Raw genomic sequence first — 72,089 nt, 5'->3', positions numbered from 1 at the left:
TTTAAAATCCAAGAAATTATGATATTATTGTTTCGAATCCATAGCTTTAACTTCTCAGGATCCGAAGCATCTGGTTTTAGAAGAGAATCGTCAACACTTATTCTTTGAAGATAGAGCAATTTTCATAGACCGACTCCATGAAGCATAATTTTCTCTGGTCAAAATTTGAGAGACAAGGATAGATCCAGGATTATCGGAGTGGTGTGTGGTGTATATAGCATGGATCATTTGGAGAAGTAATTTGTTCAAGATTATGAAGATTACCAGCATTTTCCGCCATTGAAGAACGAAAAGACAAAGAAAATAAAAACAATGTAAAAACAGAGTGAGAATGGAATTGATTTTTATATGAACAAATCAAAATCAAAAGAACAGATTACAAACGTAGAAGATTCGCTCTGATACCATATTGAATTAAGAACAATTGAATAGGAATGAAAGATACTTTCTCGTTACCAAACTAATCTGTTACAAGAGTATTTATACTACATGTACATATTATGCTAACATACACGTAACAGACTTAGGCTAAGCTAACTTGCTCCACTAATCTAACTACCATATTAATAGATTAACTTACTATAAAACGGCATAGCTTTGATAAATAGTAAATGTCCCAATACATTATGAAGCGCTTTCTCTTTTTCCTTAAGGTGAAAAACATGGTTAATTCATGAATCACATGAAGAAACAACGGAAGCCTCTAGTAACACTCTATCTACCTCTAACAGTGAATTTTACTCCTCCACATCCCAAGGAAAATCAAAAATCAGTTCAATAAAAATAAAAATACCGAGCGGTGTGCTTTCAACGGTGGGGGGTAATTGTAATGTATCTATTAGTTATAATCATGTTTTAGGTACACATAGATTCCCGTGGAAAGGTTAAGCTTTTTTGGCACTAAAAATGCATCAACTTTTCTCCAAGCTTCACTGAAGCAAGGCCTTCTTGGCCCCAATCCACAGCTACCTGCTTCCCTCGAAAAAATAGAGTAAACTGCAACAACGACACATCTACATTTTTATGTTGTCTTCGGTTCTGTCCATGTAACAATTGGTATATATAGGTCAAAGTTTGTCGGTCAAACCACTGCAAACACATTTATAAAAGGACCTATTATGTAGTATTCCTTGTTATTGGGTTCAATTAAAGTCATTATACTTGAAATTACATATGGAATACCTTAAATTTTCTCAAATTTGACAATAATTTATAACCGTAAAACAATTTTTAGAATAAGTATTGATTAATGCCCTAAAAATAAAATTTCCGCATTAAGAATACTTAAGAGTTATAACTAAGAAATCTGGATATATTATGTTCAGCTGATTTCGTGGATATAAATAACATCCAAAACAGAGATTGTATGAGGAAGTTACGCCTCTTTCAAGTTATAAAATCAGTATTTATCTGATTTTCCTGAAACGAACTTTGTATTGCTTCGTTCAGAATAGCTATGAACCTCATAAATTGTTTTTTAGCATGTTTTTGAACCTAGTTCATGGTCTATTATCTGATTTCATTATTATGACATTTTAAATCTTGAGCAAATCAAATTTGTAAAATCTGTCGAATTAGAACCAATTAATCGTGAAACATTAAACATCATTACCCAGAGTTTCGTATATCAAAATTGAATTTCGTTAGCATTTTTAGAATCTCCGCGAATGAGACAATAAGCACACATTCAGAAAAAAAAAATACATGTCGGGATTGACGGCACATGGTTCAAGACAAGAAGGAGGATTATACCACAAACATGACATCATACGTGCACATGTGAGTTTTTTCCATATAAGTTATCTAAATGTCAAACAAAGACAAAAAAATGTACATCTACTCCAATTATAAGGTGGCATGCACACCATCTCGCACTCATAAAATTCTCTTTCTCTCTCTCTCTGTAACGCCCGTAGATCCGGGCTAATAAATTTAGAGATAATAGGGGTCGAAAATGACTTTTAGGAAAAAGATTATTTATAATAAATAGTCTTAACCAAGTTGTAGAATATGTATCAAGGTTTTTCGTACATATAAAGAACGCCGAAATCCGAGTTATAACGAAGAAGTTATGGCTCGTCGAAGTTTTACGGCAAAACCGACACGATACCGGGAAGCGTAAATAGTAAATTTACGATAGAGCGAATTTTAGCCTTATAAATCTAAACCAAAGTTGTAGTATACATTAAACCGAGAACATCCATAAAAAGAACACCCAAATCTGACTTCGTATGAGGAAGTTATGATTTTTCTAAGATTCGGCTTAGTAGTGCACGGCCCGAAACTCGAATTTTAGTTCGAGCGGTTTTTGGCTTACGCGACCTAAATGAGAGTTGAATATCTCATTAATAGGAACTCAATGGTAAAAATATATACAGAAATGGAGTCCGTATGAAGGAGTTACGAATTCTTCGCGGTCATTTAACAGTCTAAACGTCACCTACTGTTAAATTTGAGATCAGTCAAGAATTAGCCGACGAAGTCTAAATGAAAGTTGTTGATCTTGATTTTACCTACGCATTGAAAAAAAAGAACATTGAAAACGGAGCTCGTATGCGAGAGTTATGATTTTTCTAAGTTTGAAGGCTGATACGTGATAGAGGGTGACGTGGCACCACCAGAATTGGACACGTGGCACCACCAGAAGGCTGCCACATGCCCCAACTCAGCGAGTAGGTCCTCCTACTCGGTGGGTCCATCAGGAATTCACCCTATAAATAGAGGTGTCGGGTCTTGCCATTTCTTCACACCTCTCAAACCTTCTTTCTCTCTCTACACTCTCTCTCTAAGCTCCCTAACCCCCCTAAAAGCCTAGGTAAACCCCCTAGGACCCGAAGGAATCGCCGAGGCTCCCAGAGTCCCAAGAAAAGAGCCTTTCGGCTCAGGAACGCTGCTCTAGCAAAGCCCGGTTTTTGCGAAAAAACTCGTTGTAAGTGAGCTACGCCTACGCTATTTGTTAATATAGCTTCTAATTAATTATAGTAACATTATTAGGACCTTAAAATAATTATTTGGGCTATTTTTATGAGTTATATTGAGTGTTATTTAACGCTTATATAATAGTAATAATATCTAGACTATTAATTAGTCGCGGTTAACGTTAGACTAAACTCTAGTGGTAATGATACTAGGTTTCATCAAGGGATAATTATTTTAAGAGTAACGAAGTGTTGTCCGAGTGCCGACTCACCACCTTACCAGGTGAGTGCATAGTCCCTTTCATGAACATGATTTTAATATAAGTATTGATTGAAGTATTAATTATATGTTTATGTGCGAGTTAATTGATGTTGCCTGAAATACGTGTTAAAGAACATACCTGATGATATATGATGATTTAGGATAAAGAGTAAACCTAAATTAATTATGAGGAATATTGGGTAGTATTTTCTTACGAGTACAAGTGAGTTATACTCAGAGAATAGAACTTTAGTATATGTCATTTATCCGAGAGCATGGATTAGACATAGTCATTGTCCCTAGTCCGAGAGTATGGATTGGACATAGTCAACTATCATTAATTCGGGGGCATGGATTAAGACATAGTCAGTTGTCCTTAGTCCGAGAGTATGGATTAATACATAGTCATTCGTCCCTAGTCCGAGAGTATGGATTAGGCATAATCATTCGTCATTAATCCGAGAGTATGGATTAGTCATTCGTCCCTAGTCCGAGAGTATGGATTAGGCATAATCATTCGTCATTAATCCGAGAGTACGGATTAGTCATTCGTCCCTAGTCCGAGAGTATGAATCAGGCATAACCATTCATCATTAATCTGAGAGTATGGATTAGGTAAAATGGTTAATCTTAGGTTTGAGAGTATGGATAGTCTCGTTGTGAGGATCGACGGGGTGGGATAAGAGTTGCTTACACATATATGGTGAAATTGTATGTTTTGTGAGTTCTAAATTATATATATATGATATAACATTGTGGGATTGAAATCCCTATGTACTCACCACCTTTCCCAACTTGACCCACTCAGTTTATTTATATCACATATGTCGATATGAAGTGACATTACACTGAGAGATTAAGGAGATATAGATCACTAGTGTAAATGAATGTAAGTTCTGTTTATGCTTATGTTTCTTTATTGATGATGACATCCCAAACGTTTTAAAATGAATAAAATACGTTTCTTCGAAAATGTTTTGATAACGTATTTATCATGTTTTCTGGGAACAAATTCCGCAACATTTTTATGAAAATAAGTACTCTGATTTTTAACAAAGCATAAACAAAATCGGTATTTTCTGGCCGTGGAAAATGGGGATGTCACACACACACACACACTCTCTCTCTCTCTAATCTCTAACTTCTCCCACTCTCTCTCGTTTTAACCTCCAACAATGAATAAGAAGAAAGAACCAGCGAGATCACTGATTCTCATCCCTCCTCTTGTCGACAAAGAAGCAAAACACCCCCTAAAATCATTGTTCTGTTCTGATCCTTCCCTCATTCCTTCTTCTACATTTTCAATCAATAAAACCTCCACTGAAGGTGGGGTCTACCAGTAGTCAAGAGGGCACCAGGCCTCTCTTGTTTTCCATGTCACTGTTCATAGATTGTAGTTGATGTAACGCCTGTGTTTCTGGCTAAGCATTATTATTATGATGTAATAGTTAGGGCCATCGATTGTAACCTATTTTATATAATGAAGAAGAATTATTTGAGTATTATGTGATTTATATGACTTATGTGTGATATACGTGCTTATAACGATATAATAAAAAGGGAATAAAATACGCTTCTAAAATAAAATAATAATTAGACCCGATATCTTTAAAGAAAGTTGAAGTAGTCGTGACAAGGATTTCGGAGATATAAAGAACGCTGAAATCCAACTTATAACGAAGAAGTTATGACCCATCGAAGTTTCACGACTAAACCAGCACGACGCCACGTATCGTAAAAAGTGAATTTTTGATAAAATACTTTTTAGCCTTAGCAATCTAAACGAAAGTCATAGTAGAAGTTAAACCAAGAGCGTGCATATAGAAAATATCCAAATCTGACTTCGTTAGAGGAAGTTGTGATTTTTCTAAGATTCAACATGGCAGCATACAATCCATAAATCGAATTTTAGATCGATCGATTTTTAGCCGAAACAACCTAAACAAGAATTGAAGATCTCATTAATAGGAGCTCAATGATATAAAGACAGTCGAAAATGGACATCAGTTGACAAAGTTATGAATTTTTAGCGGACTTTAACTGTCTAAGCCTATTAAAATAAAACTTTAAAAATAAAGTCAAAATTAGCCTAAGGAGTCTAAGCACAAGTTGTAGATTACGTCGATACCTACACGTGGATATAAAAAAAAGTCAAAAACATAGCTCTTACGTGAAAGTTGTAGATTTTAGAAGATAGTTACTTTTTGGGATGGAGTATGACCAGCGCAGCCCGAAGTACACCCAGTCGTGCTGAGTACACCCAACGTAGTGCTAAGTATGCCCATCATACGTACACTCCTCCATCCTATAAATAGAGCTCGTTTTTCACTCATTTCTCCACACCTTCTCAACCAGTTCTCTCTCAAACACCTCCAAGCCCTCTAAGCCTTTCCCAAGAACCTTCTACATGTTAGTAGCGAAGCCCAGAGCACCGGAAATCCCTGAAAAGAAGAGCTTTCGGCTCAGAAATTCTGCCCACGCAGAGTCTGGTTTCTCGCTAAACCACTTGTATGTTGAGTTATGCTTACTGTACTTTAAGTATAACTTATGTTTAAAGTTATTATCGTTATTATGAACCTATAAACAAGATTTACCAATGATTTAAAGTCGTTATACTAATTGATCTACTTACGGGAATGGTCACGTTGGCTTGGTTGTTGGATTTCAGAAAGGTTATACGTTGAAATGGTCCTGCCTCCTAACTGTCTTGCCTAGTTGATCCTTAATTAATAGATCTTGAAGTAGACTTTGATTTGATGATGAATATATATTGATAATTAGTCGCAATAAATTATAGACTAAGACTTAGTGATAATGATACTAGGTTTCATCAAAGGAAAAGACAATTGTTAGAAGTGAAGCGTTGCTCGAATTACGAGTCGTCACTTTAACAAGTGAGTGCATAATTACTTCCATCTTACACATAAATATAAAGTATTTAATATAAATTACTTGCTACATGTGCCTATTATCTGTGTTCCTGATATCTATGCTAGAGGAACGATTTATACATATTTCACTCGATTTAAACTGTATATGTATTTTATACCGATAATTATGTTGGGTAAAGATGGGTAGACGATATAAATGATGAAATATGAAATAAATGATGAGAGGCCTTGATGTTAAAGTTGATCCAGTCATATAACGGAGTATAGATGATGACCACCGACTATTCTAGACAGTCCAGTGGAACGCTGGCAAGCTCACAACATGTAGGCGTTTGTGAACTATGTGTTCACCAGGTGTACTCCATCCACCTCATGGTTTCCTTAGGCTAGGTCCCTTAAATAAGATACTTTAGGGATAGAAAGTAAGGATAACAGGAATAGGTAATCGGATTTAATGATTTGTTGAAATTAAAGAACTTTATTGTGGGTTGAGAACTCTATGTGCTCACCAGGATCCTAACCCTGACCCACTCAGCTTCTTGTATTATAGGTAGAGGCACAAGAGTATCGGTGTGATGATCATATGAGAGATTTATGGGTTATAGGCCAGTAGAATAATAGATGTTGTAAGGCCTATGTTATTTTCCGTTTATGCTTATGTACTGTATTGATGATGACATCCCAACGTTTTTAATATAATTAAAATACCTTTCTTCGGAAATGCTTTGATAATATTTTTTATCATATTTTGGGAACAAAATATGCAATATTATTCTTCAAAAAGATACTCTGATTTTTAAATAAAGCATAAAAAAATCAGTTCTTTTCTGGCTGTGAAATTGGGAATGTGTTCACTGGACTTGCTTAGGCCCTAAACTAAGGAATTAGGGTTTCCACCCTGAAACCCTAGCTAGCCTCAAGTATAAATAGACCCCATAGGCATTGGATTTTAGGCCAACCCTTGGAGAAACCCTAAGAGTGCTGATTTCTAGAGCAAGCCACCCTCTCTCCTATATTCATCCTTTCACCTAGTGGTTTGTGAGCCATTAGAGGTACTACATTTGTGGTACTTGTTCTCAAGAGCAAAGGAAATTCAAGGAACTAGTTGTTATTACTATCTAGCAACAAAGGTATGTATTTTAATCTTTTGTTTGAGTAATTCAAAAATATTAGATGCATGTTATGGTTCTCTTTTGTATTCATTTGTTTTATGTCTAATAGTGAAAACATAGATCCAAATTAAGGTTACATGCACACATATGATGGTTTGTATAAAACCTATCAGTGGTATCAGAGACTTTGGTTGTTGTTTTCAATTAGACTTGATACAAAAGTATGAACTTGAAAAATTAGGGTTTATGGAAAATAAAACCTAGGGCATGGATTTTAAAAATTAGGGTTTCAAAACCGTAGTTTTTGAAATATACTAGGGTTTCTTTAACCCTTTTCCTTTGGCATCAAGTTTTCGATTTTAGGGTTGTCTAACCCTAGATTTCGAATATGCCTTCCTCCACAATATTAGATTTCAAAATTTTAGGGATTAGGATAATGTTATCTTTGGTAATTATCTTATTTATTGTTTAAGTATATAATTAAAGATTTTGAAATATCCCTTCCCAAAATTTTCAAAATCTAGGGGATAAAGGGATTAGGTTAAATTAATTGTTTAATTTAATGGATAATGCTTTAAGATTTAATAATTTAAATTAATTGTTTAATTTTGGATAATTATTAAATCAAAGTTTTAATATTTAAGATTTTAAAATTAAAAGGTATTAATTTTTCGAAACTTTTAAATTCGATTAAAACCCTAGTATTTTGAAATGTTTAAAATACACCCTTATACTATTATAATATTAAAAGCTTAATACTTATATATATATATATATATATATATATATATATAAGACAAGTCAGTCTTACCGTACTATGCCTCATTCACGAAGCCGATCTATAAGGGGGATATAAGGAAACTGCCTATAAAATGGCGGTTGAATGGGTGTCCACTCTCACCACCGCTTCCTTGATTTGTGGAGGTCGTTAGCCGAACGGGTAGGATAGGACAAAGTAATTCCTTGTTAATAAGTATAATGATCTTGTAAAGTAACTAAATGTTTTCATAAATTCCCAATCTTAGTTACTTTAGGAAGAATGTGAAAATTATGCTATTCCATGAAATTGCACTTTGCACCTTGCCAAGTCGTTAGTGAAGCGTGTGTGGCTAACCGGCACACTAATTTGGGACTAACTGATGGGTTTTAGCCATAAGAACTTTCCTATGTGCGCATGCCAAACCCTAATGCTTGGATCTAGGTTTCTCTAATTAAACATGCTTTGAATCCAAGACTTCTAATGACTAATTAGGTATAAGAACAATACAAAATCAGATATAGAAGTTTACCTTTGAATCTCTTGTTTTGATCTTGTTGTCTTGGAGCTCTAGAGTCACAATTGTCACTCCTCTAATGGCTTACAAACACCAACTAGCAAGGAGGATGATTTGAGAGAGTAGAGATGGATTAGAAATCGGCCAGGGGTTCTTTGCTTTTTCAGAGGTGCCGATTTCCCTTGCCCTAGGGGTCTATTTATACTTGTAAGGCTCCTAGGGTTTCACCCTTAAACCCTAGTTGGATAATCTTTCCTTAAAGCAATCCAAATCCTTTCCTTAGATAAGCCTTGGACGAATTTGAGGCTATCCCAAGCCCTAGAATTCGTCCATCCTCTATCCAATAAGGATTTACAACCCAAAGTGTAACTATCAAACAATTGACAGTTTATACCCTCTTATTTAATTAATCTCTTTAAGTCACCAAATTAATACTAATTAATTTATGACTTATATTAATCAAATAACAATATTATTATTCTTTATATTATTCTCATAATATATTAATAATATTTATTCTCTCATAATAAATCATCCTGTCAAGTTGCTATGGTGAAGGCAACCCAAAAGGACCATGCACAATAGGGTCAAATACTTGCCTAATATAGTTGCAACCTTAGACACTATTCCAACAGTCTCCCACTTGGATAAGTCTAGTAACTATATGCACAAGTACAATTCGATTTGCAATCGTAGCTCTCAAAGACGCTATCAAACTCTGATCTAATCAATCTTGTCCTTTAGATAAGGGATCGTACAGTCCTCTGTAAGATATCATGCTGACAATTCTATGGAATGATTAGTCTAGCATTTAGGTTTCTCGATCTCTGATTTATTTGACATAAAACTTAACCGAACACATCAATTCAGTTCTGACCGGGCCCGGCACATAAGTCAAATCAAATCATCGAGCGGCCGAGATATCGCTTTTACCTTCTTAGGATAAAAGTTACAGATAAACTTCGACTTATATGCATTTACTTATTCATTAATCAACTATACACAACAATGCGTTTTATAACACCGAGTTACTGATGCGTTTTCGCATTATCAATGTACAACCAATTAACAAATAACAAACCATATATCTAGGTTTTAAGACTATATGATATTATCGTCTTGCGATCACCCTTTTATATCATATTCCATAAGGTGATTCCAGCAAGCGCGGGTTTGTTCCAATGCTCAAAACCAGTTCATAAGCACTCATGAACGTCGCATCAATCTTTTGCTATGTCTAAAACCATTTAGACAATCTACGCACCAATTCACGACAATCTTCATTCATATCTACTTCCAACATATGAACGATTGTGGACAATTTGAATAATTCAATTATTCTTAATAAACTCAATTATTCTGGAAGTCAAAACATGCAAAATGAAACAATAGTTAAACAATTAACATAAGACAGTAACATTACTCATAAATAAAACTCCTTTATTTAATCATCAAATGTTAATTACATCTATCTATTACACGTTTCTAATACTATCTAATCTATGCTAATATCATCCTTCAGCCCAATACTCCTAGCATGTTGCAAGTGCTTAACCCTACTCAGTCCCTTCGTAAGCGGATCCGCTGGGTTATCTTCCGATGATATTCTCTTCACTACGAGTTGTCCTTCTTCTACACGATGTCTAATAAAGTGATATTTTATGTCGATATGTCTAGATCTACCATGATCCCTCGGTTCCTTGGTCAAGGCAACCGCTCCTTCATTATCACAGAAAATCTCCATGCGCTCCTCTATGGCAGGTACAACTCCAAGATCACCAATGAATTTCTTCAACCATATCGCCTCCTTCGACGCTTCGCTCGCTGCAATGTACTCTGATTCGCACGTTGAATCAGCTACGGTTTCTTGTTTGGAACTTTTCCAAGTCACTGCTCCTCCATTCAGGGTAAAGACCCAGCCCGACTGCGAACGGTAGTTGTCCCTGTCGGTCTGAAAGCTGGCGTCACTATACCCTCGCACCTTCAAGTCATCACTCCCTCCGAGGACTAAGAACCATTCCTTCGTCCTCCGAAGGTACTTAAGAATATTCTTCGCCGCAATCCAATGGGCTCTACCAGGGTTCCCTTGATATCTGCTAACCATGCTCAAAGCAAAGGCTACATCAGGGCGAGTACAAGTCATAGCGTACATGATTGAGCCAACTGCGGAAGCGTATGGTACTCAGCTCATTTCTGCTATTTCAGCTTCGGTACTCGGACTTTGATTCTTACTCAACTTGGCATTACTTTGTATCGGTAATTCTCCCTTCTTCGAGTTTTCCATACTAAAACGTTTTAGTACCTTCTCTAAGTAAGTGTTCTGACTAAGTCCTATTAGTCTCTTACTTCTTTCTCTCACTATCCTTATTCCCAAAATGTAAGAAGCCTCTCCGAGGTCCTTCATAGCGAAGCACTTCCCGAGCCAGGACTTAACTTCCTGCAGAGTCGGGATGTCGTTTCCTATGAGTAGTATGTCGTCGACATACAAAACGAGAAAGCTAACTATGCTCCCACTGGCTTTGACATATACACACGATTCATCTTCGCTTCGTACAAATCCAAACTCTTTGACTTTCTCATCGAAGCAAAGATTCCATCTGCGAGACGCTTGCTTAAGTCCATAAATGGACTTCTCAAGTTTACACACTCTATTCGGATGCTTCGGATCCACAAACCCCTCTGGCTGAGCCATGTAAACATCCTCAGCCAACTTTCCATTAAGGAAAGCGGTCTTGACATCCATTTGCCAAATCTCATAATCATGAAATGCGGCAATCGCTAGCATCACTCTAATAGATTTTATCTCCGCAACTGGTGAGAAGGTCTCATCATAGTCAACTCCGGGAGTTTGAGTAAAGCTCTTTGCAACCAATCGCGCTTTATATGTCTGTACGTTTCCATCCACGTCCATCTTCTTCTTGAAGATCCATTTGCACCCAACGGTCTTACGTCCGGGCACATTATCAACCAAATTCCAAACTTGGTTATCATACATGGATTGGATCTCGCTATTCATTGCCTCTTTCCATTTTGTAGACTCCGGGCTTGCCATGGCTTCCTTATAGCTATTAGGTTCATCAAGATTTATTAGTGTACCATCACTAATATACGTGTCCCCTTCGGTAGTAATATAAAAACCATAAAACTGGGGTTAAACTCTAACTCTTTCGGAACGTCTAAGAGGTAAGGACTCGTCAATCGGTTCAACTGGAGTTTCCTCCTCGGGTTGAGTGCCAGCGATAGAGGTTCCTTCATCTATCGACTCTTGAATCTCCTCAAGCTCGATTTGCCTCCCACTGTCTCCTTGGCCTATGAGTTCTCGCTCTCGGAAAACTCCTCTCCTCGCAACGAAGACAACATTGTCCTTCGGTCTATAGAAGAGATATTCAAAGGATTTCTACGGGTAGCCGATGAAAATACATCACTCACTACGAGGTTCGAGTTTGTCGTGAGTATCTCGTCTTACGAAAGCCTCGCAACCCCAAACCTTGATATGTGCTAACGAGGGAGCTTTCCCTGTCCACATCTCGTGAGGTGTTTTGGCAACCTTCTTAGTAGGGACTCGGTTAAGGATATGGGCGGAAATCTCTAAGGCATACCCGAAAAAAGAGATTGATAGTGAAGCACAACTCATCATAGAGCGAACCATATCCAATAAGGTTCGATTACGCCTTTCTGCCACACCATTCAACTGCGGTGTCCTAGGAGGCGTCAATTGTGAAACTATTCCACACTCCTTGAGATAATCGTGGAATTCAAGACATAGGTACTCTCCTCCTCGATCGGATCGAAGTATCTTGATTTTCCTACCTAATTGATTCTCCACTTCATTCTTGAACTCTTTGAACTTTTCAAAAGTTTCTGACTTTTGCTTGATCAAATAGATATACCCATATCTACTATAGTCATCGGTAAAAGTCACGTAGAAGCGGTTCCCATCCTTCGTGGTCGATCTAAATGGTCCACATACATCGGTATGTATTAGGTCCAATAGACCCTCGCCCCTTTCACATGTACTTGTGAAGGGTGACTCAGTCATCTTTCCAAGTAAACAAGACTCGCATGTGTCATCTTCCCTAAGGTCGAATGACTCCAACACTCCATCCTTTTGGAGTTGGGCTATGCGTTTCTTGTTGACATGTACAAGACGACAATGCCACAAGGATGCTCTATCCATACTATTGGAAGAATCTATGTTCAAAACATCATTTCCTAAGTTATCAACAATCATAACAGTTTCATAAATTCCATTACATGGTCTAGCTTCAAAATAAAAGACACCATTTAGATAAGCCATAATAGAACCATTCTCATTATTAAAAGAAAATCTAAAACCTTGTCTAAACAAACCATGAAATGAAATGATGTTTCTAGCCATTTATGGCGAATAGCAACAATTGTTCAAATCTAAACTTAAACCATTTCTAAGCACTAAAGAATACACTCCAATCTTGGTCACATGCGACGATCTTCTGTTCCCCATGATTAGATTTATTCTTCCAGCCTCCACATCCCTATTTCTTCTTAGTCCCTGCACATTAGAACAAATGTGGTAACCACAACCGGTATCAAGAACCCAAGAAATAGCATGAGATGAATCGTTAGATTTAATTGTGTATATACCTGCGAAAGACGGCTTGATCTTTCCTTCCTTGATGGCTTGCAGGTACTCTGGGCAGCTTCTCTTCCAATGTCTTATCTTGTGGCAGTGGTGGCACTCTGTCTCCTTTGGGTTAGGGCAGGGTTTAGCAGGATCAACTTTGGTCCCACTAGAAGAGGCACCATCTCGGGATTTAACCTTGCGATAGTTCTTAGACGAAGCCTTCCTCTTCTTTCCCTTTCCTTGTCTAATAGCCAAGACAGGAGCAACGGGTGGATTGGGAGTTGATGCAACAGACTTGTCCTTGAAGTTGCTCTCAGCGACCCTCAAGAGACCTTGGAGTTTACTTAGGGTGACCTCCTCTTTGTTCATGTGGTAGGTCATCCTAAATTGATTGTAGCTTGGAGGCAAAGAGTGAAGCACCATGTCGATCGCCAAGTCTTCCCCAAAGTCAACATTCAACTTGCGAAGACGGTCGACATACCTTTGCATCTTTTGCAGGTGCACGGTAAGAGACTCTCCATGACCCATCTTAGCGGAAATCATGTTAGTGAAAATCTCATAATGCTCTTGTCTCGCGTTTTGGTGGTATCTCTCCAATAAGTCTTGATGCATCTCATACGGGTACATGTCCTCATAGGACTTTTGGAATTCGGAGTTCATAGTGGCTATCATGATGCAATGTACCTTCGTTGCATCTCGCTCGTAAGTTTCAAAAGCGGTCATTTCAGCCGGAGTAGCGATTTCAGGGTTGATTTTCTCAAGCTTCTCATCGAGGACATACTCCTTATCCTCATAGCGAGCAATAGTGCGAATGTATCTTATCCATTCGCTAAAGTTCGTTCCATCGAAAGTGACATTTTGACAAAGGCTCATCAATGTGAAAGAACTAGCAGCAGCGTTGTTTGTGTTCGACATCTACAAATAGAAAGGACAAAGATAGATTAGAATATGAATCCCTAATTATCACCCAATAAGAAAAATTAGGGCTAGGATCCAACAACAATATTTACATATTAGAAAAGGGATGCCGTAATCTAACATGCAAACAATTTGAAGGTAAGTGAATGACGATTCACTAATTCTCCACCATGAAAACCTAACTATAGGTTCTAAATGAATTTGAGAATTCCTAGGTTTAGATGAGATTCATTGAAACATTTCAATGGCATGTTTAAATCTCGATATGCCCCTCTTGTTTGTGACTGGGATACCGAGGATCACAAAGCGGGTGTGAATTACCATGCAAATTCACTTGTTGCCTTCATTGTAACGATCACCTATTCGATGTGTCGGTAAACCACACACGCTCCATCGAACTATGATAAACAATGAATCACCCTTTGCCACCTTTGCTTAGAACCAATTAGTGTGCCGGTAAACCACACACGCTCCACTAACTTCTTAGCGAGGATGCAAAGTGTAATTTCATGGGATTGCATCAATTCACTTTTCCTAAAGTAACTAAGATTGGGAAATTTTAAAAACATGTAGTTACTTGTATTTCATATTATACTTTTAATGAGAGGATGAGGTTGCCCTATCCTACCCGTTCGGCTAACGACCCTCCACCGATCAAGCAAGCGGTGGGTGTGAGTGTACACCCATTAAGCGCCATTTTATAGGCCGCAACCTTATACCCACCTTATAGATCGGCTTTGTGAATGAGGCCTACTAACGGTAAGACTAGCATTTTGTTATACATATATATATATATATATATATATATATATATATATATATATATTAATCTTGTAATATTATATTAGTATAGGGTTGTATTTTAAACTTGTAAAATTCTAGGGTTTGAAATTTAAATTTTCTAAATTAAAACTTTTAATCATAAAACATAAATTTCAAAACTTGTGGACAAGTTTTAAACATTTAAAACATGGAGGATCAAATAACAAATAATCTCAATTAACAATTAATTCCATAATTATCCATATTTGATTTATTTAATGATTTCTTGCAAGATAATTATCAATTTAATCAAAATAATTAATTAATTATCACATAAGGAAATTAAATATTTTATTAGTTGATAAATATCTTTAATTAGATCAAGATTATAGTCATATATATCAAAAAATTGGATTAGGGTTGATCTAATATGATAAAGGCAAGTTTCCATAAGATAAATATGAAAAAATCCCGAATCTGGCCCTTCCTGACGCTCGAACTCGTCGAGTTCCCAACTGGACTCGTCGAGTCAGGCCAACTCGTCGAGTCCACCTTGGGACTCGTCGAGTTCATGACACAGAAACACAAAATTCGAATTTTGCAAACAAGATTCAAACAAACAAGCAACAATTTAATAGAAACCAATCTAGGCTCTGATACCACTGATGGGTTTTAGCCGTAAGAACTTTCCTATGTGCGCATGCAAAACCCTAATGCTTGGATCTAGGTTTCTCTAATTAAACATGATTAGAATCCAAGACTTCTAATGACTAATTAGGTATAAGAACAATACAAAATCAGATATAGAAGTTTACCTTTGAATCTCTTGTTTTGATCTTGTTGTCTTGGAGCTCTAGAGTCACAATTGTCACTCCTCTAATGGCTTACAAACACCAACTAGCAAGGAGGATGATTTGAGAGAGAGGAGATGGATTAGAAATCGGCCAGGGGTTCTTTGCTTTTTCATAGGTGCCGATTTCCCTTGCCCTAGGGGTCTATTTATACTTGTAAGGCTCCTAGGGTTTCACCCTTAAACCCTAGTTGGATAATCTTTCCTTAAAGCAATCCAAATCCTTTCCTTAGATAAGCCTTGGACGAATTTGAGACTATCCCAAGCCCTAGAATTCGTCCATCCTCTATCCAATAAGGATTTACAGCCCAAAGTGTAACTATCAAACAATTGACAGTTTATACCCTCTTATTTAATTAATCTCTTTAAGTCACCAAATTAATACTAATTAATTTATGAATTATATTAATCAAATAACAATATTATTATTCTTTATATTATTCTCATAATATATTAATAATATTTATTCTCTCATAATAAATCATCCTGTCAAGTTGCTATGGTGAAGGCAACCCAAAAGGACCATGCACAATCGGGTCAAATACTTGCCTAATATAGTTGCAGCCTTAGACACTATTCCAACACTAACAAGGGTGGAAAAGGGTAGCTCAAGAATTATCATAAATCAATAGAGTGTGTGTGGCTAACTGGCACATTGATTAGGTGGTAAACAACATCGAGAGTACCACGCGTATATGCATGGTTATTCACACCTTGTTTGTGATCCTCGGTATGCCAGTCACAAACTTGAAGGGCATAATCGAGATTGAAACATGCCATTGAAAAGTTCAATGAATCTCAGAAGAATCTAGGAATTTGAATTCATTTAAAAGTTAATAATCTCTTTCGTTTTTCATGCTGGAATTTGGTAAATCGTCATTTACCTACCTTCAAATATTTTGCAGTTGGATTACGGCATCCCTCTTCCGAATTGTGAAATATTGTGTTGGGTTCTAGCCTTAATATTTCATTTGTTTGTTATATTAAGGAATCTTATCTAATCTAAATTTTTTCTCTTTTCCTTTTCATATGTCTATTTCAAACAACACTTCTGGCTCCTTTTCCCTCATGAACCTATGTGGGAGAGTGATCTTTGATGGATCCAATTCTAACGATTGGATTCGTAACATTCGCATGGTCACTTTCTATGAGAACAAGAAGTATGTCCTCGAAAAAGAGCTAAAGGAGAATAATAAAGAAACTGCTACTCCTGAGGAAATCGTCGAGTATAGGGAGCATGAGAAGGACGCGACAAAGGTGTCGTGTATCATGCTTTCTACTAAGACCGCTGAACTCCAAAAGTCCTATGAGGACTATTATCCTTTCAAGATGCACCAATACTTGATGTCAAGGTTCCATCAAAGTGCTCGACAGGAAAGATACGAAATCATTGCCTCCATGATAACAACAAAGATGAAGGATGGAGAGTCCATCACGGCCCGCTTGCAAAATTTGCAAAGGTTTGTGGACCGCTTGTTGAAGTTAAATGTCAACTTCGACGAAGAGTTGGCTATTGACATTATCTTAAACTCTTTGCCTCCTTGTTATGATCAGTTTAAAATGACCTATCATATCAACAAGGAGGAAGTCACTCTAAGCAAGCTTCAAGGCATACTAAGAACTACTGAGAATAGTTTAAAAGGCAAGTCTGTTATACCTACTCCTACCGCTGCTGCCCCTGTCTTGGCAATTGGACAAGGAAAAGGAAAAAATAAGAAGTCTCCTTCTAAGAGCCACAATGGAAAGTCCCATGATGGATCCTCTTCTAGTGGGACAAAAGGTGGTTCTGCTGCTCCGTCAAATCCAAAGGATGCAAAGTGCTTCCACTGTCACGATAAAGGGCATTGGAAACGAAGTTGCCCTAAATACTTGCAGGACATCTAGGATGGGAAGATAAAGCCCACCTGTGCATGTATTTACACTATTCAATCTAACAACTCATCACATTCTCTTTCCTGGGTCCTTGATACAGGATGTGGTTTTCACATTTGTTCTAATTTGCAGGGTGTAACGACCCAAAAATCAGGGGTAAAAAAAATTTGTTTTAATTAAGTTATTACATAAAACCATCAGTATAAAACACTCATAATAATATCTCATGTCAAAACCAATGTGTCAATAATCAAGCAAGTCATCATAAAATAATATCAGAGTGTAATCCCAAAGATCTCCTGTGCGGAAAACATAGTGTGATGCGTTGCGATTGAGTTGGACCTTTCCTTTGAAAATGAAGTACCTGAAACCAAAATTGAAATCCATAAGCACGAAGCTTAGTGAGTCCCCCAGAGCATACCCCACACACACAATCCACATAACACATATCGTATTAGCTGTAAAAGAAATCTCTACCGTTAGCCACAAGGGCTATCTCTACCATCAGCCATAAAGGTTGTCTCTACCATAAGCCATAAAGGTTGTCTCTACCATCAGCCACAAAGGCTATCTGTACCGCGTATCATGCATACATACATATCACACACCTCTACATAGCAGGTATACCAATTATCATAAAATTAGCTAATTAAAGTTAAACACATATCACATACGCCATGCATACATAAAACCTGTAAGAATGTCATGGGCTACCCCACATGGTTTTTACCTAGGACTGCCATGAGCTACCCCACATGGTCTTACATCCAATGCCATGGGTTCCCCCACATGGTCTTTACCTAGGAATGTCATGGGCTACCCTACATGGTCTTATATCCAATGCTACGGGCTCCCCCGGGGTCTTCCATGCAAAAACACACAATCACATATCATAACAAATCACGTATCATATCAGATCACATAACGACCAATACATATAACATAATCACATAATGGGCCGGCCTTGGTGCCTTAGACTCATGGGCATGGTGAGAAGACTCACCTCGAATGTAGAAGCTTCCTGAAGAAATCCTTAGTTGCTGCCCCACCAGCTACCCGAGCTGTCACTACCAATCAATATACCCAATTAGAAATTGGGTCCCATACCATAATCCTTAATCCATTCATGGGTTAAAATGACCATTTTATCCCTGGCCCAATATGATCCAAAACTAAGGGCCCAAACCCCAAAACAAAAGCCCAACATTATAATGTCCATAAAACCATCAATGGCCCAATTTTCCAAATTAGGCCCAAACCTTTCTAATGGACCTTATACTAAAGCTCAATATTCTCCTTAGTCAATAATCCTTACCAAATTGGCCCACAAAGGCCCACAACAACCTATTCCAAGAATTGGCCCAAACCGAGGCCCACAAATGTGAAGTCCATTTCTATATTGGGTCATAACGCCCAATAGTCCCAACTATTCCAATATTGGCCCAAGATACATTCAGATCAAACAAACCGCAAGTCCATGACCAAAACCATTATGGCCCAAAGGTCCGAAGTTCACTAAGCCACAAGTCCTCCTAAGAGCATATGCCCAACGTACCTCTTTTGTATGCTTAACGTACTGAGCAAATGGACTGTACGCGCAACGTACTACATAGTATGCCCAGCATACAAAAAGCTCATGCACAACATCCATTAAGTGCTTAATACTTGATCCAATAAGTCCAAATCACATATCTGAACTATACTTAACGTCTAAATCCATAAAGTCACTGACTTGGTGACTTTGCATGCCCCAAACAAACCCAAACTCCAAAAATGGCATTCTACTTCCATAAAAGTGACCCTAACTCAAGCATGAACCCATTAAGACCATCAAGATGACAACTTTCTGACTTAGGGACTCAAATAGCATCAAGGGTGGCAACCCCAAGCCTAAAAACGGATTTGGAACCATAAAGCTCCATTCTTGGGACCAAAAGACCCAAAAACTAAACATAATAGATCTAATAATTCGATGGTCAATTTCAAAGCTTTATACCTTTGTCAAGCTGAGAATGAGTCCTAAAAGTAAGATCCATAAGCTCCTCCTTGATTCCTATCTTTGCATCAAACTTCATCTTCTTGAAAATGGGCCAAACACCCCAAAAATGGCCTCTATAAGCTCAAAATGGCACTATGGATGATATATGATGATTTCTAGGGTTTATAGGGGTGTAGGATGAAGATATTAGGGTTAGGTTATGAGATAAGGAGTTTAAATAGGGTCCAAGACCCTAAAATAGGGTCCAGGTCTGATTGGCGTACGCCCAACGTTCATATGGTACACCTAGTGTACTCCGAAGAACATTCGCGACCATCCTGGTCAGTACGCCCAACGTACTGCCTTATTCACTAGTACGCCCAGCGTACTCCTTGTGTACGCCCAACATACTCGGCTAAGCCTGAAACTACTAAACTTCCGAAGGCCGTAACTTCTTCGTTATAAATCCGTTTTTAACGATCCTTATATCCACGGAAAGGTAACGAGATGCCCTACACTTATATCAACTCATATCTTCCTAAATACCTTCCGAACAAAAGTCCATTTCCACAAAAATCCAAACTTCCATTTTACCGAAATACCCCTATGCTCCAAAACACGAACCGAACACCCTGATCACTCCTAATACATCACCCGCACCCAAGAGGGGCTAGATCTTACATTACCAAGATCCATAATCCTTATAATGATCGACCTTTAAGCCACCACCTCGGACTAGGAGTCAATTCGGAACAGAGCGTTACACAGAGTCTAAAAAGAAGTAGAGATGTGGAACACGACAAGATGAACTTGATCATGAGGAATAGGAAAGTGTCGTCTGTCACCAAGATTGGAGTTTATTCTTTATTGCTTAGTAGTGGGTTAGGGTTAGATTTGAATAATTGTTGCTACTCATCAGAAATGGCGAGAAACATTATTTCTTTGCATGGTTTGTACCGACAAGGTTTTATATTTTCATTTAATTATGAAATTGGTTCTATAAATGCTTTCTATAATGGTAATTTTTATTTTGAAGAATTTCCTTCTAATGGAGTATATGAAACTGTGATGGTTGTAGATAACTTAGGAAATAATATGTTGCATATTGATTCTTCCAATGGTTTGGACAAAGTATGCTTGTGGCATTGTCGTATTGGACATGTCAACTAAAAATGCATAGCCCAACTCTAAAAGGATGGAGTGTTGGAGTCATTTGACCTTAGGATCGATGACACATGCGAGTCTTGTTTACTTAGAAAGATGACTAAACCACCTTTCACTAGCACTTGTGAAAGGGGTGAGGGATTATTGAATCTCATACACACCGATGTGTGTGGGCCCTTTAGATCCACCACAGGGGATGCAAACCGCTTCTATGTAACTTTTACCAATGATTATAGCAGATATGGGTATATCTACTTAATCAAGCATAAGTCGAAACCTTAGAAAAGTTCAAAGAGTTTAAGCAAGAAGTGGAGAATCAATTGGGCAGGAAGATAAAGATGCTCCAATTCGATCGAGGTAGTGAGTATCTTAGTATTGAGTTCCACAACTATCTTAAGGGATGTGGAATTGTTTCCCAATTGACGCCGCCTAGGACACCACAGTTGAATGGTGTACCTGAGAGGCACAATCGAACCTTGTTGGACATGGTTCGTTCCATGATGAGTTGAGCTTCATTAGCTATATTATTTTGGGGGTATGACTTAAAAACTGCTGCCCATATCCTTAATCTAGTCCCAACTAAGAAGGTTTCCAAAACACCTCACGAGATGTGGACAGGGAAGGTTCCCTCATTATCACATATCAAGGTTTGGAGTTGCAAGGCTTTCGTAAGACGAGAGACTCACGACAAGCTCGAACCTCGTAGTGAGCGTTGTATCTTCATCGGCTACCCACATAAGTCCTTTGGATATCACTTCTATAGACCGAGTGACAATGTTGTCTTCGTTGGAGGAGATGTGTTTTCCGAGAGAGGGAGAATTCATATGCCAAGAGGACAATGGGAGGCAAATTGATCTTAAAGAGCTTCAAGAATCAAGTGATGAAGGAACCTCAAACACTAGCGCTCAACCCGAGGAGGAAAATCCTATTGAACCGATTGACGAGTCCTTACCTTTGAGACGTTCCAGTAGAGTTAGCGTTCCACCTGAGTTTTATGGTTTCCATATTACTACTGAAGGTAATACGTTTATTAGTGATAGTACACTAATAAATTTGGATGAACCTAACAACTACAAGGAAGCCATGGCGGGCCAAGAGTCTGTAAAGTGGAAAGAGGCGATGGACAACGAGATTCAGTCCATGTATTATAATAAAGTTTGGAACTTGGTTGACAATGTACTAGGTCGTAAGACGGTCGGGGTGCAAATGGATCTTCAAGAAGAAGACCGACATGGATGGGAAAGTACACACTTATAAGGCGCGATTAGTTGTGAAGGGCTTTACTCAAACTCTTGGAGTTGACTATGACAAGACCTTCTCACCAGTAGCGAAGATCAAGTCTATAAGGGTTATGCTCGCCATAGCAGCGTTTCATGATTATGAAATATGGCAGATGGATGTCAAAACCACTTTCCTTAATGTGAAGTTGGATGAGGATGTTTAAATGAGTCGGCCAGAGGGTTTTGTAGACGTGAAGTACCCTAATAGAGTGTGTAAGCTTGAGAAATCCATTTATGGATTGAAGCAAGCCTCTCTCAGATGGAATCTTTGTTTCGATGAGAAAGTCAAAGAGTTTGGTTTTTCGAGAAGTGAGGATGAGTCCTATGTATATGTCAAAGATAGTGGGAGTATAGTTAGCTTCTTGGTAATGTATGTGGATGACATACTACTCATAGGAAACGACGCCCCAACCTTGTAGGAGGTTGAGTCCTAGATTGGGAGGTGTTTCGCTATGAAGGACCTCAGAGAGGCTGCTTATATTCTAGGGATAAGGATATTGAGAAATAGGAGTAAAAGACTAATAGGACTTAGTCAAAGTACCTACTTGGACAAAGTGTTGAAACGTTTCAACATGGAGAATTCCAAGAAAGGAGAACTACCTATCCAGAGCAATACCAAACTAAGTAAGACTCAGAGTTTGAGAAATGATGCCGAAATGGAAGAAATGAGTCGAGTACCATATGTTTCTGTCGTTGGCTCGATTATGTATGTTATGACATGTACTCGCCCTAATGTGGCTTTTGCTTTAAGCATGGTTAGTCGATATCAAGGGAATCCTGGCAGAGCTCACTAGATAGCAATAAACAACATTCTTAAGTACCTATGAAGGACTAAGGACTGGGTCCTTATACTCGGTGGGAGCGATGACTTGAGAGTGATGCCATATTTCATACCGACCGAGATAATTTCCGCTCTCAGTTGGGCTGGGTGTTTACCCTGAATGGAGGAGCGGTGATTTGGGAAAGTTCTAAGCAGGAGACTGTAGCTGATTTAACGTGCGAATCATAGTACATAGTAGCGAACGAAGTGTCGAAGGAGGCAGTATGGCTAAAGAACTTCATTGGAGACCTTGGAGTTGTACCTGTCACAAAGGAGCCTATGGATATTTTTTGTGATAACGAGGGTGCGTTCGCCTTAACCAAGGAACCGAGGGATCATGGCAGATCCAGGCATATCGATAGAAAATATCACTTCATTAGACATCGGGTAGAAGAGGGACTCCTTGTAGTGAAGAGGGTATCGTCAGAGGATAACCCAGCAGACCCCCTTATGAAGGGACTGAGTATGGTTAAGCACTTGCAACATGCTAGGAGTAATTGACATTTGATGATTAAATAAAGGAGTTTTATTTATTAGTAAAGTTACTATGTTGTGTCAATTGTTTACTATTGTTTCATTTTGCATGTTTTAACTTCCAGAATAATAAGATTATTCAAACTATCCACAGTCCATCATACTTTGGAAGTAGGTATTGAGGCAAGACTGTCATGAATTGACTTGTAGATTGTCTCAAGGTTTAGACATAGTAAAAGTTTGTTGCAACGTCCACATGATATCTTGAAGAACAAAGGATTGTATGATCACTTATCTAAAGGACGTGTTATTGACTAGGCCAGAGTTCGACAACGGCTATTGAGAGCTACGATTGCTAATCAGATCTTGAAGTTACATTGGCAGTTATAGTTATTAGACTTATCCAAGTGGGAGACTATTGGATTAGGTGTCTAAGCCCATAACTATAATTGGGATGTACTTGACCCGATAGTAGCATGATCCTTTTGGGTTGCCTTCACACTGGTGACTAGACGGGATGGTTATTAAGGAGAGAGGCTGCACAAATATGATTTATTAATATATTATCAGAATAATATATTAATTAGAGATCATATTATTAATTAGTATTTAATCATAAATTAATTTGGAATTAATTTTGGGATTAAAGGAACTGATTAAAAGTACAAGGGCTGTTTTGTAATTATTTGATAGTTGAGGCTTTGGGCCATTAGACTACCTTATTAAGCAAGGGCCGAAAATCCCTAGAAGGATCTAGGAATTTTCTTCCAAGGCTAAAGGTTAGGAGGTCCATGGACTTGCTTAGGCCCTAAGCTAAGGAATTAGGGTTTCCACCCTGAAACCCTAGCTAGCCTCAAGTATAAATAGACCCCCTAGGCATTGGATTTTTGGCCAACCCTTGGAGATACCCTAAGAGTGTCGATTTCTAGATCAATCCACCCTCTCTCCTTTCTCTCATATTCATCCTTTCACCTAGTGTTTTTGTGAGCCATTAGAGGTACTACATTTGTGGTACTTGTTCTCAAGAGCAAAGGAAATTCAAGGAACTAGTTGTTATTACTATATAGAAAAAAAGGTATGTATTCTAATCTTTTGTTTGTGTATTTTGAAAATATTAGATGCATGTTAGGGTTCTCTTTTGTGTTCATTTGTTGTATGTCTAATAGTGAAAACATAGATCCAAATTTGGGTTGCATGCACACATAAGATTATTTGTATAAAACCTATCAACATGTCCATTGATGAGTATACAAACGCCTTCATAGACAAGATAGAGTTTTCTTTGTGCATCGTCCCTAACGAGCTAACAAAAATCGATAAGTATACAAAGGGACTACCATGAGAGTACATTGTACCAGTACGCCAGACACCTACTCTTGAGGCGACCATCTGGGTTGCTAATTCTGTTGAAGAAATGATCAGGGACAGAACCGCCAACAATGTTGAAGTTGGGGAGAAAATGAAATTTAAGGGATATTCAAGGTTCAATAAGAAAAGCAGGTTCTCAAAGTCTGGTTCTAAGAAGTTTGGAGGATGAGGAGGTGAAGCAAAATGGTGTGAGAAGTGCAAAAAGAAACACACTGGAAAATGTAGCGAGGAGGTGACTTCTTTCAAGTGTGGGAAGGCTGGGCATTACGCCAACGAGTGTATATTCAACAAGAAGGTGTGTTACCGATGTAATGAAGAAGGACATATTTCTAGGGACTACCGAAAGAAAAAGAGGCGGAAAGGCCTAATGCGCCGCCAAGGCCAAAGGCAAGAGCATTCCACATGACCCTGGAAGCAGAAAGGGATGAAGCAAATGTCGCTTCAGGTACCTTTCTTGTAAATGGATTGCCTGCCAATATATTGTTTGATTCTAGAGCTAATTACTCCTTTATACTGCATAAATTTGGTGGAAGACAAGCATTGCTTATAAATAAACTTGATAATGCTCTAATTGTAGAAGTTGCTTGTGGAAAATTCATACCTGTTAGCGATTGCATTAAAAACATCGTCATCAAATTGAATGGGAATAAATTCCACGAAGATTTGTTACCCGTTGGGTTGAACGGTTTCGAAATAGTACTAGGAATACATTGGCTTAGTGTGAACGATGTCGAGATGGCTTAGTGCAAATGAAGCCGAGATACTATGCAGGAACAAGATGGTAAGAGTAAACCCACCTGGAATAGAGTCGTTTATGGTGTACGTGGACAAACGTAGAGTAAATTCTGGAATCATTTCCCATATGAAAACTAGAAAATGTTTATCCAAAGGATGTACATCATACTTAGCATTTGTGATCTTGTAACGCTCGTAGATTTGGGCTAGTCAATTTAGAGACGATAAGCGAAGAAAATGACTTTCTAATGGAAGATTATTAAGAAGGAGTAATCTTAACTAAGTTGTAGTAGTCGTGACAAGGATTCCGAATATATAAAGAATGCCGAAATCTGAGTTATAACGAAGAAGTTATGACTTGTCGAAATCTCGCGACAGAACCGGCACGACACAGCGTGACGTAAATAGTGAATTTACGATTGAGTGATATTTGGCTTTAGCGATCTAAACAAAAATCGTAGAATACGTTAAACCAAAAGCGTGCATAAAAAGAATGTCCAAATCTGACTTCGTATGAGGAAGTTATGATTTTTCTAAGTTTCAACTTAGCGGTATGCAGCCCAAAGTTCGAATATGAGACCGAGTGGTTTCTAGCCGAAACAATCTAAATGAGAATCGAAGATCTCGTCGATAGTAGTGCAACGGAAGAAAGACAGACGAAAACGGACGTCAGATAAAGAAGTTATGAATTTCTAATGGAGTTTTCCTGTCCCGGCCTACTAAAAATAATATAATAAAAATAAAGTCAAAATTTATCGAAGGAGTCTAAACAAGAGTTGTAGAGCATAATATCACCCTCGCGTGGATATAAAGAACGTCGAAAACGGAGCTTGTATGCAAAAGATATGAATTTCTGAAGTATGAGGCACACTTACCAAAGGGGGAACTCCCTGCGTTCGGAGCCCAGAGCCTGTCCCATCGCATGTCAAGTCCGAAGTTTGTAAGCCATGACGCATGGCGGAACGCACTTTTTTCATTCAGGGAACACGTTGTGTTCGCAGGCCAGACCCCTCCTATAAATAGGATGCAAGTTCAGCTGAATTGGTTGCTCATTTCTTTCCTTTCACTCCCTTATTCTTCCTTTTTCTTGGCAAGTTGTACCCCCGAAGCCCCGGTATCAATCCCGACACTCGAAGCAACTCCCGAAGCCCTGAATATCCTGAGAAGTAAAGTTTCCGAGCCGAATCTCTGCCCGCGAGAGGCCCGGTTTTCAAGGAAGCATCCCGGTTTCACCGAAGAATACTACATTTAGAGCCGTAGTGTTGTCCGATCATCGTATTATCAAGTGATTTGCTATGAAGTACGTGCTATGTGTTTATACATTGTTTGTTTACTTGATATGGATGTTGAAATAATGTTTTATACATGTTTTAAAAGATGTTGGGTAGATGAAATAGTTGATATGAGACGAAATAATAAGTATTTTTGAACTCAATGTGTTCATTAGGTATTTTTGAACTCTATATGTTCACTTGGTGTTTTTGAACTCAATGTGTTCATTAAGTATTTTGAACTCTATGTGTTCACTTGGTGTTTGAACTCAACGTGTTCATTAAGTATATTTTAACTAAGTGTTCACTAGATGTTTTGAACTTATGTGTGCATCATGTATTTTCAAATTGAGTGTTTAATAGATGTTTTGAACTACGTGTTTATCAGGTGTTTTTGAACTATGTGTTCATTAGAGGATTGTGTTCATTAAGTATATTTAAACTAGATGTATTCACTTGGTGTTGTTGAACTGAGTGTGTTCACTAAGTGTTTTAGAACTAAGTATTGATCAGATGTTTTGAATTAAGTGTTCACTAGGAGTGTTAGAATTAGGTGTTCATTAAGTATGTTGAACTAAGTGTTTATCGATTGTAATTTGAGGACCTTGGCAGTGGTGGACTTTGTGTCAATTCCTTAGGTCAATCCTTAGGAATAAATGAATAAAGGATAGATGATTCTTAGGGTAAATCCTTAAGAAATAAAGGAGATAATGGGGATGGGTAATTTGGATTGATTGAATATAATAATTATATTATTGTGGGTCGAAAACCCTATATGCTCACCAGGCTCTCAAGCCTGACCCACTCAGTTTTCTTTGCATTACAAGTAATGACACAAGAGTATAAGTTGGTTGACCCGACGAGAGATTTTGGATTATAGACCGATAGTTGTAAACAACTGCCGTAAGGTTTAATTATATTGTTTATGTTTTTTGGTCTGTATCGGAACATGACATCCCGAGGATTTATTATTTAATGAAAAGTACATTCTCTTTGAGAAATGTTTTGATAAAGTTTTATCATATTTTGTTTTGAGAACGAATTCCGCAACTCTTTTAAATTAAAGGATTACTCTGATTTTATAAAACAAAGCATAAACAAATCGGTCTTTTCTGGCCGTGAATTTGGGGATGTCATGGATTGACGCAAAGAAGCAGAAGAAAGAAATGTAAAGAATACCAATGGTGTGTGACTATCTGGAAGTCTTTCTCGAAGATCTTCCTGTATTTCCCCCTAATAGACAAGTAGAGTTTCGAATAGACTTGTTGCCAGGATCAACGCCAATAGTGAAAGCATCATACCAATTAGCACCGACAGAGATGAAAGAGATTATGATGCAACTTCAGGAGTTGTTGGACAATAGTTTCATTAGACCTAGTTCTTCACCCTGGAGAGCTCTGGTGTTATTCATGAAGAAGAAGGATGGGAGCATGAGAATGTGCATAGACTATAGAGAATTGAACAAGGCAACGATAAAGAACAAGTACCCATTGCCAAGGATTGACGACCTATTCGATGAGCTGCAAGGTTCGAGCTATTTCTCAAAGGTCGATCATAGGTCAGGATATCACCAGTTGAAGGTGAGAGAGAAAGACATCGAGAAGACCGCATTCAGAACGACATACATACACTATGAGTTCTTAGTTATGTCATTTGGACTAACCAATGCTCTAGCAACATTTATGGATTTGATGAACATGGTTTGTAAACCATTCCTCGATAAATCTGCTATAGTGCTCATAAATGACATTCTAATTTACTCAAAGAGCCAGGAAGAGCATGGGAAACACTTTCAAGAACTATTAGAAGTTTTGAATAAGGAGAAGATGCACGGAAAGTTCTCAAAATGTGATTTTCGGATTTGAGAAGTCCAATTCTTGGGTCATGTGGTTAACCAGGAAGGAATAATGGTTGATCCAGCAAAGATTGAAGCGGTTATAAAATGGGAACCACCAAAAAGTCCCACTGATATTTGTAGTTTTCTGGGATTAGCTGGGTATTATCGAAGGTTTATCCAAGGCCTTTTTTTGATAGCTGCTCCATTAACAACTTTGACCCGTAAGGGAGCTACATATACATGGAGTGAGAAACATGAAGAAGCATTCGAGAAATTAAAGAAGAAGTTGTGTGAAGCACCGATTCTTTCTTTACCTAATGGAGTTGAAGATATCGTAGTCTATAGCGATGCATATGGATTTGGGTTTGGTTGTGTTCTGACCCAGAGAGATAAAGTGATAGCATACGGATCTCAACCATTGAAAGAGCACGAGAAGAACTACCCAACTCATGATCTGGAGTTGGAAGCGGTGGTATTCGCATTAAAGATATGGAGGCATTATCTTTATGGCACAAAGTGCAAACTCTTCACTGATCATAAAACTCTCCTGTATCTCTTTGATCAAAAGGAATTGAATATGAGACAATGGCACTGGTTAGAGTTACTCAAAGATTACGACTGTGAGATACTTTACCACCCTGGTAAAGAAAATGTCGTAGCTGATGCTCTAAGTCGAAAAGTAAACCTGGAAAGAAAAAGGCTAAGAGCGTTAAGAATAAAAGTTGTCTCAAAAATTATGGCAAGCATTAACAAAGGTCATGAAGAAGCTTTAGAGAAAAACAACCGAAAGGAAGAACGTTTAGGCAAAACGTTGGTATTCGATACAAATAATCAAGGATTGAAGGTATTCCAAAGCAGGATTTGGGTGCCTAAGATGGGAGGAATAAGGGATCTACTCATGGAAGAAGCTCACAAGACCATGTACTCGATTCATCCTGACAACACTAAGATGTATAGGGATCTGAAACCTTACTACTAGTGGCCGACGAGAAGCTCGATGTTGCAAAGTATGTGGAAGAATGTGTAACATGTGCGAGAGTAAAAGTGCAACATCAGAAACCATATGGGAGTTTAGAACCCTTTCCTATATGCATGGGTAAGTGAGAAGACATCACCATGGATTTTGTAACTAAACTACCAAGGACAAAGAACGGTTATGACATGATTTGGGTAGTCGTGGATCGATTCACAAAGAGTGCACACTTCATAGCAGTCAATGAGAGATGGTCTATGGATAAGCATGAAAATGCCTACGTGAAGGAGATATTAAGACTACGTGAAGGAGCTTCATAGGATTGGCAGGTTACTATCGGAAATCCATTCAGGACTTCTCCAAGATAGTCGTGCCTTTGACCCGGTTGACAAGGAAATTCGTGGTTTTCGTTGGGGGTCAGAGCAGTAGGCCGCATTCGAGATGCTGAGATAGAGATTATGCGAGGCGCCAATCTTAGCCCTGCCAAAGGGCGTGGATGATTTTGTGTTGTATTGCGATGCGTCTATCTCGGGTTTGGGAGCGGTATTGATGCAGAGGGGGCATGTTATCGCCTACGCTTCGAGGCAGCTGAAGCCTCATGAGGCGAACTATCCGACGCATGAATTGGAGTTGGGGGCAGTTATTTTCGCCCTCAATATTTGACATCATTACCTCTATGGGGTCCGTTGTACTATTTACATGGACCATAAGAGTTTGAGGTAACTTATGGATTATTCGAATCTGAACATGAGACAGTTTCGATGGATTGATGTGGTGAAGGATTACAATTGTGAGATCCTCTACCACCCGGGGAAGGCCAATGTCATGGTCGATGCGCTTAGCTGCAAGGCAATGCCGATCAGAGATATTTGTTTGAGGATGATGGTGGTGACCCTGTTGTTGGAGCGGATTCAAGAGGCCTAACAGGAGGCTACGAAGGAGGAACATCGCAAGAGTGAGCGTATTGTGGGTCAGGTTTCCTCCTTCGATTATGACAGTTGTGGATTGTTAACTCTACACCATAGAGTGTGGGTCCCATATCATGGGGGTGTGTACCAGGTATTGATGGAGGAGGCATACAAATCCAGGTTTTCCATCCATCTAGGGAGACGAAGATGTACATGGATCTTCGTCTTAATTATTGGTGGCTCTGCATGAAGAGGGATGTAGCTTGGTTCATTGAGAGATGCTTGACCTGTAGGAAGGTCAAGGCCGAGCACCAGAGGCCTCACAGCAAGATCCAACCGTTGGATATTCCATTGTGTAAATAGGAAGATATCACTATGGATTTCATCACGAAGCTTCCCAATACCGCGCGGGGAGTGGATTCGATTTGAGTCATCGTGGATCGGTTGACCAAGAGCGCCTATTTCGTTCCAATTCAGGAGAGCATTTCGGCCGAGAAGTTAGCCGACATCTATATTAGAGATGTAGTGGCTCGGCATGGGGTGCCAGTTTTGGTGATTTTTGACAGAGATGTGCGGTTCACTTCCAGATCCTGGAAGAAGTTTCACGATGAGCTGGGTACTCGTCTGCACTTCAACACTGATTTTCACCCGCAGAAGGATGGTCAGAGTGAGCGAACCATCCAGACTTTAAAGGATATGTTGCGGGCATGTGTTCTAGACTTCGGAGGTAGTTGGGATACTTACCTTCATTTGGCAGAGTTTTCCTATAATAACAGCTATCACGTGAGTATCGACCGTCCCCTATTCGAGATGTTGTATGGGAGGAAGTGCAGGACCCCAATATGCTAGGGTGAGGTTGGCCAGAGAGTCATGGGGAGTACCGAAGTGGCACTCAAGAATACAGAGAGGATCCAACAGGTGCAGAGCAGGCTTCAGAATGCTCATAGTTGGCAAAAAAGTTATGCCGACAGACTTCATTCGGACCTGGAGTTCCAGGTCGGGATATGGTGCTTCTGAAGGTGTCGCCTTGGAAAGGTGTCATTCGGTTCAAGTAGCGGGGCAAGTTGGGCCCCAGGTACATTGGACCTTTCGGGGTTGTAGCCCGGGTGGGAAAGGTGGCATATAGGATGCACATGCCAGCTGAACTCAGTCAAATTCATAGTACTTTTCACGTCTCCAAGTTGCGGAAGCTCCTGGTGGACGACTCGGCAGTGGTGCCTTTGAAGAATATTTAGGTGGATGACAGCCTGAACTACATCGAGCGGCCAGTGGCGATCCTCGACAGGAAGTCGAAGGATCTGAGGAACAAGAGGGTGGAGTTGGTGAAGGTGCACTGGCAGCACCACAAGGGCTCGGAATGGACCTGAGAGTCGGAGGACGAGATGAGGGAACACCACCCCGAGCTTTTTCCTGATTCAACAACAGACTTCAAGGACAAAGTCTAAAATAAGTGGGGGAGATTTGTAACACTCGGCCCATGGTACATATTTAAATTCAAGTATTTTTCATGTTTTGCCCTGGGACACGGCGAGTTGGAGGCCCAACTCATTGAGTAGACTCGACTTTGGACCTGCAGGTTTAGTGACCTACTCGACGAGTCGGGGGACTGAATCGATGAGTAGGAGATGTCTGGATGAAACCCTAACATTAGCGTTTGCACCCTATTTAAACGTCTTATTTTGCCTTAACCCAACCCCCATCGTCCCTCCCAACCCAGAGAAACCCTAACTCGAAACCTTAAGCCCCTTTTGAGTGTTCTTGAGCTTTTTGGTGACTTTTATGTGCATTTGAAGTTGGAAGAGAAAAAGAAAGCTTGAGAGTTCAAGTGGAAGCTAGTAGATCCAGAGGTTTTGCTTCATTCTCAGTTCATTGAAGGTAAAAAGCTTGAACCTTGACCATCTATCTCCTAGATCTTGTTTTGGGGCTATTTTCTACCTTTTCTAAGCTTTTGGGAGGCTATACTCGGATTTGTATGTATATTTGGAGTTGCACTTCAGATCTGGAACCATTGAGGGTTCCCATGGCATAAAGGTGCCAACTTCATGGCCTTGGGAGACCCATAGAACATATAAACCCCCTTTGTATGTCTTTTTGAGCCAAAGGCCCCATGCATGGACATCAAGTTTGTAGCTTTACATATAAAATGGACCTTAGGAGGCCAGATCTATAGTTTTGATGCATTAAGACCCATTATAATCGACTAAATAGTTTTGGACAAAGAGGGACTCGACGAGTCACTTGGGTGACTCGGCGAGTCAAATCGCATTTTACCCAAATGCCTTCTGGAAATGGTCTTTGGTTGAGTGGAAGGAACACTCAGCCTGTTAGGATGTTGTTATGGACTTGAAGATGGAAGGACTCGACGAGTTCAAAGAGGAACTCGGCGAGTTCAAGGCAATGTCCCAACCACATGAAGACGGGCTCGACGAGTTCAAGGATGAACTCGGCGAGTCATAGACTGAACACCTTCATATGGATGAAGGACGAACTCGGCGAGTCGGTTGAAGATAGTCTGATGTGTTGTTGAAGGCGAATTGGTCGACCTCTTGCTAGACTCGATGAGTAGGGACGGGATTATGACATTTTGTGGTCATGGGGACTCGGCGAGTTGGTGGACCAACTCGGCGAGTCGAGTCAACCAGATGTTGACTTTGACCAAGGTTTTGACCTTGACTTTGACTGGGACTTGAGTGACCCTTGTAAGGGTTATGAGTATGAATTGATAACTTAGAAAAGTTATCGTATAGGGATTGAGGCGTCGAGGAGAGTCGATTTTTACACCGAGGACAATGTAGGTACTACACGGCATTAAGGTGAGTTACCTTCCAGTAGAAGTGGGTCTAAGGCACCAAGGTTGACCCACTAGTAGTTGATTACAGTAGAGATGATTGTCTATGTGATAATTGTCTGGTTTCTATTATTAGATGTATTCTATGTGCTAGTATGATATGTTCTATGTGCTAGTGGTAGTAGGAATGGGAATAGTCCCTGATTCGGTCGTTAGGACCGATGGGTAGGACGGACACCCCAGATATGTCTGACAGCATGATTATGATATATATTATTATGTGATACTAGTAGGGGTGAAATAGTCCTCAAGACCGAGTGAGCTAGACCGGAGGCCAGAGGGTAGGTAGGCACCCTATAATGACCTTACACGGGTAGGCAGGCACCCCAGAATGGCCTGAAACGGGTAAGTCAGCACCCCAGAATGGCTTGACATGGGTAGGTCAGCACCCCATAATGACTTGACATGGGTAGGTCGGGCACCCCATAACTGCCCGACAGTATGTATGGTTGTATGGTATGCGGTATGATGCGGGAACTCACTAAGCTTCGTGCTTACCGTTTTTAGTCTTGGTTTTAGATACCTCTTCAACTAAGGGGAAGGAGCCGACATGGTAGTATCGCATCACACACATATGATTTCCGCTTTGAGAACCATGGGATTATACTTTGACATTTTACTATTCGATGTATGGTTTTCAAGACTTGTGATTTGTGACTTGTTGTTTTGAAAGGATAGCAACGATGTTTTCCGTAAACTATTTTTATAAGTAATGTAATTAAACAAAAAAATTTGGGTCATCGATTTTGGGATGTTACATGCTGGTCATTCTCCATGTATGCCACCCAACGTCGACTCGTGATGGGGTCCCTAACCCCAAAGAACTCAAGCACACCACACTCTTTAAACTCCTGGAACGAGGGAGCTCGGGCTCCAATCTGGACTGCAACAATCTTGGCTCAAAAAGACCTGAGCCGCTCCTCCATGATCTTCATAATACCCTCCTTGACGGTCCCGGAAATCACCAGGGTAGCAGCAAGAATTCCACGTGTCACCTCGGTTGCAATAAGGTCGCACAACCTCGCATCAATGGGCTCTGCACCGGAGCCCGACCTAGATCCCAATCTTGATCCTGAACCTCGAGTGATCATCACCATCCTCAACTGAAAATACCACAAAATAGAATGATAAAGATATTTAAAAAGGGAATCCCTCATCCCCACCGGTCTCCTTAGAGATTTTAGGTCTAACATTGGTTTGGGTACATGTCCTGTGCTTTCAATAGTACGGGCCCAATACTACTTTCCACATATACTTGTACCTTCCTCAAGGATCTACCTAAAAAACTCTAATTCACCATAAAACAATAACACGACCCACAGAATACCACATAACTCGAACCCTATGCATCCAAGTTATACACAAATAGAATCACATAGACTTTCAAATAAGCTTATACCCTAGACCACAATCCAGAAAAAGAATAGTAATAAGGCAGAATTCATCATTCGAGGACTATACAATCCTAAACGTATACAACTTTGAAAGCATACACATAGAAAAATCCATCCAATTATCAATTTCCAAATATAACTATAGTATGGCTAACATATTAGGGAAACACTTACTTGAGCTCGGCCGACTACGCGCATTACACTCTCCCTTTTTTTTTCTTACAAAGAAATCGGTTTCAAGAAGTTTTTAACTTTCAATTTTTGAAAAACAATTTTACCATTCCCTCAGTTTGAGTTCTGACACACACGATAGTATGCCCGAATCCCTCAAACCAAGGCTCTAATACCAAATTGTAACAACCCAAATTTTCAGATGAAAATTTTCATTTTTAATAATAAAATCCATGACCCTTAATTGCAAATTCCAATCATAAAGTGTATCTCAAAAATTCATTACATCAAATAATTATTCAAAAGATCAGAGTGTCCATATCAAAATGCTGGAGAGTGCGTGTCGCGCCATCATACCGGGCCCTTGCCCTTAGATCCTGAAGTACCTGAAATAACCAACAAACTGTAAGCTAATGCTTCGTGAGTTCCCCATAAGATACCCACATACAAACATATAAATCTATATACGCCATGCATACAAACAAACATGTAAGGATGCCACAGAAAACCTCCATGGTCTTAATCCGGGTACCATTGGAACCCCTACATGGTCTTAACCAACCGCCATGGGAACCCCCACATGGTATTAACTAACTGCCATGGGAACCCCCACATGGTCTTCACATGAGTACATAACACATTGATAACACATGCACAAATAACCATTACAGCTAATTAACATGGGCTGACATTGGTGCCTTCGACCCATTGGTATGGTGTGGAAACTCATCTCAGTCAGCTGAACACGAACGTTGCTTGCCTAACAGACTGAAATCACACACTGAACAATAATACCATAATCCCTAAATTAGAATTATAAAACAATAAAGTTAAAGAGTCCAAACACCTAAGCCCAAGTCCTTTCATAGTGGCCCACAAGTCTTCCCTTTGATAATGGGCCTAAGGTCCATAATAAAACTATTAATGGGCCACATGGCCCAATAAGCCCCTACTAATACAATTATGGCCCAACTCAGAATATCAGCTCACATCTCTAAATGTGACCAGAACCAACACTGATTTAAGCCCACTACACCTTCAAGTCCACACAAAGCCCAAAATCCCATTTGAGTGTGTTCACCCTGCATACCACTCCAGTACGTCCACCGTACAACTTGCTACGCGCGACGTACAAATAGGCTATGCACTAAACGACCATTAAGTGCTTAATACTTAAGATTTCAACGTCAAACTTCAGATCTGGGTCTAATAAGATATTCTAAGGCATAAAGTTGGCAACTTTATGCCCTTGCATGCCATGAATGATCGCAATAGTCCATCTTTTCCATTAAGACCTCATTTAAGACTTCTAAATTATGCATAGAGTCCAAACCACCATCAAGATGTCACCTTTATGCATTTAACAAGCTCAAGGAGCTCAAATCTATCTATTCTAGTCTATGGAGTTGCTCAACTCACAAGAGAATGTCCAAAATCCAAAAAGGGACTCCATAACAAAACCCTAACTCAATAAAATGAAAGAGATGACAAGGTTATAACTTTATACCTCTAGAAGTTCCTCAAGATGATCTAGATGCAGGATCTAGAAGCTTAATTACACCCAAAGCTTGAATACCACCTTCTCCATCTTGAATGCTCTCTAAAATGGCCACCAACACACTTTCTAAGCTTAATAATCACACTCATAAGGAAATCTGAGGTTAAGGGACGATATGAGGCTATAGAGGCTGGTTAGGGTTTAGTCCTAATGACTTAAAGATGCTTATATAGGTGTCAAGTCCAAAAATTAGGGTTTTGACCAATAGTCACGTACACCCCGCGTACCCCATGGTACGCCCAACGTACGTGCCAACCCTCCGTGATCATCCATCCTTAGTATGCTAAGCGTACTCCTGGAGTACGCCCAACGTAAGAAGGGACCATTAAGCAATAATTTTCATTTCAAGGGTATAAAAGGGTAATTACCTGATTTGAAGTGTTAAAATCTGGAACGAAACAACAATGGAGGAGATGTTTCCCGACGGTACCTACCATCCTCGGGTGACAACTAATAGTAATCACAGGAAGAAACGCTCCTACAATTTGACAGTGTTGGTGTATGCTTGGATGATGGGTTTTTTCAATTTGAAGTCCGATGAGAAGAACCCGTTAAGGAATTGAGATAATTGATCTTGTCTTGAACTTAAGGTGAAGAAGACGAAAATGGAGGTAAGGTTTGATAACCTTGTCTCCCTCTCAGTGAAAATAAGTGTATATATATGTCAATATGTATGTCTGCTGAATTCATCACCCATTCTTTGTGCTTTTCCAGTGAACCAAATGAACGTCAAGATGACATCCTAACCACCGAGCACCAGCCTCGGAGAAGGAGCTTCGGTAGGCGGCTTCTATTTCTCTAACATATCTTCACTGGGTTTACATTAAAATCTTTTTTTTTCTTGGATTCAAGGGGTTTCAATCTTTGGGTTTGTAAGCCCAGTTCAAGAGGTGAACACCATGATCCAAGGGAAAAGGTTGGAAATGTATGAATAAGAAATTTGTTGTAAAGGGCACGAGTAGGGTGTTCTTTGATTTGTTTAGTTTAGTTTTTTTCTAGGGCTTGATTTTGGATTTTATTCATCGTATTGGGGATGTCTGGAGAAGACCAAGTCCAAAGAAAGAGAGAGAGAGAGAGAGAGAGAGAGAGAGAGAGAGAGAGAGAGAGTAAGAGTGAGAGAGAGAGAAATGTATGACAAGTGAGATCTTGCCTTGTTTTTTAATTATGAAAATCTTAAAATAAAGACATAAATGTAAAAAAAAAAATAAGTAAACAAAATAAAAAGGTATAATAGTCTTTTTAAATTTGATGGGGCCCATAACCATAATTGTTTTTTTAATTTAAGACTAATGATACAAGTTGAAAAGATTTTTCACTTCATCTATATTTTTTGGAAACCATAGAAACCAAATTTGCGTCTTAGTCAACTGGTTATATGTCTATACTAGACGAATTCTCGGCATAGGTTAAAAATATATTATTAGAATATAGTTTTCAAACACCTTTTAGTTAATTCGATTCATCAATTTAGGTTCTTTTATTATTGTTATATTTAATGTTTTCCTTTTAACTATGTTAAAAAAAAATAGATTGATTTTTTTTAAACATTATTTGATATTTTACTTTAGGTTTTAAATTTTACACTAAAATTTTAAGCTTATTTGATATATTAATGTATTTAACTATATATTGAAGTTAACAAATTAAGTATATCATATTGATAAGTCACAAATTCCTCTATTTATGATAATGTTTACAACTAAAAGCATGTTTAAGTTAATAAATTAAGTATAATGTATGGAAATATGAAAAGTTGGGAGTTTCAAATGAACGTGGTGAAAGAAAAAATGCTTCATTTATAATACAATATTATATGATATGATATGATGATTATAGTTTTAATTTTTAAGTCATTGTGATATATACAATTATTTGATAATTTTATAAACCGTTTAAAATTATATAAATTATATATCAAACGTATGATAATCTATATATAACGGGTAACAAAATGTATAAACAAAAATATGAACTACAACTTTTAGTAACATAAAAATACAAAAACATCTATTATAACATTTGTATTAAAAAACATATATATATATATATATATATATATATATATATATATATATACAATGAATAATAAAAAATATAAAAAATAAACACTACAACTTTTAATAACATAAAAACACTAAAATATTTATTATAACATTTTTATTAACTTTTCATATTTAAATCACAAATCTCTTCAAATAGATTAATGTTTTTAATGAGCAAAACTTTACAACCTTATAAAAGAAAAAAAATAAAGTTATTAGTGATTGCTAATTAATAATCATAAGTTAAAAACTCTTGAGTTGTAATTAATAAATATACATAAATTAGAAAACTCTTGAGTTGTAGTGTTAGTTTCAAATGAATATAGTATTTGGAAATGTGTATTTATTATTATTATTATTATTATTATTATTATTATTATTATTATTATTATTATTATTATATTTGTCTAAATAATTGGTTTTGAAGCATTATTTTTAATCCTTTCAATTATTAAACATAAAGATATTTAATTATAAATTTATAACATACAGAGGTGCATATATATGCTAAACAAATCACATATAATATATATTTTCGTAAATGTCATATGTAATTCTTGTCATAGTAATATGGATAAATTACTTTCATATGAAAAACATATCATGATAAGTCATCATAATTACATATCAAATGTTAAAAATTATGTTATCTTTTAAATATTGTCTTGTAAATATGTTGTGTAGGATAACCCAACAAAAAAATAATATAAAATAAGCATAATCAAAATAAAAAACTACAATCAAATAAATAAGAACATTAGGTGGTTGAATATATAAATAAAAATGTTACATAAATATACGTTTAAATCAAAAGGAAAACCTAACATTCGTCTACTTTGCTCAAACAAAAAAAACCTATATCCGTTTTCTGAATCTTCTTTCTTTATTGACACCATTCAACCATAGAAACTTGATGACAATTCTTCACTAACCTGCAATCAATTTTTTTTTCTTGAAAAAGAAGAATGATAAAGATATTCCAAGCAAAACATTGGAGAGTCACATTCAAGATTGAGTAATACATACAAATCACATATAAAGGTCAAATGAGAAATTGAGCATAATAAAAGAATATAAAAGCTTCATTTGTTCTCGTTGAAAGAAAAAAACCATATTACAATTACCATCGATGCGACATAACCCATTTCTTCAAATCATCATATTTGGATCGTGAATGCTTCAACTATATGAAAATTTTTGAATGATAATATCTTCAACCAAATGAAGACTTTTTGTAAGAAAAATGTACTAATATAACTACATATATAATGAAGGTGAAAGAGTATCGGGGTTTCAAATGCATGAGGTGTTGAACTTATAGAGTGTGTGATTTTCTTGGAATGAGATTATGTGATTAACTACTTTGAAGGTGAAAGGGTGTAGGGGTTTCAAATGCACGAGGTGTTGACAATTTTTTATGGGGGTTACAAATAAGATTGAAGAAAAAATGTTAGCTTTAGACATGTGAAGGTCTGAAGAGTAATAGTTCCATAGAACAAGGGGCAAAGAAAAATGTTCTCTACATATATGGGCAGTCGGAAGAGGCGGGAAAATGGTAAAAACCCTAGTTCGGATTGAGCATCGGTCGTTCTTCTCGTTAATTTCTACTTGATTTTTCCACCAATCCACGCAAATGGGGATAAAGGTAGTTATTTTCCTAGAATCTGATAATCTTTTATTGTCGTTAACATGTTTGATTCTGGTAATTTAAACTGTTCTGAAAATTGTTTCTTGAATTTGGGTGTTTAGGGTTTAACGAAGCTTCTAGCGGACAATGCCCCGAAGGCCATGAAAGAGCAGAAATTCGAGAGTTATTTTGGTCGGAAAATCGCCATCGATGCTAGCATGAGCATCTACCAGTTTCTGGTACCCAAATTCTCGTTTCCCCTTCCCCTTCCCCTTCCCCTTCCCCTTCCCATTTCAAGATAAATCACTATACGTATGTGTTATGCTTCATATGAAAAACTGTAGATTGTCGTCGGAAGAAGTGGGACAGAAATGCTGACCAATGAGGCTGGTGATGTGACTAGGTAAGTATCTCAAACGATTTTTCACCTCTTAAACATATTAATTTTTGGATAAAAGATCATTGAATTCATATTCTAATCTACAATTTGGGTCTCATTTTTACAATTTGTTGTATGTATAACAGCCATTTGCAAGGAATGTTCAATCGGACTATTAGGCTTCTGGAATCTGGATTGAAGCCAGTGTAAATCCCTATTTCCTTCTTCTTCTTCTTTTTCAATCTTTCATTTTTTTATATATATGACCAATTTGACCTTCCTCTCTCTCTATATAGCTATGTTTTTGATGGGGCACCTCCCGATTTGAAGAAACAAGAACTTGCAAAAAGGTAACCTAATTCTTGTTTTATCATTACAAATAATGTCAATAATGTGACATAGTTTTAGAGTTATTACACAGATACTCAAGGCGAGAAGATGCAACAGCAGAGTTAGATGAGGCTATTAAGGTAATTTCATGACTTGTTTCCACTTCTTTTATGTGATCTTCATGTTTTTTTACTTATTTTTTTTTTATTTTTTATTTTTATCTTTTCACTGTTGTAGTCTGGCAATAAGGAAGACATTGAGAAATTTAGTAAACGTACTGTGAAGGTATCTAATTATCTATATGTTTTTCTTTAATGTTTATTTAATTTATAATTTATTTATGTTATAAACTATAAATAATTGTTTTCCATCTTTTTTAGGTAACAAGACAACACAATGAGGATTGCAAAAAACTTCTAAGGCTTATGGGAGTGCCTGTTATTGAGGTAACTTTTTTTTTTTTTTTTTAAAAAAAAAAAAAAAATAATAATTGAGAAAATAACATCACACTTATGGAAATGGAATGAAAAAGTAAATAAGGGTAAATTTGTAATTTTATTTGTTATGGGAGTGTAGGCCCCATCTGAAGCAGAGGCACAATGTGCTGCTCTTTGCAAAGCTGATAAGGTAATGTATTTTTTTTTTCCGTATATGCAAAACAAACATTTATTTTATTTTATTTAATATATTTAATTATAATAAATAAATTTGTTTCAGGTGTATGCTGTTGCCTCTGAAGATATGGATTCTCTTACTTTTGGAGCACCAAAATTTCTTAGACATTTAATGGATCCTGCTTCAAGAAAAATTCCCGTGATGGAATTTGATGTTTCCAAGGTTTTAAATTAAAAATATAAATTATTTATTTATTTATTTATACTATTTTTTTAACGTTGAGGTGCTAATTTTATAACAGGTTTTAGAGGAACTGAACCTTACAATGGATCAATTTATTGATCTCTGTATCCTATGTGGATGTGATTATTGTGACAGTATTAGAGGTTGTTAAATAAATATATAATTTTTATAATAAGTTTCTTGTTTTTTTTTATTTTTTTATTTTATATATTTGTTTTCTTTTTAAATTTTAGGTATTGGTGGGCAGACAGCTTTGAAGCTCATTCGTCAACATGGGTCAATAGAAACTATCCTTGAAAATATAAACAAAGAGAGGTTCTTTATTTATTTATTTATTTATTTTTAAAAAATGTTAGAGAATGTTATTTACGGTTTTACCCTTGTTGTCAGATATCAAATACCTGAGAATTGGCCATATCAGGAGGCTAGACGCCTTTTCAAAGAGCCTTTGGTTTGTGTTGATGATGAACAGCTTGAACTTAAATGGACTTCTCCAGATGAAGAAGTGAGATTCATATTATAATAACAAAAAATAGCAATGTACTTTGAAAAATCTATTTTTGCTAAAATTAATTAATTATTTTTTCAAAGTATGATGTAATAATTGGATATTTTTTTTTGAAGTAAAACGACTTAATAGTAAAATACAATACTGTAATAGAAATAAATGAAAGTACATTGCTATTTTTTCATTTAGCCCTTTTTTTAATTTCTATATTCTTTTGGTTTATTTATTTATTTTTTTCATTTTCAGGGCTTGTTAAACTTCTTGGTGACTGAAAATGGGTTCAACAGTGACAGAGTCACAAAGGCAAGGACACCAAATGATTTACTCATTATTTATTTATTTATTTAAAAATAAATATATAACTGTTTTTTCTAGCTCTTTGTATATGTAAATATATAACTAATCGTGTATTTTAATAACAGGCAGTGGAGAAAATAAAAGCTTCCAAGAACAAATCGTCACAAAATCGGTAAATAAATCAATTAAATTATTCATTGAATTTATTTTTATTCCTATTCTTAATTTAATTTTTTATTATTTTATATTTGTGTTTTTTTTATACCAGATTAGAATCATTCTTTAAACCAGTTGTTAGCACTTCTGTTCCCATTAAAAGAAAGGTACACCTTCTTTCTGTTGTAATTGAATTATTTTACTTTTTTTTTGTTGAATTATCTCCAGTTATATTTCTTTTACATAATTTTTGCAAAATTGAGGACTGATTTTTTTTTTTTTTTTTTTGCATTAAGTGGTGTTTGGATAAAGTAGGATTAATTAGTTTTAAAATGAAGTCATTCCTTTTTCTGTATTAAGTAAAAAGAAGACCCATATATAAGTAAAAAAGAGATAGAAAAAAAAAGTGAACCATTGTTGTATAATTACAAATTTAACCCTTTGGCTGTCAGGGAACTAAATGCATTCTTGGATCTTCAAAACAAGTAACCAAGACTAAGATATTAACTGGAACGATCATAAGCAGCTTTAGTCCTCCAACTTTAAGTCTGTGTTCCAAACACCCCCTGATGTTATCCAAAGGTGTATGCTTTGGCACATGAAGCCAAAATGGTGATTTTTTTTTAGAATCTAGCCGTGATTTTTTGAGAAACTAGTGGATTGTCTTAGGTCATGTTTCTTTTTTTCTTTCTTCCAATAAAAAATATTTGAGAAAATAATGTGTGTATGGATTTTCTTTAAATAATTTACGACGTTTTTGTGTGTTTTGTGACACAGGAAACGAATGAAAAAGCTGCAAAAGAACCAGCCAACAAAAAAGCAAAGGGTGGAGCTGGTAGAAAAAAGAAATAGGTTCGTTTTTTAATATTTTGTCATTTCAAAGTTTATGGTAAAAAAAAAAGAACTTGTACTTTCATATTTTATCTGTTTAGCCATTAAATTAAATTATATTATAATCTTTTCATAAGATTTAATGATTTGGTGGCTAAATCATTGAGAGTCCTTTTCTACACTTGTAGGTGCTTGATTCTGTTGTATGACTGATGCCTCCCTCCAACTTTAATGATTTTTTTTTAAATATTTTGTTTTGTAATATTAAGAAGTTTCTAGTTTCTGATGATAAGTTCGCTCTAAAATCGAGGTATCATGTTATCTTTTACTGAAACGACTGTTTTTTTTACATCACTAATATTGACGTCTGTGTAGGAAGTAAAGTGTACTTTGCATGTTTCTTTCTCTATGATTCATAATATGTGATTGCATGTTAAATATAGCAATGCTAGGAAACAATTTTTTTAACCCTTTTTGTATACGTGGAAGTTATCAAACTATATGTAATTTAATAATGAATCGTTCATATTCATAGGCATTCGTTAGTTTCTCGTTCTATTGAACACAAACCAAATATCTAATATCTAATATCTAATTATCAAATATAAAAGCAAATTCTAAAGTACGTATATAAACATGGTTGAATTTAAACAAAAAATAAAGTAGTTTATTAGTTTTGGGCACAACTAATATTCTAAATTTAACAAAATCCACTCTTCAAATATAATGTCAAAAAAGAAAAAAAACAGCCAAAAAAAATACGCATCACAAATGCTAATAATATGACATGATATATCCATCCATCCATCCATCCTCTTGTTTTTGATTATTGAAGTCATGAGGATCCTTGAAGCAAGTCGTTTTTACTTTTACCTTTCTTCATTTTGGCTTTCACCCGTGATTTTGACACCAGGGTTTTTACCGTGTTTGTGAAGTTCCCTACCGCCATAATTATCAAAAGAACTCCACATGTAACCACCTGGTCAAATGTGAAAAAGACGTAAATGCCCTTCTCATCTTCATCATATCATAATAAAATATACAAGTATGATTGTTATAGAATAGGTAATGACATACCTGCCACTCAGAAACGACACCAACCACTGCGGTTTTAAGCAATAGCAGACCCACGTATGCTTCAAAAGCCTACGGATAGAAGATAAGCAAAGGGTAAATTAGTAAATATATGACTAAACAATGAATTGGAAATGAAAGTAGGTTGGTATTTAAGCAGAAAATGACCTGTAAGACAAAGAGAATTGGGTATAAAAGCCATATTTGACCTTCTACTCCAGCAGTTTCACCCCACACAACATCCATTCTTCTAGCCTGCAAATCAAAATCAAGTCCTTAAAGTAAAGATCCTTTTTCTTTTTTTTAATGTTTTTTTTTAATGAGTTAAATAAAAATTATAACAAAATACCTTTCCCAATGCTATACGAGTATAGAGCCTCTGGCGTTGGTATCTATTTTGTAAAAGCATTGCAACTCCTTGCATGATTGCCCATTTCAAAAACAATTGTATACCTTTCTGCAAAAAATAATAAATAAGATTAAAATTTAAACACACGAGCCTAATATTTTACATGAAATGTAATAATTTAATAAGTAATTTAACCTGTTTCTGGGAGCAATCGGGTTGCCTTTCTATCTCCCATGTAAGGCTGATGAGTGCCATAAGCATAGCACAATAGTGATGATATATCCACCTGAAAAAAATCAAGAGGGCATTTACGTCTTTTGCACAAATGAAAGATCAACAAGTCCATGCCCACTTTTTTAAGTGGGAAAAAAAAGTAAGCAATTTTTTTGTCTTCTTAACATCAGTCTTAGTCCCCAAATACAGTACGACCTGTCCTGTCTTATCTTGTCCTGTGTAACATGTGGGCCCTACACAACTAAAACATTTATAATGAAAGATTAATGAGACCACAATGTTTGTTGAATTATTACCATGGACGTATGTCACTTCCATTAACTCTCAAGATATTCTCTCTCAAAGCCAACCCTGTGTAGAGAAAGAGCAACCATGCCTGAAAAGGGCACACTCGTAATTTTCAATAATAAGGATGAGGAGGGCATTCGTGTCTTTTGGATAGAAAAGAGATCAAGAACGAATCTTTCTCCCATCTTTTTGGTTGAGACAAAAGATTTGCAATTTTTTGTCTCCAGTCCAATGCATGTCAAACACAGTACAACCTGTTATGTGTCCTGTGTAACAAATGGGATACAAGGGTGTGATGAGAAGAACACACATTACCTGGTACATCTGAACAGGTAATGCAGGAAAACATCCATTCCATACCCATGACCTTAGAAGCAGAAGCAATGATGGGAAAAAAAGAAACAGATATGCAGTCCTGTCCTGTTCATAGGGAACCAAAAAGAAAGAAAATAAAAATTCTATCTTTAGAAAAAATTAAACCAAATGAAATGATTAGTGTTTATTTGTTTATGAAATTGCTTTCATATATGTGTAGATGGAGGAGGTTTAAGATATTATATAGGTGGAAATTTTAGAACTTACTCTGAAATTATTGTATTCCTCCTTCACTTTCAATTGAACATCCTTTCTGGTAGCATGAACATTTATGGGACCAAGAAACATCTTCAAAAATCTTCCTGTAACCAGACAACACCAATTAAACATTTTTTTTTTCGAATTCTTAAGCTAAAATTTATTGCTTTCAAAATGCCAATTTGTTTGGATTTAATAACTAAACACCAAGTCATTACCACTTTATAAATATAACTTTTCATAGCTCTATGGAGTTATCAAAATTTCCTTCAATGTTTTCAAAAGCATTCCAATTTGAAATTGGAAAGTATGAATTATCAAAAAGTGGTGTGACTGGTGTTCTCGCAAGCATAATAATGAGGGATTAAATTAATTAATGAAAGCAAATCACCATAAGATTTGCTGGGAAGAAATGCAGCTGCATCTCCTTCACTCAATGTATAACTCGCTCTAGTTAGCTCTTCAACCAACTGTGTGAGGATAAAACAAACAATCAACTACAACCCAAATAAAGCATCCATTTTTATAACTGTCCACACAATAATATCTTCAATTTGCAACGAAAAATCAGTATTTATTAGCTTAAATACACACAGTAGCTTCTCGAGAGTGAACTAAATAAGAATCAATCAAACACACAAGGCCTTACTTTTTCGGCATCTTTTGGATCCAAATTCCCTTTCTTGACGGAGGAAGCAATGTATGAATGAAGCCTTTTGATACTTGAATCTAGAGCTAGGGCTCGTTGCCTTAGTGAAGCTTCCTCCTGTGAATTTCGAGAAATTAAAGTTGCCGCAGATTCCTGCAACTCTTTACTCTGTTCCACGATTCTACAAACTTCTTCCGCCGCGTTTCTCTCAGACGAGTTATTATCACCGCCACTGACGGTGGCGGTGGAGTCTCCCATCTCGAACAGATCAACGATCGATCGACTTTCTACCCAATTTTCACTGAACTGATTGCTTCTGCGTTTTTATAGTTATCGAAAAACTATGCGCCTGATTCCGTGATTAATGAATCGAATAACAAGGAATAACACGAATAGAGAAAAAGTACCGGGAATTAAACAGGAAGGGGAGGTTTCCGGCGAGGAAACGGCGACGACGGTGGCGAATCTTAAGCACACAATCTGATAGTTAAAGTTGTAATTTATAGTATCTCCGATCTCGCGATATTCATCACCACATAATTCAATTAAGATTTCATTTCCATATATTTCAATTATGGCAAATGGCGTGCTACATATTTTTAGAGGGTCATATTTGCCAAGTAAACTAACTTTTTAAAAAAAGGTATGTAGAATAGTTTTTGAGAAGTTTTATATAAATTTCTTAAATATACCTTTAATCAATTATATATATATATATATATATATATATATATATATATATATATATATATATATATATATATATATATATATATATATATATATATATATATATTCTAAATGTTAATTTATATTTTTAACTAGTTTATCATATAATTTTTTTTATCAAATATAAATTTTATCCGTTACCTTATAAGTTAACAGTTAACTTTTTAATTATCAACTATTTTTTAGCTAGTACATAAAATATAACTTATATATTAATTATCAAATACTTGAAAAAGACAATTGAAAAATAAAAAAAAAATTATGAAAATTATGGATGATGTACATGAGAATTATATTAGGAATGATGTCAAGAACCCATGTGTAACCCGACTCTGTGGGATCCCATTCTCGTACGAATGTATTTTTTTTATAATATATTAAGGTTTGGGGGTGATATTAAAATTAGGGCATCAGGGATGGAAGTGGAGTGATATTGAAATTTAAGGGTAGGATCAAGGGCGTAGACACACGGGGAATTCGAGGCCTGGGGAACATGAGAATTCAAGAGCGGAGGCGGGGAGCTGTTTGGCTCCATTGACATTCCTAATTTATAATGTCTATTTATTAAGGAAAGTAATTGCTTTAACAAATAGTAAATTATATGAAAAACAATGTTGTTAAGATCGAAATCCCAGATTAGGATCACAAGAACCTACAAAAAACTATAACAAAAAAACAACCACTAATATCAACAGAATCGTTTTTGTAACAACATCGAACCTAAGTTCTTAGGAGCCTAAGATCGTTCCTTAAGATCTTAGCCATTTACTTTCATTTGGTCTTAATGTCTAAAAGGACAACTCTAATTTTTTTATTATTTATTTATTTATTTATTTTTTAACATTTGAAAAAAAATCACACATATTTGTTAAATAATTCAATGCAAAAACTAAACAATTTATCCTTTCAAGTTGAAAAAGCCTCATAAATTCATTTGCTAAGCTCGGAATCTAACATCCGAAATCACATGAATCCACACAGAGCCTCCTTGCTCTGTCCACTCATAAAATATGAGAGCAAATTGAGGTCAATAAACTTGTCCAACTCATTTGAACTCTAAACACACGATAAAAGCCATATCGAAACAATGTAACAACCGACCAATGCCCCATAGGCAATATATGAAAGTTCTATGATGTATGTGTTTAGTATACGATCCATTGTTCAGATGCGTAGAAAGTCCAAAACAAACAACATTGAACTGCCAAATCCGTTTCTAACACTTCTAAGCTTCATTAACGACTTAAAAGTGATTATAGTGGATCCAAAACTTGTTTTAAACATGTAATAACATCCTTAACTTAATTAAATCATCAACATAATACATTATCCCACAAATCTCAAATTTAAACCTTTAACCTCAAATGAAGGAGATGGGAGGTTTTAGGGGTTAAGAGATACCGTCTTTCATCGTCTGGCAAGACTAATCCCTCAACTTTTATTTCAATCCTAAAAGTTAATATTCTTACAAACTAAATCCAAAACCTAGTTAGATATCTTAAAATGGATAACACACACTCCTTGCTATACTTATTGGGCGTGTTCGATACTAAATGTTTGAGAGCTTATATCATTTGATAAAATGTTCTGTTTTGAACAAAAAGTCTCGTTTGACACCACAAGCTTTTAGCGTTTAGTTTAAACACAACGCTCAAAATTCAAAAGCTACCTAATGTAGCGTTTAACAAAACGCTATCAGTTACCAGCTAACCGCTATGAGCTACCAGCTAGTTTTGCCGAACACGCTCATAAAATATGCATTTCGTTCTAAGTAGGACTTGGCAAACTGTGCACGCTAAGAGAAGAGGAGAGATGTTCGCAATGACTATGACAAGAAATCACCCTTAAACTTTTGCCAACCCCAGAGAAGAGAACTTCGAGGATACGCGGTAGACATGCTTTTCCCAAGAATCTTCAAACGAATACTTTCTGTTTTCTCTGTCTCATCTGTCTTAGAACTCTGGACCCATCTCACGAACTGCAGATGGGCACATTTCCTCCAAAGCTAGACATGTTAGATCAAATAACATACCTTAAGTTCGATGATTAAAAGGTTAACTAACATCCACAAGATTTAAGCTTCAATTCCAACCAATCAAATAATTAATTTTAATTTAAGTACCTTAAATTAACAAAAAAAATTGAATGTTTAATTAATTACTCGTATATAATTTATTTTAAAATAATTTTATTTAATGAGAACTACACTTAAAAGAGAATGAAAAAGATGAATCGACCATTTATTGGTTGTCTTTTTTGGGAAAGAGAATGAAACCTAAGCCAAATTTATTGGCCGATTTGTCGTAGTATATTTCGAGGACATTTTATAAGATATAACATATTTTAGAAAAATGACCACTTTTTTATGTGGGTACATTTTTGATAGTAAAATTCTAAACATATCATATTTCACAATAACCTTTTCTTTTTATAAAAATTAAAAACAACCGTGCGCAAGACAAATTTTGATATATGTAACGTTTAATATGTGTCTATGTTAATAATGACAACTAAAATTTAGAGTTCGAGTGATCTGTTAAGACAACAATTTTAGACAAGTCATGTTTTATATGATGAATTTTGATAACAATGTAAACTTTGAAATACAACGTGTTTATTCGACAGCCACAAATTATTTGATATGATAATATTTTATGATGATGAAACATTTAAAAATGTGAGTAGATTACGTCAAAATTAACTCCAAAATATGAGTAATATTTTGTGACAATAAACTAGTTTAAGAATGACCAATTTATATTTTTAATTTATATAATATGACTATATTTTAATAGTTAAAGTTTACAAGAATTTATCATCATAAAATTATAGGTTAAACTAGTAATCATAAAAGAAACACAAATTTAACAAACAAAAATAACAAAACAATGCAAGATAAAGAAGAGGGGAAAGTTAGGTGGGGGAGTTCAAAGGATAGAAAAGTTAAAAGGATGGTGGTTGTGACGTTGATCCATTTTTAGATTAGTTGAGAATTAATTTATTGTTAATTAACTAATTCGTTAGATCATGTTTAAGTAGTATATTTTAGACTAATGCCAAGATTGATTAATAAGAAAAGAATTATAAGTGTTTAGTATGATTTGAACAAAGTGGTACAAAATTAAATAAAGACTCACACTCTATCTTTTGTTCTGCGAATAAAAATGAATGCTCTATTTTTCATCATATCCCATCATGTCTCCTGTATCAAACACACCATTATAGAAATTAAAGAGTTATTTGATAGTTGCTGATTGAGTCATATATGATTGAGTCAAGACATATCCTTAAATCTGATCGAATAAGAGATATAAAAAGAGTCCGAGCCAAAAACTTTTAAGCATAATATCTAACAATCTGAATCTGACTGAGTTAGATGAAGCCTCTTATCAAACTCAGTAATAACAAGATTTTTACTTCTTTAGTCACATTTGAAAGTAATTTGAGTTTTGAATCAACCATGTCTAGGGGGAGGTTCAAAAGTGCAAGTAACTTTCTTTTCATAATGGATATGTTCAAGGATAACATAACTAACAATTTTCTTCCCAACTATTCATTAGCTACTTATGCTATGATCATTTTTAAACTTCCAAACCATTGGAATGCAATTTCTTGAAACCATTTATCTTTTCCTATGAGACTATGTAGAAATCACACTCATATATATAATTAATGCATGTTTGGTCAATATATGCAAAGTGCTTTATTATATATTTTGGACACTTTTGTAAAGTATTGTAATATCATCTTTTAGATTTAGTATTTTTTGTTCATGACGAATCACATGATAAATGAATTTCTTCTATATGCGTTAATATCATGTTAAACAACTTTGTTTCTTTCATCATCTTTTCATCTTGTTTCCTTTAGTATATGTTTGGATAACTAACACTTTTTCTTCGGTATTGAATTTACTTATGTATGCATCGATTGTAAGAACAAATCAACTTTGTTATTTAGTTAGAAATTTTGTGTTAACATGGTATTACCACATAAGCATATAAGCTATTTACATATTCAAACAAACTCCACAAATAATAATTTGAAATTATCGATGTGATATTAATATAGCCACATTAGTCATACATTCAATCAAAATTTAAAAATAACAACGGATCATGCTCATTTCAATACAATCGGGTGGTATAGTACGTTGAAAGATTGACTCTTTGATGTTGGCTTTGATTTCAAAATTTCCTTTTTTTAGTCAAAGTTGTGATCACCTTGTCATGAGAGTCAAAATGTGATCGATCAAGTGATAGTGGAATCAAATGTATGTTGATAATTATGACAAAATGATGTTATGATGGCATGAGGTGCACGTTACAATGAAATCCAACCAACTTATGAGATGAAGATATGTTGAATTGACCATAAATTCCATAATACAATGTTAGCCTTTGAATCATGAATTTCTACATTGCTTAGACATGGGGAGAATGTCCCATATAAGTTGGAAATTTTCATAAAAAACAAGAGCTAAAGGAGGTAACTTCGGCTATGATTATCGGTTTCAATCCCATTCACCTTCTTCTTGATGTTCCTTTAATAATGAAAGAGGTCTATATGTAAATGTTAACCCCTCATTAGCCCATTATTTTATATTGTGGGGTTGTTTTATATTTCTGTTAAGAAGTTGAGTCTAATTCAGTCATATTTAGACACTTTGATACCATGATTAAAAGCATTTGATTCGGTTTTATAGCATCATATATGCCTCTTACCGAGTTTGATAAAAAACTCATATACAACTTAATCAGACATTGACTCAGAACCCTATGTTTTGTATCCATGTATCTCTAGATTTAGGCCATGAACGTTTTATTTGTAGTACTCATGCTTATATATATTATTGAAAAAGGCTATTAGCGTGATCTTGTAAATTTAAAAGTTGATTAAAAAAACTGATAACCCAAAAGAAGACAAGCACACATGAAAAATGAAAAAAAAAGGTCCAATTAAGTAAACAAAAATAATATAAAATATAAGATTGAAATTGAAAAATACGGTGTATGCAGAGTGAAAATATTTTGGGTGATCCCATTGACATGGATGGGAGGTAGTACACATCTGATGACGCAGAAGAAGCCAGTACCCTTCAACTTATAAGGCTGACATTATGGAAGCACAACTCAACACTCATTGCATTAATTTTTACAAGTGTTTTTTTTTTTTTTTTTAAACTAAAGTTTTCACGTTTAATATAATTTTGTATATTTCAAAATCTTATAACTTTGTTTGCCTAACATTTCTACACAAATAAAAGTTAATTATAACTACAAACTATTCTTGCAAAACATAACAAACAAATTAAACGTATCTCAAGAAAACACATAACAAACACCAAATTATATAAAAAATGAAAGATTCCGAATGAAAAAAATTTGTGAATAGATATGGGTTAGATAAAAAAAACAAATCAAGAAACATATCTATTTAATAACAAAAAAAAAAAAAAGATAAAAATCGCGTAAGTATAATGCATGCATGAGCAGGCCTGGTTTATGAACAGTTTTTTCACATGAAACATCACTCTCTCTGAAAGCAAAACCACCCACCAAAGTCCCACTTCCACAGTGAATCACTTTAATCTTTAACCTCATAGATTGCTTCTTCACAGAGATGGCAGAAAAATCGACCAATTTGGAAACTAATTTATATAAAAAATACATCAAAATGGACAGATTTTATACATGTGAAGCTTGAAATTTTGTTTCTAGTGTTAAAAAAAGATAAGAAAATTGGTATAAAAGAATATAAGTGATTCATCTGTACATGCATTGTTTCATCATCAAATTGATAGTACTATTACCATATCTAAAACCCACATCACACACAGATACACACACTGAGTGTGTGACATAAATGAAATATGCAAAAAGGGTTTTAGTTTTAGGTAGTTACCTGTGAGATTTGAGAATGAGGAAAAGCAAAGGAATTGGAGAGATAGTTGAAGTAGAAGGAGGTGGTCGAATCGTTAGGTCGCTCAGAAGAAAAGATCGCCATAGCAAAGTCTGCACATCAAAGGGTCCGAGGGATCGGCGTGTTCGTTTATCAGCTAACACGGCTATCCAGTTCTATGATGTTCAAGACAGGCTTGGGTATGATCGACCCAGTAAAGCCATTGATTGGCTGATGAAGGAAGCGAAACCTGTGATTGATGCGCTCGAGAATGATCATCATGCGCATGAGTTGCTTACATCTGTTGTCGATACCTCTGAGGCATTTCATCGAACAGGTGGTGAGCGGAACCAGGAGATCTCCACTCTCGCGAAAATCAGTGGTTTTGATGACTACCCAATGGGGCTAATCGATTCAAGAAACAAAAACCAGGAAAAATCGATTGAAGAAGAAGAAGAAGTTATAACCCCGATGGATTTCACGTGGAATCCGAGCTACGATTCGGGAGATGGCTTTGCGTTTGTTGATAGGGAACCCCTTCAGTCCAGTTATCCTACACTCATCCATACATTCAACAATGCGTTTGTAGATGATGAAGAGTTTTTGGGATTTAATTTTCAGCAGGAAAATCATCTTCAAGAGGAGGAAAATTGCAACCTTGTGTCCAAAACCCGTCGCTCCTCTGCCACTTCCTATCAAATTCTCTGAACAAGGTAACAAGCTCTCCTCCTCTATACAATTAATTTACAGAAAAACCACAAAACTAGCTATTTTGTAATATTGATATATATATATATATATATATATATATATATATATATATATATATATATATATATATATATATATATATATATATATATATATATATATATATATATATATATATATATATATATATATATATATATATATATTTCAAAATAGTTTTTTTCTTCATAAACAATCAATTTTACATAGGTCTATTGGAAAATCAATATTTTTTATGCCTAGTTTTTTTTATATTATATTTTCCCCTAATTTTCCCCGTAAATCAATATCAACCAAACAATTCATTTTAGCACAACGACACTAATTTATTTTTGCAAAAATAAATTTCAAAGGCCTCTACTTCTAAAAAAATAGTAAAAAATTATCAATTTTGTAATAATAATTTCGCATTATAAGAAAAATAATTCGTAATATATAATAACTCATATTTTAAAGTTTTTGAAACTACACAAAAACAAATTCTATGAGGAAATGGTAATTTAGAAACGGTCAGTTGTGAATACAATTGGTGTGTTTTTGTGGAAAATATAAAAAATGCCTATTTTGTAAAGGTTGAATATTGAAATTTTTGTATAAGAGAACTAATTAGTATATAACACCTTTTTGTAATACATAACAATTAATGATTTAGATATGTTGTAAAAAAAACACTTATGTCCATATATAACAAAAAAAAAGAAAAAGAAAAAAAACATTGTTATATATAACAAAAACTTGTTATCTATCAATCAGCTCTGCTTTTATAACAACACATCATATCTTTGACCTAACAACACATCATATCTTTGACCTAAATAACACTTATGTCCATATAAAATGTCATTTCATATGAATTTTGACAAGTTGTATGTCTCTCACCAACATGTATGAGTATGACCTTTAATCCCACTCATTTTTATGTCTATCGCCATATTGCAACATTGCAACATGTTTAATAATTGAATTCATGTACTTCACTTCTAAAACAAGTACACTATTTGTGTTTATCGATCAATATGACTTTTTATATGACATATGAAGTTTTATATCATAAATTTCAAGTTTAAGACCACCTACTCCGGTGGAATGATGTTGAGCTTTCTTTCGATTATGACATATCATATTTTGTGATAGTCTCACTTCTCATTACAATATAAACACTGTTTAAAAAACAAAACCCACTTACATATTAACAAATAATTTATAACTTTTAATAATTATTTTAATTATATATACCTCTAATTACTCAATGAAATATCATCACCAATATAGTTAAATAGTTTAGATAATAATAGTTATTAAAATATAATATAATCAATAGTGAAAGGGTACTAATTCTTCGGTTGAAACATTTGATTATTCCGCTAGAAAAAATAATGTTTTTACATTTATACCCTTTGTTTTTAATATGTAAATAATTAAGAAAGAGAAAGACAATCCTAGACTCGTGGTGGCTATAGCTTCGATTAAAAGATCGAGAATTACGTGACTTCCTTCTACCTTCTCATGATTTACTACACATAATATAGCTTATGGTTTCTCACAAATACGAGGGGGTTGTAATGGTTCATCAGGAATTTCATTGGGGTTCTCCACGAAGCTATGGTAACAGACGACAATGGCGGCGGTAGATGATTTAAACATATTAACAATGATAAAATATGAAGAAGTGAAAAAGAAAGAAAGAGGAAAAAGGAGTGTTGCGTTTCATTTAGAAACAAATTCAAGTGATAGTTTTCTTTCACTCTAAATTAAAAGGGTTGTGATACTTCCACAGATCTTTTTAATATATCCACGACAAAAATGTAAAAATGGTCTATGTGGTTGACAATTTTATGTGCTTTTGGTCCAAAACGAAATGTTGGTGCACCACTGGTCCAAAATTGGATATTTCTATTGTTTTTGGTCTCTATCTACTTAAAAAGACCATTATGCCCTTATAATTTGTTTTTCCATTTTTTATTATATATTTTTAGTCAAAATAAAAAAAACCACCACCATCCTCTCTCTCTCTCTCTCCCTCTCTCTCTCTCTCTAAATCTTCATCTGGGTTCTTTAACTTCGTCTTCTTAAACACACACACACACACAAAATACACAAAGTTATGAAGATCCTTGTCCGATGGAGAAAAAGAAATACGAATTGGAATAGTCCCAAGGTCAATCGATGGTCCAGCGGCCAAATTCGCGAGTAGGGGCGAGCAACACAAGAGGCCGTCGCCTCTTATCTTTCATCGGGAAGAGAAATCGCCGCCTCTTGGTGTTTTACTCATCCGGAGCGGAGGATGAAGCGAGGGCAACAATGGCCGCTTGAGCAGATCTTGTGCTCTTATGTCTCGGAAGAAGGATGCGAAGGAAGGGGGATCAGTATGGCTAGGGTTTTCGAAGGGAAGTAGGTCATAAAAGAGTTCAGACGAGAAGCACGACGTCGCAGGTGGTTCGGTGGTGTTTTCTTTGATGGGAGAAGAAGAGATGTGCGAGAGGTGAGGTTGCTGTCTCGATGGCTCACTGAAGCACCACTACAGCCAATGGTTCATAACAGAGGACGAAGAAACATGTCGTGACCAAGAGACCCAATGATGGGTCACGATTTTTGTTGAATCTCAAACCTGTAAATCACGACTGGTAACGAATCTGGTTGATTGTGGGTGGGTTCTTATGTTCAATGTATAGTTTAGGGATGAATGAACTTTTTTTTGCCACATATTCCCGTTCGATCTATCTGATGAAGATGAAGGGAAGCAGGCGGTAGAGAGAGATGTGGGTTTATTTTGTTTTTGTTTTTCATTTTATTATAAGAATAAGAAAATAAATAAAAGAAATTAAAATATAATTATTTAAGGGCCATATTAGTCATTTTAAGTGGGATCTGGACCAAAAACACAAGAAAATACAACCATAGGGACAAAAACCACACAAGTTATCTAAATTGGACCAATGGTGCACCAACATTTCATTTTGGTCCAAAACTACAGAATTTTGCCAACCACAGGGACCATTTTTGCAATTTTGTCTATATCCACTGATTTTTAAAGAAATTGACATTTATACCCTTCATATTTATATTTAGAGTTTATTCAAAGGCATTGGCAGAGTTTTAGTAAACACTTATAGCAAATGACAAACATGTATACACCGTTTCTTCTTTGGGCACTGTAGTTCTCGGCCGGAAAATGGTAAGTGTCTTCTATTATATTTTGACAACAATCTTCATCCCGCTACTCCTTGGATTTAACCGAGCTTTTATGAGGGACCAAATACCTAGACCGAAGTGGGTGTAATAGTTGATACTAGAATAGCCTATGGTGGTGCCTGCAAACACAAACAGAGGGTAGTGAATGGCGATTGTTGCGTAACCTCTTCTTCTTTAAACCCCATGGCTTAATTGTTCTGTAAATACCTTCATCGTTATTAACTCTAGTGCACCTCTAGTTCATGTATTTCATTATCGAGAATTATGACTGATAATAGGTTATTCGATGAAAAACCTCAAACCAACACCACCGCAACAAAGCCAATCTTTTTGGTAATCAGTTCTGAAGAAATCTCGGACAACACCACCACAACAAAACCAAAAATAAATAGAGGTTCTCCTTGGTTGCTGAAAAAATCTACGGCGAACGGGTTCTCCTTGGTTAGTTTACGGGTGTCACTGATGATCTGCAACATCGTTCTTTTCGGTTTGGAAGATGTTCGACCTCACCCTTGACGTCTTCAAAACCTCCTTTGCGAGCCTTCATCTTCATCCCTTGAAAGACCACAAGCAAGGTGTATATTTTATGACCCAGTTGAGATTTTAGGTTATAGAGACTGGAGAGGTGGTTTTTTGCTTCCATTTTTGCAACAATAGGGTTCATAATCGCCATAGAAGAGGGTGGCATAGGAACAGGGGCTGCTGGCAACAGAATCTAATGCACAAGGCCGTGGAGAATAGAGAAACATTTGGATGAAGACTGGAAAGCGAAGTTCAAACAACAAATGGGCAGAGGGAGATTGAGATTGAGAGAGGGAGAAGCAGTTGAATAATTGATTACACTCTAAATATAAATGAGGGGCACAATTGTCATTTTGTTTTAAAACTCAGTGGATGCATAAAAAACTACTGTGGCAATATCACTTCCCAAGTTAAAATGAAGGCATTATTGTCAATATCTTAAATTTTCTGTGGATAAATAAAAATCCTCAGTGAAGAAATCAACTCTGATAATAAATACTTAATTTAATTCAATATCTTAAATATTCAATTAAGTTGAGTTATAAATTATATGATTCATTATGATGCTATTTCTCTCTTTAATCTTATATATATATATATATATATATATATATATATATATATATATATATATATATATATATATATATATATAGGCTTAAGTTATTGTATTCTAATTAATTATTATGTGGATGTAGGGATGAATGTAGACCAATGATTTTAATTATTTGAAGTAATGATTTATCTGTCTTTAAATTAGGAGAAACATGTTTAAATTAGAAAACACATGTTTAATTAATGAAAATTTTGGATTTTAAGGGATATTGATTTTTTTAATTTTGAATTTTGATTTTTTTGAATTAATTCATTTTTAATTCTAACATAATTTTTAATTTTTACTTGATTTTATTCTTTTAGAATGCAATTCTGTTAGAACGATATTATATGAAGATGCCGTAATATATTCTCATATAGTACATATGTTAATTGAAGTAACTTCTTGTAGAAAAACAACATTCTTAAACCTTCGGTTGAAATATAACATAATCCTTATATATTCAAATATTCATACATATTCTTACAAAATAATAGTCTAAATAACATTCTTAAATATACAATTATCGAACAAATAGATTTGATTACTAAAATTAATTAATAGATAACATTAAAAATTTATCTTATTTAATTAATTCTTAAACTATATTGCTTAAATTAATGGAATTAATTAATATTTATTTGATTACTAAAATTAATTAATAGATAACATTAAAAATTTATATTATTTAGGTTTTGAAATGATTGGATCACATTGAATCCTACATTCATATAATAATTAGTTAGAATACTTGAACCTAGTTTTTTTTTTTTTTTTTTTTTTTTTTTTTTTTTTTTTTTTTTTCTCTCTCTCTCTCTCTCTCTCTCTATATATATATATATATATATATATATATATATATATATATATATATATATATATATATATATATATACACTAAAACTATTTAGTTTATATATTATTACTATTTGTTTAATCGAACACTTATATTATAAAATAAATTAGTAGAACTATAATAATATGTTAATTATTAATTAATTTATTATACATTTTAATATTAATTAGATATGAAATTATTATATTTAAGTTAAAAATTAAATAAATACTTTTTAATCACAACTAATTAAAACATATGCACTGATGTGTATGATAGTTGAAAAATATGATACAATACAAATAAAAAAAATAAATTAATTGCAACTTTTCACAACTAAAAATAGAATTAATTCGACATATTTATTTGTTGCTAGAAGTAGATTTTGTAGTGGTATATTTCTCATGATTTGAATGTTTAAAATATTTATAATATCTCTAAACATTATATAAAAACATCACTAAATATCTACTCAAGTATTCAGTAGGAATCCAAGTGACTTGTTAATACATTTCTTTATATGGTAGCACATATATTTAAATTATACTTTAAAATATCATTTATTGTCTGTTAGATATAATTTTATGTAGTGACTAACTAAACGATAGTTTATGTCCTTTATTCCAAGGTAACCAAGACCATGCCGACAAAGACAGAAGAACGATATCGACATTATCTATAATTATAATAGTATGTGGTTAGTATTTAATTTGCATCGTAGATCTGAATATAGTGAATCTAGCAGTACTCTAGCTTAATTTGTTGTGTAATGGTTTATATATAACCGGTTTGTGTTCTAAACGTTATATGTTCTAATGCTTAATTGAATGGCTTACATTTTGAACAATTAGGGTCAAACCAGAGTGATGAAAACAGTTAAAAAGGAGATGGTCGAAAATGTTGTGTATTATTTTGTTACGTAACGTACAAGTTATTATGATACAAAAAATATTGAGGTTTATTTGTTGTCCATTGGTAGAATTAGAAGTGGTCATACTTTCATCATACCTATTAATTTATAAATATAAATATAAATAAAAAAGTTGAGGTTCCATAGATACAAAGAATTAGAAGTGGTCAAATGGAGTTTTCTTGTCAAAATTATTTGGATCGGATCCACCTGCAAACACTTTTTAATTTTTATCAAATTTTTTTATACATGATTATGTATAAATATCACTCCAAATGGATGCAGTATTATTAGCCTTTTTTTTCGTGAATAAAGGAATATTTTAGGGAAGTTTTTTATTATCTATATTAACTATTTGACGACGTTCAACTAGTTTCATGTCACCTTATATTTTCACTATTTAAGGTAATCATACTTATATATATACATACCTAAACACAATGAATAAAAATTTGACAAAACTGCCTATTTCTAAGAGTTGGTAATCCCATATATAGGCATTATGACATCCTCATTTTGTTGTACAAACAAGATATACCCAAATATATTCGTTGTCATTTGCATCTTTTAGAATTTATATTTTGTAATGTACAACTCAAGATAATGAATAAATTATAAAGTCCGCTAATTCTATATTGTATAAGTGTTTATGTTTAAAGTACAATTATCTAAGACATAGCCCCACAAGGATACATATCCCAACTTTGAGGTATGTATTAGATCTAAATTAAGCTCCATGTAGAGCATGTGTTTATGTTCAGTTAATGCCATCCATTGATGGCCTATGAGGAAAGTGAGTGGAATCTAAAACAGATTAAATGCAATGAAGACCTTCGATTTTATGATTGATTCATGCATGACCATCTAAAACAGATTAAATGCAATGAAGACCTTCAATTTTATGATTGATTCATGCATGACCGTAGTTTTGATTTTTATAGAGGATGATACGATCGTGGATCGACTAAGAGAGAAGTTAGTTGAGACTTGAGAGCAAATGGAGACATTTCACATTTTAAGTGTACAAAACTAACTTAAAGAATCGAACTAATGATATGAAATGAATATGTGGATTACTTCTATCATTGGCAAGAATTTACCCATACTTTTGGAAATATAGAAAACCGAGTTATATCTTTTTACATTAGCGACAGACTTTTCCAAAATTCCGATTTAAACAGTCTATCAATATTGAAACATATTTTTTTTCAGGGAAAATTATAAGAAAGTAATTATATTATCACGGAATTTTGATTTTGGCATGGAGTTATTTTTTTCGCAATTAATATATTTACAATTTTGTTGCAATATCAACTAAATGATTAGTTCTTCATGTTCTCCCGGTAATCACTTTTCCTGAATTGCAATAAAGTCACTAAGTTTACCAAAATTTCAATTTTGATATCGATTTTCAAATCGCAAGAAAGTCCTTATATTACCATACAAATTTTCATTTTGACACCGAGTTTTTTTTTTCTCAATTATGTCATTACATTTACAATTTTATTGCACTATCAACCAATTGACCAATTCATGAGATGTTATTGTGGTTTAGAAACTTGATTTATACAATATATAAATGAAGGTCGGTCCAATGGTTCAAACCCACTTACAAGTCAGTGAAAAGGACATGGTCATCCTTTCAAGAGATGTTATTGTGGTTTAGAAGCTCGATTTGTACTAGGGATGAGCGTAGGCGGGTACCCGCCTCATTTGGTGAGAACCGGAACCGGAACCGGAACCGGAACCGGAACCGGCGGTTCCTAGAAAGTTAGAACCGGAACCGGAACCGCTCTAGGCGGTTCTTAAATGTTTGGAACCAGTCCCGGAAGCGGGTAACCCGGTCGCATTAATTTTGTTAACTTTTTTCGACAAAACCGTAATTTAGTTCGATCCAAATCAAATCAATTCGGACCAAAGACGGACAAAATCGGACCAATATATTCTAAACCGGTCTAAGTAACACACCTTTATATGAAATTATATATATATATATATATATATATATATATATATATATATATATATATATATATATATATATATATATATACCGGTTCCGGCGGGTACTCAGCGGGTAGCGGTTCCGAAAAAACGAGAACCGGAACCGGAACCGCTTAAGGCGGTTCCATAACTTTAGGAACCGGAACCGGAACCGCCTAAGGCGGTTCCAGTTCCAAAACCGGCAGTTCCGAGGCGGTTCCGGTTCCAAAAGCGGGTACCCGGTTCTGATGCTCATCCCTAATTTGTACAACAAGTAAATGAAGACCCCTACAAGGTCGATTTATTTATAAAACAAATAAATGAATACCCCTATAAATGAAGATCACAATGTGGTAATAACCTAGTGATCAAATGTGTAGAAAATACATGTTTGTCAAAGCCACAACGTGGCAAAGATGAGACCACGACGTGGTCTCGCAACAATGATTTGGGTTACGTAAAATGAACAGTAACATCAATGTACTTTAAAATACCACGACATGATGAAGTTTGACTACGACAAGGAGGAAAGTAGAATACCTTTTATTTTTAGTGACAGGTCGGGAAATATCGCAAGAGAGAGGTGTCATAAAAACATGCAACGACATGTCATAAAAACAAATGATCTTTAATTAGATCATTTCGAAAAAAACACTCGCAAAAATACACACCAAAGTGCGACTTCACCTAGTTAAACCCTAAGAGTTTGATTTTTTTATGAGAATTACGAATTAAAGTTTCAATTTGGTGGATTAAGGTATAAATTACTACTTCTAACACTTCAATTTCTTATAATGTTTAATGTTTAATTCTCGTCAGAGTATTTCTTCACAAATGACATTTAAAGGTCAATCTAGCGGTTCAAACTCACCTAAAAGTCAGTGAAAGGGCGTACTCACCCTTTCAGGAGACGCTATTATGGTTTAGAAGCTTAATTTGTACAACAAGTAAATGAAGACCCCTATAATGTTGATTCAAGAGATGCTTAGTGAGTTTGAATCACTAAAACGACCGTGTAGGGGTCTTCATTTACTTGTTGTACAAATCGAGCTTCTAAATCACAATAACATATCATGAAAGGGTGACTATACCCTTTTTACTAATTTGTAAGTGAGTTTGGACCTTGGATTGACATTTATTTATTTGTTATACAAATCAAGATTCTAAATCACAATAACATCTCTTAAATCGATCAATTGATTGATATTGCAACAAAATTGTAAATGTAATGTCATAATTGAGAAAAAAAACTTGGTATCAAAATTGAAATTTTGTGGTAATAAAGTGACTTTCTTGCAAATTTAAACTCAGTGTTAAAATCAAATATTTGGTAAACTTAGTGACTTTATTGCAATTTGGGAAAAATGGTTATAGGAAGAACATGAAGATCCGGTCATTTGGTTGATATTGTAACAAAATTGTAAATACATAATTGCAAAAATTATAACTCAGTGTCAATATTGAAATTTTATGGTAGTATAGTAATTTTTATTTATTTATTTATTTTATTTTATTTATTTATTTATTTATTATTATTATTATTATTATTATTATTATTATTATTATTATTATTTTTGCAATTTGCCCATTTTCTAACTAAAACATTTTTCTTACACCATTTTATTATTTCAATGTTGAATCACATCATGGATACATGTCATAACAAATTTCACATTCAATCCTTTATGGTCATTTTGTCCGATAAGACATCATATTTTCATAATACCTATTTGTACACAAATTCAAGTTTATTTTCTTATACTTATCATAAGCCTAATCATTTATGGATTATCAATTTGCTTAGAATTTTAACTTCTATTTACACATTCATCCAAAATTACGATCTTTCTTGATGCCCCTTTGTCAAACTATAGCAATGTACTCTCATTTGTCTCAAATATTTATGATTTTCCCATACTTGTGCATACAAGTTGCACATATATTTTTTTTTCTTCATCATTGTAACATCGTATTTTGGGTCTAGATTTTTTTTTTATATTATATATTGAAAAAATGTTTTGGAAAAATTAAATTAAAGAAATAATTGAATTTAAATATGAATAAATAATATTGTCATATAAACTAAATAAATAAATATATATTAGTTAAATTTAAACTTTCAAAGCTATTAGAAAGATTATTTAATGATAAATCAAGATTTATTGTTGAGGGGTCATTTTTGCTACTGTGATAGAGGAGCACAATTGTGAGGGATGAGTACACATCTACATGTTTAAGTTATTTGCTTGGCATAATTCTTTATATTTTTGTCATTGAATTTTTCTATTGTTGGGACATCTCAATGTCTATTACTGTGAGAGACTTCTAATACATTTTTCGGGGGACTGATGTAAACGCGCTAAGATCCATAAGTATAGTTGGAAACATTGTCCCCAAGCATGATATTTAGAAGAGAATAGATAGAAATGACTTTTTAAGCACCAGAAGATTCGAGTCACTTAAATTTTATATTCATTTTATGGTTCTTTTGAATTTGGAGTTTGGGTGTGATAAGGGATAACCAATATTTGTTGTTATGCTTCGGTGTTGATAACCTTATCATTTTTTGTTTTGCACGGGTAGCTTCGGGAGATGTGTTCGTGTGTGATTAGGTTGCATCAAGATTTTTAATGAAAAACGAACAAGTTCTGATCTCAAGCCACGACTCATTTACCACTTCCATTGGTTCAAGAAGATTAGGTTTCCTCAAATTGATTTTTTTAATGAAAATGCTAAAAACAAAAAATCCTTTTGAATTTTTTTTTTGTTTTTTCTTGTTTTTTTTTTAAAAAAAATGCAAGCAAAGAAATAGTTGAAACCAAAATCTTTTTGTAATTTTTTTTGAATGCTTTGAAATGAATGCATGAAAAAATGAAAATAAGAAAAGTAAAATCTTTTTGGATTTTTTTTGATTTAGTTTTTTTTGAATGATGAAATGCATGTGGAAACTAGAACCTAATGTACAAAGACCCTTCCCCAAGCTTAAGATTAAGCATTGTCCTTGATGCTTGGAGAGGGTAGGACAACCTACTGACCGCGGGGGGGCCCAACACTGCATGAACTGCATAACTTCTTGTACCGTTGTGTCAATTATTGGACAGAGGCATTAGTTGCAGACAAATCAGCGCGAATGTCGGCAACAACTTGATCAAGGTGATCAAAACGCCTCATGTATGTGTCATGGTACTGAGTCGCCCGTCGGGTGTAGAAATAACGTGCGGTATCTACTGGGGCAATGAAAGTGGATCCCCCTACAGTAGGAGGAGTGCAGTGAGCGGGAGGAATAGGGGTGTCGTCTTCGTGGTCGATGACCAGCCACTTAGGAGCTCTCGGGGGCGCGTGGAATGGAAACTACAGAAATATTCTTTGGTAGACACCATCGAGTCTGAGTGATGTCCTGCTGGAGATGGAGGGAACTGAAGTCCCCAGCAGGAACTCAGAAATAGGGATCACCCTACACCAACCATGTGAGACTACCATCACTTTCTCTGCGGAAGAAAGATGAGGCTATAAGGACATTAGATGTGATGATATTGGAGCCTTGTGTGATTTTCTCGAGATTCGGGCGCTTGCTCTAAAAAATCTCGGCACAAGTAAGGCGGATGGCAAGATAAGTGATAATCCCGCCACAATGGATAGGGCTAGAATCGCTAGTAGAGACCTTGAGAAGTTTGTAAGCAAGGAAGGCGCTAAAACGTGGTCTCTTCAAGTCGGTGACCATGCACCAAAGAATTTCTAGCTCCATCTTACCAGCTCTGCTAATGTCTTCTTGGGGGAAGACAATATTAACAATAATTCAGAGAGCCACCCTTAATACCGGATGGATGATTTGGGATGCTTTGGCGGATCGAGCCTCATACACATCAAGTCCCGTGATTTCCTTTCAAAAGGCTTTGGCTTTTAAAAAGGGCATTTTTCTCTCTCGCATGTAGCCTAATTTGGGACCATAAGTATTGAATGTAGAAATCCCAACAAACCCACTAAGATCCTTTAGACTCGGAAAAAATTGCAACTGCATGAGACGAAATGAGAGACATTTGACATTATCATTTTATTCCAAAGATTGTAAGAATTCAATGGTTTTGTTTTTATACGATTCCATTGGTGCCAAAGTGAGAATTTTCTCCTAACTGATATTGCTAAACAACCTAAGGACGCCATCATAAACACCTAGTTCTTGGAGAGTGGGAATATCTACAAACCCTTGCTGAGAGTATTCGTGTTCCTTGAGATGAAGGTAGCGGTCATGGTGCTCAAGACAACTGTGAACAATGGTGGTGGCAGCATATTTGGATTCTAATTGTTCCTTTGACTTTGGATTTTTGCGCTTTGGCATGATGACAAACCGAATATATGATAGACAAGTGGTGACCAAAGACTACAACATAACTAGACAAGCACGAATGAACAATTATATGAAGCACAAGAACACACAACAATTCTAGCCAAACAAACTTTAAATTAATGTGTAAAACTTGAGATATGGAAAGAATGTACCGTTCAAACTTTGAATTTGTGGTGTTTTGCTTGAATTGTTCACTTCATCTTCAACCTCAAGAAAAGCTTGAACTCTTCAATGGTGGAATGCACAATTGGAGATGGAGGCTTCCAATCTTCTTTCCAAAACGCCTCCCCAAGCTTGCTTTTGAAACCTTATACAAGAATCTTGAAACCCAATACAAGAATCAATTAAAAAATTTCAAATCACAAAATAGGGTTTATGAAAAGAAATTCGATTTTTTAACCCAATAATGGAGGTATTCAACCTAGATGATGAATGAGATGAACTTAGGAACCCATAATAACATACCTTTATGGCTTAATCTCAAATTAATTGAAAGAATTCGAACCCTAGATTAGGGTTTAGGAGTTTCGGCCGAAGAGTGATAGAGAGGGGAGAAGACACGATCATGAGGTTTGTGAAGGAAGAGACTCGATTAAGAAAACACATTACCAAATCACATGGCCTCTCTTAAAGTGCACGACCGAACGTTAGCCCGTGAGTTTGTGTATCCGATCACGTCCGGTTGAGAAAGAGAAAAGGAGGGTGTGCGTGCTTGTGCTTGTGCGCTTTAGCGTTTTAGGGTTGCCAAACATGTTTCAATCGCATGGTCTAATGGTGTCCATGCGTTTTTTATGTTACCCATGCAATTTCGAGGCCGGCTATGCGCATATTTTTTTGTTGGAATATGCGACTTGGACGCACGGTCTAGCCTTAGGCCATGCGTTTCGTGATTTAGCCCGTGCGATTTCTAACTCTTGACCATACATTTTTTTCTTAAGTGGAGGATTTGCATCGACAACGCACAGTCCAAGCAAGGGCCGTGCGCTTTTCTGGTAGACCCATGCATTTTGGAGTATGCCCGTGCGTTTTTTCTTTGTTTCTTACAATCCTCGATAGTACGCACGGACCAAAAAGTTGACCGTGAGTTTTTGCCTTCGCCCGTGCATTTCGAATTACAATGTGAGAAGGGGATAGGTGGGTATGAGCATTCATGAGAGCTTAACTAGTTATATTGAAGGATTTTTGAATGGTTGTAATGATGAATAATAATAGTATGAGTTATTAGAATTACATACATTTTTGTAGACATGTAACTGATATACAATTTTTTCATTAATAGGAAACGAGTCGACCTTATTTGAAATGTTAACTTGTCCGATGTGAGTTTGATATATGAAAGAGGAAAAAAAGGAAGAGTGATATTTGAATTTTTATGTAAAGAAATTTGATTTTGTGTTGCTAATTTGCTTTATCATATAGACTTTTAGCACCTTGTAGACATATTTGAGCGATCTTGGTCTATTATAATGAAAACTATGTTTTGATTTTAATATATGCTTTGCTAATATCAGTTTATTTAAATCTTCGTTTATTGTAGCAACTTGCAGAAGTTAAAAAACAAACCTCTTATACTTCAGGTGCTTTCGTTTCGAAAAATAAAATAACACCGAAATGTCTTATGTAAATCATTGAGTAAGTAGTTTTAAAAGAATATAGCCCTAACTTTAAATGTTCAATTATCAAGCCAATTTTTAATAGTATTTCACTATTATAAAGATTTTATAAATAAAGTGCATAACTATCGTATAAGTTACGTGGGCAGAGTGACGACTATACATTAGGCCTGTCGAAAAAACCCGAAACCTGTTCTACCCACCCGACCCGTTCCGAATTCGGGTAGAATGAGTCGGGTAGAACGAGTAATGGGTATGAACATTCGGGTAATAGGTTAACCCGATAATAATATAGGTCGGGTTTTAGGTATGAATATTTATTTTCGGGTATACCCGAATTCGTTTTTTAAATAATACCAAATATATAATGCAGTTACGTACACACACTTCAAATAGAACAAAACTCTTCGTTTCCTTCTTATGAAAGACGACTCGACAGTCGACGCAAACTTGCAAAGGGAATACGACACTGAAGCTGAAGTCCTGAACCGTTATCACAATTCTCAGTTTTACTCTATCGCACGTAATGGAATTAAAAAAGTACATAACATATTATAACGATTTGTATTGTTATTATAGATGTACTTGTTAATTGTATGAAGTATTTTCCTACCAAATTCTTTATTAAACCAACCAACATGTAAAAAAATATAAATAAGTGTCATTTAAGAAATTTTTGGGTATACCCGATAATTATCCGACCCAACCTCAAACCCAAATACCCGAAACCCGAAAACCCGAATTACAATATAGGTCGGGTGTCGGATATTATTTTCTTAAGGAAATATCCGTTCTACCCGACCCGTTCTACCCGAAACCCGAAAATTTTACCCGTTCGACACCCATACTGTACATAACTAATATCCAAGTTATGTGGGCAGAGTAACATACAATGTATAACTTATATCCAAGTTATGTGAACCAATATCGAAGTTTTGTAAACAACGTAACGACAATGTAATTTATCCGTTTATAAATATGTCAGTTCAAGTTCAACGACAGTTAAATAATGATTTAAAATATATAAACAATAAATAACATTTTAAGCATATATTCTCCCCTAAAATCAATAAAAGGTTTTAAAACGAGGATGTGAACTGACCCTCGAAGTGTACTTTAAAAATATCGCATTTTTGGTAAAACATCGGATTGTGTTGAAATCATACGGGCAGTGCTTCACCGTAAATATAGTTGGAAAGTGATTGGGACAATGGTAGGTGGTCTTTGGAAATTTTCTACAGGAAAAACTCGTTATAAAAACATCCGGTCGTCGGAAAAGCACCAAAAAACATCACTGGTGGTGGTGTTGGAAAAAAGAGGGCCGCCAGAGATAGGTGGTGCTGCTGGAGGTTGGTCGGAAGTAGAGTTCGATGACAGCAGATCGATGCAAGGGTTAGCAACCGGTGGTGGCTCGTGGTGGTCGCAAGCATCGGCAGTGGGTGGTTCTTCTGTCGAAAAACCATATATATATATATATATATATATATATATATATATATATATATATATATATATATATATAGAGAGAGAGAGAGAGAGAGAGAGAGAGAGAGAGATTTTTAGTGAGAAAGAGATGGTGTGAGTGAAATGATCAGCTGATGGTTCTATTTATGGAAAGATTCCTTGGAAAATGTGCATGGACGAGAACGTGCCGTGTGACACATTCTCATGTTGCGTGCCTCAGGTGTCCGATTCCGACTTCTCATGAAAAATTTCAATTCATTTGTTTGCACTATTCGATTTTACCTCTCGTAAATCGTAAAAATATTCACCTAATGAGTCACGATAACTAGGCGAGCAGAGTGTTTAGTAAGTACAATAACGGTGAATTCTCGTTTGCTGCGATTCGACTAAAATCACGAAAGTGTCATATCTTCGTGAAATGGAAAAGTTAGCAAATGAATCAAATACTAGATTATTTCTTGATTTTTAAAATGCTAACATGTTCACCGAACGCTTTGCTTATCTACGCGAACAAATCGATTGAAGATTCGTTAAAGGGAAAGTTGGTATTGCACTGTCTGATCTTATCCATAACAGTGTTGGCTCTTTTCGGGCAAAATGAGTTGGAGATGAATTAAATACTAGATCATATAACCATCGAGGGAAAATTGTTCGGAGTTAAAAATTTATCGTCTAAGGCCCCTAACGAAGTGTTTGAAGTTTCGTTAATTACGTCATTAAACAACAGACTTGTATGTTTTCTTTGGATTGTATCTACAAATTCATAATTATGCGTACTTTCCGATTAGGGTATTATTTATACAAAGTAATACATATATCTATTTCAATGATGCATGTTAATTCATCATTTATGTATAACAAAAAATGTTTGTTCATCCAATTTTTTTTCACAATTTTATGATTTAACTGATATTTTAAAGTATAATATTGTATTTTCATAAACAAGAGTTGAATATTATACATTAGGCCTATTACATTGATGTTCTACACATTTGTGATTCACGATCGTTGACCTAAATTTGATGGTTATCATATGTGGCAAGCCTCTTCACACGTGAGACCATTTCCGAGCAAGCATAGTCATGACTCATGATGTGGCGTGGTTGTATCTATTCCCGGTTATGGAAGATAGGTAATGGATTACCTCTTCCTCTCTCACTTGACAAACCCCTTCCTATCCTCCACATGTGAACACTACCTACAGATGTTGGAGAGGTGTTGTGATGATGTGTCTGGTCTTTAACGGGTGATACATAATGTATAACCTAAGAAGTGATTCGTATACAATAATTTCTTCTCTTGCACAATATTTTTTTATGAACAAGTTTTTTTATATAAAAACTAGAGAGAGCTAGGGATTAAAGAGCGTTACAACATTCAGACTTTGGATTACAACACAATCTGTCCCAATCTATACATGAACCTCTCTTAGGTCTGATTTTAAATCAATTGAACACCAAAATCTTAATGTCACTAAGAAGCTCTTTACTACTTCTGTAATTGTTGTTGAAGACACTCTCATTCCTTTGCTTCCAAACAATCCATACCAAGGCGAAAAGAACCACTTGAACTCTTGTTTTAACTTAAAACTGATACCAAAACCATCATTGTAGTTAACTAGTTGTTGTATCGAGTCCAAGTAAATTGGAAGGTCACTTTACTACTGGTTAAGCAATGATCTAACTTCTTTGGTCGTGGAACATCCAATAAACAAATGGTCTTCCATTTTAGGGCTAGTATGACAAAGAGGGAAGAGAACTGAATTGATGTTTACTCCAATTTTTTGAAGATTTATCCGGGGTGGGAAGTCTTTCTAGTCTTGTTCTCCACATAAGGATATTCACTTTTCCTAGAGCAATACTATTCCAAATAGTCTCTTGTGGGTTAATGAGTAAAAACTTATCGTCAAATATCTTTCGTAAGGAAGAGACACTATAACACCTCTCTTCATTTGCATTCCAGATCCAAGTATTATTTTGACATGTGAAAAGGGAGTTAAGATCGACATTATACTTTTCAATCTTAATATGTGTAACACCGTGAATTTCAAAATAATTTTTCGCATAATATAAAAACATATTCATTTAATTTTCATAAAAACATCAATGTTTGAAACTCCAATCCATGTCATACAAAGAATCCCAAGATCACATCACATAAAAATCTCATGTGTGTGTACTGATCAAGCCGACGCCTTCCCACGATCATCACTAGTACCTGATACAAATAACACCAACACTGTAAGCACAAAGCTTAGTGAGTTCCCCAAAATACCACACATAACACATATTAGCCACTCGAGGCTATAACTCTGTGGGTCCGTAGACCCTACTCTGTGAACCCTCTGGTTCTAACTCTGGGAACCTTCCGGTTCCAACTCTATAAACATGCACATCATAAATCACATAGAAATAATGCAGTACAACACATAACATACATATAGAATACAAATACTCTGTCACATAACTCTGATTACTTACTCAAGGTAAAGTATAGTGAGAAGACTCACCTCGCGTATCTCGATAACTCGCAAATCCCGAAAATCACTCGCGCTTGATCCTCCGAGCTATAATCCTCCTATAACACAATATATCTCTAATTAACACTTTCACAACTAAGGTTGACTACCCCTATCAAGTCAACACTGGTCAACGGTCAACGGTCAACTTTGACCGGACTCGGCGAGTGGATTAGAGCGACTCGGCGAGTCTATACGTGTTCACTGACTCCCTAGGATCCTCTCTTGACACGTCGAGTACTTCCTTGACTCGACGAGTTCCACCTGGCATGAATCGCAGGGCCACCACGACTCAA

At 35.5% G+C, this 72,089-nt stretch overlaps 3 protein-coding genes and 2 long non-coding RNA genes across 10 annotated transcripts in view; 2 read left to right on the top strand and 3 right to left on the bottom strand.

Annotated features, from left to right (window-relative positions):
• Positions 1-84, bottom strand: part of LOC128127032 (uncharacterized) — an 8,437-nt gene extending 8,353 nt beyond the window's left edge. The window contains exon 1 of the long non-coding RNA XR_008225060.1: positions 1-84. This exon is cut by the window's left edge and continues 143 nt beyond it. This is a non-coding gene — a long non-coding RNA (uncharacterized LOC128127032).
• A 39,687-nt stretch (positions 85-39,771) lies between these two features.
• On the top strand, positions 39,772-43,652 carry LOC111892034 (flap endonuclease 1). 3 transcript variants are annotated; one of them, XR_006185250.2, is made up of 19 exons: positions 39,772-39,928; positions 40,033-40,149; positions 40,255-40,313; positions 40,436-40,495; positions 40,586-40,639; positions 40,711-40,759; positions 40,857-40,904; positions 41,000-41,065; positions 41,196-41,246; positions 41,337-41,456; positions 41,536-41,620; positions 41,711-41,792; positions 41,868-41,982; positions 42,232-42,288; positions 42,408-42,454; positions 42,551-42,605; positions 42,891-43,020; positions 43,216-43,290; positions 43,458-43,652. XR_006185250.2 is itself a non-coding variant. In XM_023888093.3 (18 exons), exons 1-17 carry the CDS (start codon positions 39,917-39,919, stop codon positions 43,288-43,290), a joined length of 1,152 nt encoding a protein of 383 aa, XP_023743861.1. In that variant the 5' UTR covers positions 39,772-39,916; the 3' UTR covers positions 43,458-43,652. The 3 variants fall into 3 exon arrangements, 1 of the variants encoding a protein (XP_023743861.1); XR_002850416.3 differs by having other exon boundaries at positions 42,891-43,050; XM_023888093.3 differs by lacking the exon at positions 42,891-43,020.
• Positions 43,653-43,914: 262 nt separating this feature from the next.
• LOC111892035 (uncharacterized) lies at positions 43,915-47,000 on the bottom strand. The gene is made up of 11 exons (XM_023888096.3): positions 46,844-47,000; positions 46,437-46,752; positions 46,179-46,257; positions 45,797-45,891; positions 45,530-45,634; positions 45,223-45,302; positions 44,888-44,978; positions 44,693-44,800; positions 44,512-44,598; positions 44,347-44,415; positions 43,915-44,248 (listed from the first exon to the last, which is right to left on the bottom strand). Exons 2-11 carry the CDS (start codon positions 46,692-46,694, stop codon positions 44,105-44,107), a joined length of 1,116 nt encoding a protein of 371 aa, XP_023743864.1. The 5' UTR covers positions 46,695-46,752; positions 46,844-47,000; the 3' UTR covers positions 43,915-44,104.
• Positions 47,001-47,336: 336 nt separating this feature from the next.
• Positions 47,337-53,200, bottom strand: LOC122195038 (uncharacterized). Of its 2 annotated transcripts, XR_008225163.1 has the most exons (3): positions 53,070-53,200; positions 50,303-50,367; positions 47,337-49,170 (listed from the first exon to the last, which is right to left on the bottom strand). It is a non-coding gene; the product is annotated as an uncharacterized LOC122195038 (long non-coding RNA). The 2 variants fall into 2 exon arrangements; XR_006184964.2 differs by lacking the exons at positions 47,337-49,170; positions 50,303-50,367 and adding an exon at positions 52,540-52,815.
• On the top strand, positions 52,822-59,807 carry LOC111892066 (transcription factor PCF6). 3 transcript variants are annotated; one of them, XM_023888130.3, is made up of 2 exons: positions 52,822-53,779; positions 59,589-59,807. In XM_023888130.3, exon 1 carries the CDS (start codon positions 53,085-53,087, stop codon positions 53,772-53,774), a length of 690 nt encoding a protein of 229 aa, XP_023743898.1. In that variant the 5' UTR covers positions 52,822-53,084; the 3' UTR covers positions 53,775-53,779; positions 59,589-59,807. The 3 variants fall into 3 exon arrangements, with proteins under 3 accessions (XP_023743898.1, XP_023743899.1, XP_052621436.1); XM_023888131.3 differs by having other exon boundaries at positions 59,569-59,807; XM_052765476.1 differs by lacking the exon at positions 59,589-59,807 and adding an exon at positions 55,391-58,021.
• The last annotated feature ends 12,282 nt before the right edge of the window (positions 59,808-72,089 follow it).

The sequence above is a fragment of the Lactuca sativa genome, chromosome 7 (assembly GCF_002870075.4).
Source record: "Lactuca sativa cultivar Salinas chromosome 7, Lsat_Salinas_v11, whole genome shotgun sequence".
In the NCBI taxonomy this organism is placed as follows: Eukaryota; Viridiplantae; Streptophyta; class Magnoliopsida; order Asterales; family Asteraceae; genus Lactuca; species Lactuca sativa.
This window is presented reverse-complemented; position numbering and strand designations above follow the sequence as displayed.

Coding starts and splice junctions, on each gene's coding strand:
- LOC111892034 (XM_023888093.3), top strand. Junction 40,760..40,856: donor AGTTAGATGAGGCTATTAAG/GTAATTTCATGA, acceptor TCACTGTTGTAG/TCTGGCAATAAGGAAGACAT. Junction 41,457..41,535: donor TGGAATTTGATGTTTCCAAG/GTTTTAAATTAA, acceptor ATTTTATAACAG/GTTTTAGAGGAACTGAACCT.
- LOC111892035 (XM_023888096.3), bottom strand. CDS start 46,694: ATGGGAGACTCCACCGCCACCGTCAGTGGCGGTGATAATAACTCGTCT. Junction 44,599..44,692: donor CTCGTATAGCATTGGGAAAG/GTATTTTGTTAT, acceptor TTTGATTTGCAG/GCTAGAAGAATGGATGTTGT. Junction 44,416..44,511: donor CAATTCTCTTTGTCTTACAG/GTCATTTTCTGC, acceptor TTCTATCCGTAG/GCTTTTGAAGCATACGTGGG.
- LOC111892066 (XM_023888130.3), top strand. CDS start 53,085: ATGAGGAAAAGCAAAGGAATTGGAGAGATAGTTGAAGTAGAAGGAGGT.